The following is a 56,674-nucleotide window of genomic DNA, read 5'->3' as shown; positions in this document are numbered from 1 at the left end:
TCTCTTTTTTCATTGTGGAAACATTGGTATACAATGTAATATATCTTTGAGGTGTGCAACATTATAATCCATGTTTGTAGAATGCAGTACATAATGATCACCACTGTAAGTCTAGTTACCGTCCATCACCATACTATGATCCATTTTACCCATTTAGCCCTTCACCAACCCTCTTCCCCTCTAGTAACCACCCTGGTCTGTGAGTGTATGGGTTTGTTTTGGTTTTTAGATTCCACATATATCATAGAATACGGTATTTCTCTTTCTCCATCTGACTTATTTCACTTATAATATTTTCAAGGCCCACCCATGTTGTTGCAAATGGCAAGATTTCCTTCTGAATATATATATATATATATATATATATATATATATATATATATATATATATACACATACTGGGATACACACACACACACACACACACACACACACACACATCTTCTTTATCCACTTATCCATCAATGAGCACTTAGGTTGTTTTCACAACTCAGCCATTTATGAATAATGCTGCAACCAGCATAGGAGAGCACATATCTTTTCAAGTTAGTGTTTTTATATTCTTTGAATAAATACCCAGAAGTGGGATAGCTGGGTCAAATGTAGTTCTATTCTTAATTTTTTGAGGAGTCTCCATACTGTTTTCCAGTAAGCTTTTTTGGAAAATATTGCAAGAGCAAAGGGCAGAAATAAGGCCTGCAGGGGAAATTACCTGCTTCCTTGGGGAACCAGGGAATGTGAGGTGCAGAGCTAAATGCTGCATGAGTGGCTCTTCCTGAATGCTGTAGATGCAACCAGAGCACGGGTCCTTTTCCTCTGCTTTGTTACCCCAGGTTTCTGGGATTTCAGGCTGGCAGTTGAGATACAGGCTCATAAACTGTATTTAGAAAAATCTGATGATCTGAGAATTGTGGCGTTGGCTTCATTGGGTTTCCTTTGTTTGGTGTTTCCCCTCAGAGGTATAAATTGAGTGACTAATGTGTTTTCACAGTCCGTGGGTGGAGGTTGACAGAAGCAGTTAAGTAGGCACCCTTTCCATTCCTAAATAATGGAAAGAAGGAAAATAGACCCCAAAAGTTGTTTAAAAAAAAAAAAAAATCACAGCTGCTGGGATAAGGAGATCAATAGTTCAGGAGATGACATTTTCATTTATTTTTTTGAAATGCAAATATTTGTTGCAGCCTGTAGAGAGAATTTCCAGGATTCTCTTATACATAATCAAGTTCTAAAAGAGGGAAAACATTTGCTTATATGCTTCTCTAGAAATGAAGCTAATTTATCATGTGGGCAGGAAGCTAATCTGTGCACACATGGCCTACTTTTCATGGTTTCTGATGATACCAGAGACTGAAGGTGGAGAGGGGCAGACATAATCCACTTCCTGGTAATGAAGTGTTGGAATGTGAGGTCACTGCAACAAGCATGCCTAGTTGTTCTGTGGATTTCTAGGAAAGCATTTCCACTTCCAACACGAGATTTCCATTAAGTGTATCAGGTTTAATATATCTTATAGCCAGGGAATAGACCTAGGATATTTATGTGAGACATAGAAGTGGGACTTCAAAGACAGGCTATCAAAATAATGATTCAAATGCTGAATATGCATGTATGCAATGTAAGCATTCTTAATTATGGTGCTCCATCTACATATTTAGGAAGAATGCAGATAGCATACTTTTTAGATGCAAAGGATAGCAATATCAAAATATATAAGTATGTAGGCATGTATCTATATACAAACTCATTTAAGACTGGAAGTCAATTAATGTCCATGGCATGGGACAATAATGATACATTTTTGGACCTTTTAAAATATTATATTTAAAAACTAAATAAGATATTTATCCTTGATAATATGTTCACAATAATTGCAAGTTGTTTGCCTCTCATTTGTCCCATTGCCTATTAAGACACCAGACTCATCCTGTATTTTCCATTGGTTTGACTCATGTCACTGCACTAGGCCTTAATTAATTTTTTAAAAGTTTTGAAAATAGCCCAACCAATTTGGCTCAATGGTTGAGCATCAAACTATGAACTAAGAGGTCAAGGTTCAATGTCTAATCAGGGTTCATGCCCAGGTTGTGGGCTTGATCCTCAGTGTAGGGTATGCAGGAGGCAGCCTATCAATGATTCTCTTTCATCATTGATGTTTCTATCTCTGTCTCTCCCTCTCTTTTTCTCTCTGAAATCAATAATATATATATATATATATATTTTTTTTTTTTTTAAGTTTTAAAAATAGAATATTAGGAAAGAACACATTATTTAATCTGTTTATCACCTTTAATTTCAGTAAACATGTGGCGGGCAGTGGACTTCTAAGAACTTCCTACCTGCTCTGCCCAGATGAGTGGATTGTTCCAAGTCTTGTTTCTGTTGTGTGGTTCTGCCCTATCATCGGGGCTGACTGTCCAGAGCTGAACCCTGAGCACAGAGGGGATAATCACTTTCTCTTTCCTGGGAAGTGACCGTTTTGACAGAAATGTTTGAGGAGAAAATCTCTACATTCATGCTCACTGAGGTCCCAGAGATGCCCTGGTTTTGCCCTTTCCACTCCCCGCTGCATTCTAGGAGTCTTCAGTCAAATTGTAGAGCCTGAACAAGGCCTATAAAAAGACCACTCAGAAAACTCAGGGCTGTGTGCTTGGAACCAGAGGAGGAGGCCCCAATGCAAGCCCCAGCAGGGGAAACCATGGTGGGCTGAGTTTGGGGGAAAGCTGAAGTGAAAGGTAAAACCTACTGGGACTGCAAAGACAGGACCACGCCACTCCCGCCTGCACTCCCGCCCACCCTCAGGGCTTCCTAAATAGTCACCACCCTACTCTTTCAGTTGGGTGATGAGTCAAAGCAAAATTGTCTTCAAAGTTGCTAGGCTTTTCCCCTATTCTTTTTGCCAGTCTCCTCCCTTAATTTTTTTTTTTTCTTAAGCTCTCTTTGTTTTTGATCATTTGTAACCAGAGAAAACATAACACAACACACATTTAATATGATCTTATGTCATTATAACATGGAATTTCTGGTTTGTGGCAAAATGAAGATCACGTAGTCATTTCTACTTAACATCGTTCTTTCTAAAGAACTCCAACCAGTCACGGCTGATGTGTTCTGAATTATTTGAAAGTAAGTTAAAGTAATGTGTTAGAAAATGATTTAAGGAATGGGTGGGAGAATGTTGGCTTGTTAACTTAAATACCAACATTTTTTTTCATTTTAATAAAAAAAAAATCTGATAGACTTCCTTGCAGAATCCCATCATCATTCAAGAGGCTATTACTAAAAGCAATTCAGTTCCAAATGAGAGTCTTCTCCTTCAGTCAGCAAGAGCTTTCAGACACACCAGCATGAATGTTCTCTCTAACCTACTCTGGATGTAAAAGTCCCAAGTCATTATATGACAATGAGGTTTAAAAAAAATTTAAACAGCAGGAAGGAGAGCAGAATATGTGCGGATGATGGTAGCAACCACAAAGTATGTAGTATCCTGTTCTACCACATTCATTGGGCTGGATTATGTTGTCTCAGAGACCTAGTTAACTCTGGAAGAACTTAATAGGTGCATATTGAGTAGTGAGGGGGTGGGCAGCATAATTAGACCCATAGTCGCTAAGTCTCCTCAAATTGAGATGAAAGCAACAATTTCGGTTTGTCTAACATTCAGGGTGTGTTTCCAATTAAACTAAAATCATAGTGAGCACCTCTGGCGGCTTCTTCAAGATCTCTATCATGAAACTAATTGTATGATTCTGCCTTTCCCATCTTCTCTCCTCCCCCCCACCCCCCCTGCCTTCTGGAAATAGTAATATCTTGCTCTACCTGAAAATCTCCATCCAGGGCACAGGTAGGCATCATAGAATTTGATCTCTTTGCCCTGGCCAGTTTGGCTCAGTGGATGGAGCGTTGAACTGCGGACTCAAGGGTCCCAGGTTCAATTCTGGTCAGGGGCATGTACTTTAGTTGAGGGCACATCCCCAGTGAGGGGGGAGAGGTGCAGGAGGCAGCTGATTGATGCTTCTCTCTCATCTGTGTTTCTAATTCTTCCTCTTCTTTCCTCTCTGTAAGAAATTAATGAAATATATTTATATTTTAAAAAAGAATGTGATCTCCTTTGTGCCTTCCAATGGCCCAAAATTGGAAGCAGTGTTGGATACTATTGGATGTGGTGACTTGGATTAGTTTCAACCTGTCACTGACTAGAACATCTACTCATTGATTCCTACCCCTAAATAATTAGAGTTCTTTATCAATCAATTGTTTATAACAAAAGATATTAAAAGAATTCTTAGGTGTACCTTTTTGTGAAGATGTCCCATTAGACCACACATTCCCTGGTCTAAATGAGAAGTTCACACATCTAGGGGTGTCAGTGATGAGTATTATTGTTAGCTCAAACTGACAATTCTCATCATACAGTGAGTCCTTGAGTGCCCAAACTTTGTCCAATCCACCTTTGCACCCCTAGCACCTACCATCATGTCTGTTATTAGGAGGCTTAAAAAATATTTGGCAAACACACATAACTTATTTATCTTTTCCATTAGAATTTACTTAGAGGTAGTAAGAACTATGTGGACTTAAACTATAGATTCCACATAGGACAGACAAATTACATGCACAGGGAAAGAACTTAAAACATATTTTAATTCGTATTTATCAAAATTTTTTTTAAAAATAGCAAGTTTGGCAAATACAAAGAGATTTCAAATATAAAGAAACTTCTGTTAAAAAAAAAAAAAATCTTCTGTTAAATTGTAGAGCCTGAACAAGGCCTATAAAAAGACCACTCAGAAAACTCAGGGTTGCGTGCTTGGAACCAGATGGGTAGGCACCAGATGAGTAGGCCCAAAAGCAAGCCCCAGCAGGGGAAACCATGCTGGTCTAGGGGTTTGGGGGAAGGTTGCAAGTGAGAGGTGGAACTGACTGGGACGGCAAAGATGCGACCAAGCCACCGTCTCCCACCCAACCTCGGGGCATCCTAAATAGTCACCACCCTACTCTTTTCAGTTGGGTGATGACTCAAACCAAAACTGTCATCAAAGCTGCTAGGCCTTTTCCCCGGTTCTTTTTGCACCTAAGGCTTACAACGAAAATGAAAAGACAGGGGAAACCTCTGCAATAAAATAGTGTGCTTGCTTGAAGGAGTGGCTTATTTATTGACTTTGGCCAGTGTCCACCAAAGGTTTTTCACTCTGATGAGGAGTTTGTGTGGAGGAGAACTGACTTTACTCCTTCACAGACCTTCACTCCTCCTGCCTCACAAAATCTTTATCTGGAGTTAGGTGGAACCAGATCTAATGGAATCTCACATGTGAACTTTTAATTTTTTAAAGAAGACAACATGAAACAAATATAGTACAGCAAATGCCACAGGACTGTGCACGTTAAGATGGTTAATAGTTAAGTTCATATTACATGAATTTTACCTTAATTTTTAGAAAATGAATGGAGGGACCTTAATTTGCTATCTGTTAAAATCTTTCCCAGGTCATGGAATTTATCCATCCTGCTTTGCGTTTGTGAGGGTGGATCTGACTAAAAGAGTTTTAACACCATGGGGAAGGCCTGGGACCGGCGTTTCAGCTCAGCTCTGCTTCAGCTTTAACCTCTCCAGCCTCCATCTTTCTCATAAAATTCCAGGACTGGGATGTCTGGTCACCCAGGTCTCTCTCAGAAGTAAATTGATTTAAAGGCAAGAGGCATTTACATCTTTCTTGTTGTCTCTCAAGAGCTTCTTCTATATTTCATTATCCAGTAGGTCTAGCGCCCAAAGGTGTGGTGAAAGCACTGACAGGCAAGCTGAGCACTTTCACTGGGTCTCCTTATCTGGGACTCATTCACTGAAAGAGCAGCACTATAACATTCCCATTCTGAGACACAAAAGTAAATAGAACCCAGCCCTGCCCGTAGGAAGGTAGAGATCAAATTGACAACCTGTGCTTCCTGATATTGAGAATTCTGTGGAATTTCTACCAGAGGTCCCTAATCTGATTTGAATCATAAGGAAACACTAGGCAAACCCAAACTAAACAACACTGAAAGATAAATATTGTCATGGTGTTGCTCAGTGGTAGAATGTCAGCCTGAGGACCAAAGGGTATGAGGCTGGCGCACGCGCTCTCGTGCTCCCTCCCTCTCTCTCTCTCTCTCCCTCTCTCTCTCTCTCTCTCCCCCCCCTCCCTGTTTGCCTGTTTGCTGACAGAATTTCTAGGTCCTTGTCTCTAAAAAAATTGGGTGAAAAGAAAATTGGGGTTTGCACATGGACACCTTAATTCCATATTTGGTTAATAACACTTGAAAACCTCTTTTCAGGATTTTTATGCCATTGGTGCTTTATAAGAGCTCAGTGAATTAAAGAAATTTAGAGGTTGAAAGAATTTTAAGGTGGTTTTATCTATATATATGAAACGCCTTTTGGAATAGCTTTTAGCTACATCACAATAGAAGTTATTTTAAAGAAATTAGTTTTTTAATTTGTTATTTTTGTGTTGAAGAGTGTGATTTGGGGAGCCTTACTTTTTAAAAGGGAAGGTCTCACAGAGCCTGAAAGAGTTCGTTAGAAACAGCTGAGGGGAGAGGAAGAATATCCCAAAAGAGCTGGGAGGGCACCCGCTGGCCATTAGTGGGGTGCTGGTCTCTGGTTCTGCTGGTCCTCGGGGTTCAGGTTGGGGATTAGAGCATTGTTCACCCCCAGCTATGGTGTAGGATCCAATCCATCCAAGAGAACACCATCCACAGAGATGTGTCTACAATGAATTGTCAGCTGAGTAAGTGGCCTGAGGCAGGTTTGGGGAGATTGTGCAAAACCAAGGGAGTCAGATGCCCAGAAGATAAGAATAAGGAAGGTCCCATAGGGCTGAGGAATGGGAAACTTCTGGAGCAGTTTCAATGCTTTATAATTGCCTAAAGGTGGCTTTACATTCTTTAGTAGAATGTTGCTTGTTCTGGCTGGATGCTTTGGAATGTTTCAAAGTGGAACACACAGGAGGAATAAGTTTGAAAGAGGATTAAGGCCAATGCCACAAAATACAGGATAGAATTGAACAGAAGCAGGTGGCTCTGCCAAACAAACAACAACAAACATTAGATTCAAGCCAAAACCAGTTTGGCTCAGTGGTAGAGCATCGGTCTGCGGACTGAAAGGTCCCGGGTTCGATTCCGGTCAAGGGCATGTACCTTGGTTGCGGGCACATCCCCAAGTAGGGGGTGTGCAAGTGGCAGCTGGTTGCTGTTTCTCTCTCATCGATGTTTCTAGCTCTCTATCCCTCTCCCTTCCTCTCTGTAAAAAATCAATAAAATATATTTAAACAAACAAACAAAACAAAAAAAAAAACACACACATTAGATTCAATTATTTGAGAAAGCTAATTGAGTCAGTAACTTCTAATACATTTTTAACAGAGTTTATGGACCGACCAGCATGGTTCAGTGGTTGAGTGTTGACCTGTGAACCAGGAGGTCATAGTTTGATTCCCAGTCACATGCTGGATTGTGGGCTCAAGCCCCAGTGGGGGGCATGCAGGAGGCAGCTTATCAATGATTCTCTGTAATCATTGATGTTTCTCTCTCTCTCTGAAATCAATAAAATATATATCTTTTTAAAAAATAATGTAGGTGCCGAAACGGGTTTGACTCAGTGGTAGAGCAATGGTCTATGGACTGAAGGGTCCGAGGTTCTATTCCGATCAGAGGCATGTATGTTGGTTGCGGGCACATCCCTGGTGGGGGGTGTGCAAGAGACGGCTGGTCGATGTTTCTCTCTCATCGACGTTTCTCGCTCTCTGTCTCTCTCCCTTCCTCTCTGTAAAAAATCAATAAAATATATTTAAAAAAAATAATGTAGGTAAGTTTAAAACTCTTTAACTCAGCTTGACAGGTGGTGTACAGAATCAAAGAAGTAAGGATACTGAATACCAGAGGCCTGATGCACGAAATTCATGCATGGAGCAGGGGGGGGTGGGGTGGGGGGTGTTGTCCCTCAGCCCAGCCTGCACTCTCTTCAATCTGGGACCCCTAGAAGGATGTTTGACTGCCGGTTTAGGCCTGATCCCACAGTTGGACATTCCTCTCACAATCCAGGACTGCTGGCTCTCAACTGTTTGCCTGCCTGCCTTCCTGATTGCCCCTAACCTCTTCTTCTTGCCAGCCTGATCACCCCTTAGCCACTCCCATGCCAGCCTGATTGATGTCTTAAGTGATCCCCTGCCAGCCTGTCTTAAGTGATCCCCTGCCAGCCTGTTTGCCCCCAACTTCCCTCCTATGCCGGCCTGGTGACCCCTAACTGACTTCCCCTACCTGCTTCTTTCCGCGCAGAGCTACCTTGTATCAATAGTAGATGTTTAGACATAGTCCCACCTCCTTGCTGTGAGGTGAATCAGAGTCCTGGCTGTCAGGTGGCAGGGAGCTATCTAACCAAGGTCAATTATCTAAGGATGGGACTTCCTCCTCCCTGCTGTCAGATGGCTGTCAGACCACTGAGAGCTGTCTGACCAATGGCTGATTCTGTATGGGTGGGACTTCCTCCTACCTGCTGTTAGAGTCTGGGCCAGCACAAACTGGGACACAGCATCAAGTCCCCCTGCACCAGAAGACCCAGAGTCAACTCCCCGCCCACTTGTGTGTCCCCTGAACGCAATATCCAGTCTCATGGAGGGGCTGACAGGTCCAGACATGCCAGAGGCTGGGGAGCAGTGAGGCTGGATCTGCCACTGGAGTAGGCAGATTCCACCTGTCCACTTGGTCCCCAGGACCCCTGGCCGGGCCGATAGGCCCAAACAATCCAGTCTCGCTGCGCGGGGCCTGGCCGCCTCCCAGCCACATACCCAGAGCTGCCTCACTGGTGGTGGGATCAGTGTGTGGGGACACGAGTGCCTCCCAGCCAGACTGTGAGACTCTGGAGGGGCTGGACTGGGGGACTATGGCATAGCTGAGAGCACTGGGCACTGACATCTTATGGCTATGGGCACCGCCATTTTTGTAGCAGAGTGACATCTAATTTGCATATTATTCTTTTATTAGATAGCATTTGTATCTAAAGTACAATTTTTTTGTCCTTAAAAATCTTTTAACTTTCCTTTGTCATCATCCTTGGTATTAGATTATTTTCTTAAGGTTTTTAAAAGAAACCGATTTCTCTTTTGTAACAGTACATATCTGTATAAGATAATCTGTAGGAAGAGGTGTTGTTTTATTTTTTTAGTTTACATTCCTAAAGGGAGTGCCTGCTCCATTATTCAAAAGGCACCCAGGGTCATTTCATCAATGTATAATGAGAAAAGGCAAACGGTATCTTTAGGGTATGCCAAACGCCCCAGGTATGTGTCATACACTTTATTTTGACAAATTGGAACTTGTATGTTTCCATAAGAAACAATGTGATTCTATTTATTTCTCAATCGCTTAAGGTGAAATATGTCTCCTCTCCAAACTCAACAACAACAACAAAAAATCCAATCTGCAGAAACAGATCTACAGGATTACTTTTTGTTCGGAAACAAAAGACAGATGTCATCAGAGAACTATATCAATTTAGTTGTGTTAATGTGGTATTTGGCCACTTGTATAATCTACTTGAATCAAAAAATAAGACCCACTCTGCAAATACTGAAGGTACTATTAAAGTTATGCTAGCTGATGAAAAACCATTGAAGAATATGGGATAGGTTACACATTTCCAAGCAAGGAATCCTTCTAGTTACTTAATCAAATCCACTTAGCATCAGAACATTGGGATACTTAAAGGAATTGCCCAAAGGGAATGAAACAACAAAAGCAGATCATTTAAATGTTAATTTAGTTACAGTATAAATGCATCAAAATGCTTCAAAATTTGCCGAAACCTGTTTGGCTCAGTGGTAGAGCGCCGGTCTGTGGACTGAAAGGTCCCAGGTTCGACTCTGGTCAAGGGCATGTACGTTGGTTGCGGGCACATCCCCAATGGGAGGTGTGCAAGAGGCAGTTGGTCGATGTTTCTCTCTCATCGACATTTCTAGCTCTCTATCTCTCTCCCTTCCTCTCTGTGAAAAATCAATTAAAAAAAATGCTTCAAAAATTGATTCAAAACATCAGACATATCCTTTTCTGTTCCATGAATATCCAGAATGCCTGAAAAGGATGAGCAAACAGCTGAAATACACAAAATTGCTTTTACGGATTTTTTTTTTTCCCCAAACATCAATTCCTTCAAGTACTGTGTACTTCTCCCCCCATTCCCCACCCCTTAATATGTCTTTATTAATTTCAGAGAAAAGAAGGGAGAAGAGAGAGATGGATACATCAGTGATGAGAGAAAAATCATTGATTAGCTGCCTTCTGCACACCCCCTATTGGGAACTGAGCAACCAGGACATGTGCCCTGACTGGGAATCAAAACCTGACCTCCTGGTTCATGTGTTGACACTCAATCACTGAGCTATACTAACCAAGCAGTACTATGTACTTTAAAAAATTTTTTTTAAATTAGAGAGAGAGAAAGAGAGAGCAATTTGTTGTTCCACTTATTTATGCATTCATTGGTTGCTTCTTATATGTGTCCTGAGCAGAATTCAAACCCGGAGTCTTGGAGTATCAGGACAATGCTCTAACAGAGCCTATATAATTTTAGACCCAAGTAGCCAAAGGGTACTTATAGATAAACTAGAAGCCTAGTGCAGTAGCTGGCAAACTCATTAGTCATCAGAGCCAAATATTAACAGTACAATGATTGAAATTTCTCTTGAGAACCAGATTTTTTAAACTTAAACTTCTTCTAATGCCACTTCCTCAAAATAGACTCACCTAGGCCGTGGTATTTTGTGGAAGAGCCACACTCAAGGGGCCAAAGAGTCACATGTGGCTCTTGAGCCACAGTTTGCCAACCATGGGCCTAGTGCATGAAAATTCATGCACTGGGGGGGGGGGGGGGGGGGGGGGCCCTCAGCCCCGCCTGCTCCCTCTCACAGTTCAGGAGCCTTCATGGGTGGGAGGCAATCCGGCAATCAGGGGAAGGTGATGCCCCATCACACCTCTGCTGCTGCCACTGCCGGCAGCGCAAGCCTCAGCCGGCCCTGGTTACCTGTGCCTTGGGCCAGCCCTGGATGGCTGGGGGGCTGAGGGGACTGGGCACTGCCATCTTGTGGCTATGGACACTGCCATCTTTGAGGGCATGACAGTCAGTTAGCATATTCCCTCCTTATTGGCTGTGGGCAGCACCATTTTTGCAATGTTGTGAGGGTCAATTAGCATATTCCCTCTTTATTAGATAGGATTTGCTTTAAGGAAAAAAAGAGATGAATCTTCCAGGAGACCTAATTATTTTCTCTTTAATAAAGTCAATATTAAAAAAGATCAGAAACACAGAGAAAACCATAACAACTTGTGAAGGGAATCTTTCCAATACAGAACTCCAGCCAGAATGAAGAGGTCTGTTTCTCTGAGCCAACTCTTCACTGAAATTTCTGTTCCATTAGGGTTGACACCTCAGCAGAGCAGTAGCATCAGCACCGTTCAGGCTGGAACTTCACCGGCCATAAACATTTCAGTAATATGCCTCTAAGCCAGCCTTGGCTAGGGGCCTACACAGTACAGTAATCCACTTGGACAGCTGAGAGGGTGATGTTGGGTCAGAGATACGCAGTGCCGCCTGAATGTTCCTACTCACCTGCCACCTGACAAGCCCGGGCACGGGCTGTGTGGCACAGGTGTGCCGGCTGTGCCCACCCGAGGCTTAAAGACTCCGCGTTCCAACCTGTTACTGTACTATACTCACCCCGATACTTAACATTGGCCAAAGTGAGTCAGTTCCCTAAATTTATACATGGATTCTGGATTTAACTGCTGAAATAAAATCCTTGGTGTTTCTTAAATTTTAACTTTAAGTGTCCTCTAGGTCTGATTTCATTCATTCAATAAATATTTATTGAACGCTTGCTGTGTGTTAGGGTTTTCCCTGTGGGTGAGCCAAACAGGGGATAGAGAGCAGCCAAGGTCTGCCCTGTTCCGTTTCCTTCCCAGTGAACAAGCTCCCAGGGGAGCCCGCAGTTTGGAATGGATGTGTCTGTGGCAGCTGCCGGCTGTGGGGAAACAAAGTGTCAGAGCTCACTGGTGACAGATGGAAGGAATGGCTTGGGCTCAAAAAAAAAAAAAAAAAAAAAAGTGCTCTTTTATGGACCAACAACATAAAAAGCCAAGTAACTTTAACTGGTTACACATGCTTACGGTATGAAGCATAAAAGTATAATTGAGATAAATCCTTTGGTGTTGCCAAAATAGTAGCGGATTTGGAAATTAAAATATTGTGATGATGCAATAGTTTAAAACCCTCTGTATACTCCTTTCCTCTAATGTAATGACCAGCATGCTTTCTGTTTCAAGTGACAGAAACACAATTAAAAATAGCCTGAGAGTTTATTGGTTTGTATAACTGGTAAATTCAGGATAAGGGTAGGTTTCAGGATGACAAATCCAGAGTCTCAGATGTGCTTATAAGGTCTCTCACTCAACTTTATTTTTTTATTTTTATTTATTTTTTTAATGTATTGATTTTAGAGAGAGTGAGAAAAGGGGAGTGAGGGAGGGAAGGAGAGAGAGAAAGAAGCATTGATTTGCTATTCCACTTATTTATGCATTCATTGCGGTCTGGCAGGGTTAATTCTTGTATGTACCCTGACTGGGGATGGAACCCACAACCTTGGCGTATCAGGATGATGTTCTAATCAACTGAGCTACCTGGCCAGTGCTCTCAGCTTTGTTCTTTCACTGTTCTGGAACTGTTCTCTCCTACACAGCTGGGCTTTCCCACACGGCAGGGAAATTAACAGACAGTATCCCCCAGGTAACATCTGCCCTCACCTCCATACTGCAAAAAGCAACGCACTTTCTCCTCCAACTCTAAATGTAAAAGTGCAGGGTAAAAACTTGAGTTGTATGCTCTTGTCTACTAAAGCCAGTTACATGGGATATGAGGAATGTCTGGAATGTTCTGTGCCCACTATAAAGTAGGGTCATGGTTTAGTGCCTCACCAAAATCATACAGTTGCATTGCTGTGGGAGAGAACGAATTCCCCAAAGGAAGAAGAGCTATGCAAACAAAGCCAAACGACATTCCTCAAGATTTCAACCCTGAACTTCACATCTGCCCTCACCTCTTGGTGCAGCTGTGTCCCATAGAATGTTTGACTAATATGGTTATATTTCTGGCTCAGTGGTTCTTTAACTTTAACAGGCATCAGAAACATCTATAGGGCTTGTGGAAACAGATCGCTGTGAACCTGCGTTTCTGATTCCGTAGGTCTCTTCCATGTGATGCTGGTGCTGTTGGTCTGAGGAGCACACTTTGAGAACCGTTCTTCTAGGATTTTTTTTTTTAATTGTCAAAGAGCTTCTTATCCACATAAATATCACTTCTGGATATATTTCATAGGTAAGATCTTTCTAATCTTCAAAGAACCTATCCTTCTGATGCTGATTAAGTACTATGGCCTTGGGCAAGTTACTTAATCACTTTGCCATTTTTGCTTGTGTAAAATGGAAATAATAGTACTTATTTCATATGGTTATTGCAGAAAGTAAATAATTTCATGTATGTAACACACTTAGAAGTATCTATTATATAACATACAAGTGTGTACAAGTATTTAAACTGCTCCAAAGACTGTAGAGAAATCACCCAAAGTATTTTATAATGGAATCAAGATATCAATATCAAATCCTGGGAAGGTTATGCACACCAATCTCACCTATAAATTAACCATGAAAATTATAAATAGTAGCAAATAGAAGCATGCTATATGGTGAAAGGTACAATATCACAACCAAATGGGCTTTATTCCAAATATGGGAAGACAGTCCAACTAAATGTACAAATATAGTTACTATAGTAATAGATTAAAAGCAAAAAATCCTATGGTCATTTCAAATACTGTGAAGGTAATCAATACTGGCTCCTGATGAAAACTTTTTAATATATATATATATTTAATATATATAATTATATATATAATTAATATATGTATAATTTATATATATAAATATATAAAAATATCAATAATATAGGGCTTGTGGAAATAATATATATATATATTATTGATATTTTTACAGAGAGGAAGGGAGAGGGGTAGAGGGTAAGAAACTGAGAGAAAAACATCAATCAGCTGCCTCCTGCACACCCCCCACTGGGGATGTGCCCACAACCCAGGTACATGCCCTTGATGGGAATCAAACCTGCGACCCTTCAGTGTGCAGGCCAAAGCTCTATCCACTGAGCCAAACCAGTTAGGGTTGAGAATTTTTAGTAAAGTTAGAATAGATGAGTGGTAGATATTTTCATTCCTACTTTTGGCTATCCAGCAGCAGCAGCCTGTTGTGAGGTGTGAATCTTGGTAGGACATGGGATCCCACTATCAAAACCAGGCATGTCCTTTCCCTGACCCTGCAAGCCACACTACATGCACCAACACAAACCTGGTCAGCCAGAGCCCCTGGCCTGGGATTCCGAGTAGGAGTGGCAATGGGAAGAAGCATGCATGAATTAGAACTCTGCCTGGTGGCAGCAGCAGTGCTGTGTTCAGAATCTTCAGGGATGTCTCACCCTGACTCCTCTGGGGATATAATTTTGACTGCAGTCTGGCTTCCCAGCCTTTTTTTTCTTTTTCTTTTTTTTCTTTTAGAAGAGATAAGATTTGATTTGATATTAAAGATCAGTATCATTGTGTCTTATAAAGAAGGGGGGGGGGGGGGGAAGGCATCCTAGGCAGATGGAACAGAATGTGTAAAGTTTGTTCTGATGTCCCAAGGGATAAAACTAGTTATGACAAGTACATGCTACAGCAAGCCAGAGAATATTTGCAGTAAGGCGAAGAAAATTACTGGCATTTAGATGTAGACCAATGGGCCTCCACGTGGTAGGAGCGTTGCAGTGAAGACTCAACCATCGGATGGCTACTGGGACCAGATGAAGTCATATTTGCAACCCTGAGATTTATTATTGGGCACTTCTCAGCCAAGGAACAAGCAAAACCTCAGACTTCAAGGGAACCCCCAATTTCACGATTCTGACTCTTGTATCTTCAGCCTTTCCAGAGGGTTCATGAGCCTTCCAAATTTTCCTTCCCTTAAATTACCCAGATTGTATCTGGGATGTTTGGATCCAAGAATTTTGACTAGTGCAAAATTAACATATTTTCGAACTGAAATTAAAAGTGTAGATCTCAAACCAAATGCTAACATTATTATCTGGTGGTGGAACACCAAAAACATTCCCATTTTCCCCAAATATTAATAGTTTGGGGTTTTTTGCAATTACAGTTGCATTCAATACTATTTTATATTACTTTCAGGTGTACAGCATAGTGGTCACACATTTATATAATTTACAAAGTGATCCCCTTGATAATTCCAGTACTCACCTGGCATCATATTTATTACAATATTACTGACTGAATTTCTTTTTTTTCTTTTTTGACATTCAAAATGAAAACTTTGTTGCAAAATTTAGGACACAATAGACTTCACAGAACAACAGAAATAAAACAGTCCCAAGACATTGGAGTGTGACATCACAGCTGACAGGTTAGTACTCCTCACCCTCATCATCTCCCTCAACACTATCTGCTCCAACCTCCTCATAATCCTTCTCCAGGGCAGCCATGTCCTCACAGGCCTCAGAAAACTCTCCTTCCTCCATGCCCTCACCCACGTACCAGTGGACAAAGGCACGCTTGGCATACATCAGGTCAAACTTGTGGTCCAGGCGGGCCCAGGCCTCAGCAATAGCTGTGGTGTTGCTCAGCATGCACACAGCTCGCTGCACTTTGGCCAGGTCTCCACCAGGGACCACAGTGGGGGGCTGGTAATTAATGCCAGCTTTGTAGCCAGTGGGGCACCAGTCCACAAACTGGATGCTGCGCTTGGTCTTGATGGTGGCAATGGCAGCATTGACATCTTTGGGGACCACGTCACCACGGTACAAAAGGCAGCAAGCCATGTATTTACCATGGCGAGGGTCACATTTCACCATCTGGTTGGCTGGCTCAAAGCATGCATTAGTGATTTCTGCCACAGTAAGCTGTTCATGGTAGGCTTTCTCAGCAGAGATGACAGGGGCATATGTGGCCAGTGGGAAGTGGATGCGGGGATAGGGTACCAGGTTGGTCTGGAATTCAGTCAGATCAACATTCAGGGCCCCATCAAACCTGAGGGATGCAGTGATGGAGGACACAATCTGGCTAATATGGCGGGTAAGGTTAGTGTAGGTTGGGCGCTCAATATCGAGGTTTCTACGACAGATGTCATAGATGGCCTCATTGTCAACCATGAAGGCACAATCAGAGTGCTCCAGGGTGGTGTGGGTGGTAAGGATGGAGTTGTAGGGCTCAACTATAGCTGTGGAGACCTGGGGGGCTGGGTAAATGGAGAATTCCAGCTTGGACTTCTTGCCATAGTCGACAGAGAGCCGTTCCATCAGCAGGGAAGTGAACCCAGAACCAGTGCCCCCACCAAAGCTGTGGAAAACCAAGAAGCCCTGAAGGCCTGTGCACTGGTCAGCCAGTTTCTGAATTCGGTCCAGGACGAGGTCAATGATCTCCTTGCCAATGGTGTAGTGTCCACGGGCATAGTTATTGGCAGCATCTTCCTTGCCTGTGATCAGCTGCTCAGGGTGGAAGAGCTGGCGGTAGGTACCAGTGCGAACTTCATCAATGACTGTGGGTTCCAGGTCTACAAACACTGCCCTGGGCACATGCTTGCCAGCGCCTGTCTCACTGAAGAAGGTGTTGAAGGAGTCATCTCCCCCGCCAATGGTCTTGTCACTTGGCATCTGGCCATCGGGCTGGATGCCATGTTCCAGGCAGTAGAGCTCCCAGCAGGCATTGCCGATCTGGACACCGGCCTGGCCAACATGGATGGAGATGCACTCACGCATGGCTGAGACTTGTAGGGCTCGGAGGGGCTGAGAGACACGAGGGATCGACGAGGACCTCCCACTGACAAATTACCAAGGAATCCGGGGGAGAAGTCTACTGACTGAATTTCTTATGCTGAACTTTACGTCCTCATCACTATTCTCTAATTATCAATTTGTACTTCTTAATCCCTTCACCTTTTTTACCCTGTTCCCAACCCCTCTCCCATCTGACCACCTCAGTTGTTTTGAATCATTCCCATTAATGCCATAAGAAAAGGTGATCTCTGTGATCACCTACCATAGGAATCTCTAGATTTTTTTAGGGAGAGGGTGGAAGGAAACAACTTTCATTTCAGCAAAACCTGTGAACACCAGTGATGGCAAGGCACACTAAGTGGCCAATAAAATACCTGAATCAAGTAAGGAGAGATTACCATAAACCAGGCCAAAGGAGCTGCAGTAGGGGAACCTGATAATATGTCTATGTCTTAACATATTTTAAAAGGCCAAAAAAAAAAATGTTCATGTTTTTGTCTCAGCAGTTTACCTCTGGGAATTTGGCCTAAGAAAATAATCGGAGCTGAGAACAAAGACTTGTGTGTAAAGGAGAGAAAGCATGCACCTGGCCACAATAGAGGGCGATCTGTCTTTTGTGTAGGAAGCAGATTTTCTTTTTCTTCTTCTCCTCCTCCCTTCTTCCTTCTTCTATTTTCTCCTCCTCTTCCTTCTTCTTTCTCTTTCTCTCTCTCTTTCATTTTTCATATCTTAATATGACTTTTAATCATAAAAGACAAGGTCCTGGGCTAGTCTGAATGTGATAGGTTAATTAAAAAGTAAGTTAAGTGCTTCTGAATGTAAAATGGGAATTTTTGCCTTAGCCTGTGTGGGTCATTTGGTTGGAGCATCGTCCCATACACTGAAAGGTAGTGTGTTTGATTTGCAGTCAGGGCACATAACCAGGTTTCAGGTTTGATCTCAGTTTGGGGTGAGTGCAGAAGAGAACTGATCTAAGTTCACTCTCACATCCATGTTTCACTTCTCTCTATCCTGCTCCCTTACTCTCTCTCTAAAAACCAGTAAAAGTATGTCCTTGGGTGAGGATTTGAAAATAATAACAGTTAACAATATAAATTATTAAAATGGGATTTTTTTTTTTTTCCTAAGAGCCAAACCTACACCCTGAGGCTAGTCCCTAAAAAGTCCTGTCTAGTCCAGGCTCAGTCCACTGTTTAAGGGCAGATCCTAGGTCCCCAAAGGATCTGTTAAGGAAAGTTCACTTGATAAGTTAGTTATAGGAGTATAAAGGTAGGCTCGACTCTTTGGGACCCAAAGAGCTGAGCATAGCCCCAAAGAGCCGAGTCTAATCCCAGATGCCAAGTCTAACTCCAAAGAGCTGAGCCTAGCAGCTCCTAAGAGCCAACCCTAAGGCCAAGGAATTTTTTTATTATATATTTTTTTATTTCAGAGGGAGAGAGAGAGAAACATCAATGATGAGAACCATTGATTGGCTGCCTCCTGCACACTTCCTACTGGGGGTGGAGCCTGCAACCCAGGTATATGTCCTGACTGGGAATTTAACTGTGACCTCCTGATTCACAGGTCGACGCTCAACCACTGAGCCACACAGGCTGAGCTGAAATAGGAATTTTTATGTTTGACTTTGAAGTACCAAGAGGTGGAAGCCCTTGAACCTAGAAACCAAGAGAAGATGTGGGGGAGAACTCAGGATCAGGAGGTGGACCCCATATCCTGGAAGCAACTAGGAGCCTTTGGCAAGAGATGAAAAGTAAGCTCTCTTGCCCAGAATGGTGAGTGAACTGGAGGGCCAGCAATGTCTGAGCAGCTTAAATCTGTGTGTTTTTTTTTCTATAAGTAATTAAACTCTAGCCTCTCCAGGGTTTCAGTTAAAATCTATAAAGTATAGATTGAGCTTGTGTTCGTGGAGAGCAAACAGGAGCACACAGGGATGTGACCTGAGGACATAAGCAGGGAGGAGTAGGGACTGAGAGGACAGGAGATCTTCGGGAGAATTTAAACACCACCTTTCATCCAGGAGTTCCCACAGCTGCAGCGGAAGGGAGCACTGGGCATCTGCAGTTATAATAACAAGACACAGTTATTTTCTGTGAATAGTGAAAAAGGGGGTAATGCAAAGGCAAGGGAACTTGGAGACATCCTGATTCCATGTGTGCAAGCGTTACGTAGACTCAGGTATCACAGTCTTCAAAAAAACCTGAAACTCCATTTATCAATTCAGAATTCTCAAGTTTACTGTCTACCCCAGCTTGGGGAGGCAGGAAGAGCCAGTCTAATCCTCAGGCCATTCCACTTTCCTTTCCCACTCCCGGTTCTATTTTGTCCAGGAGGTTCAAATGGGAATATCCCATCCTCCTGCCCAAGCTCCATCCACACTCTTGTCCACCCCTTTATACTAAGAGCAAGCACACCAGTAGTGTGGCTCAGTCTTGGGAGGATGGATGGAAAGAGGCCCAGTCAAGTCTTGAAATGAGCTCCTTAAGGCAATTCGGACAGTGAATTCCAAGGTACCCAGAGCACACTTGAGGGGAGAATTGGGACAGGACATGACCTATCAGGAGAGACCTGGTTCAAGTAAATCCAAAAGAGTTTTTCAAGCTGTGTTTCCCCTGTAATTTCAGCAGCCTTATGATGGGTACAAGGATATTTGAGAACAGGTATACTGAAGATAAGCATGAAAAAATACAACCCTAAAGATGTTAATAAAGAGAAAAGAGATGTCCTGGCCAGGTAGCTTAGTTTGTTAGAGCATTGACCTGATGCATCAAGGTTGTGGGGTTTGATCCATGGTCAGGCACTTAGAAGAAACAACCAAATTTCAGCAATAAAGACCAAAAAACAAACAAACAAACAAAAAAGCAAAACACACAAAACCTTAAAAAAAGAGAATCAACCAATGAATGCACAAGTGCAACAACAAATCAATATTTCTCTCCCCCTTCCTCCTCCTCCTCCTACTCCTTCTTCTCCTCCTTCTCCTTCTCCTCTTCCTCCTCTTTCTTCTCTCTCTCTCTCTCTCTCTCTCTCTCTCTCTCTCTCTCTCTCTCTCATCCATAAATAAAAATTCTAAATTTAAAGAAAAAGGAGCTAACTCAGTAATATAGAAGACTACCTCCAAAATTACTGATACAGGGTTCTAACACAAAGCCTTTTATTCAGGTCTTCCCAGATTGTACATAGGATTCCCAGCACCATGGATCTCTCAAGATGCTTATGGGCAGAATTTACTGAATTCTATTTTCTAAGCCTTGTTCTTACATGGATCAGTCCAGTTAATTTTCACAAGTGACCTATGAGGCAGATGCTGTTAGAATCTCCATACTAAGACAACGGAGCAGCCGAAACCTGTTTGGCTCAGTGGATAGAGCATCGGCCTGTGAAAGGTCCCGGGTTCGATTCCTGTCAAGGGTATGTACCTTGGTTGCGGGCACATCCCCAAAAGGGGGTGTGCAAGAGGCAGTTGATCGATGATTCTCTCTCGTCGATGTTTCTAACTCTCTATCCCTCTCTCTTCCTCTCTGTAATAAATCAATAAAATATATTAAAAAAAAAAAAAAAAAGACAAGGGAGCAGAGGCTCGGAAAAGCAATGTGACTGGGATGGGGCCCAGGCAGACTGTTATGGCAGAAATCAAGTTGTTGGTGTTAGAAATAAGGCAAGAGGCGAGCCCCCAAATTCAGGGGTCCTGGTAGACTACAAAACATACTTAGGAGCCAGGCAGCAAAGCAACCATCTTTACTTCTACTGGAAGAGTACGCACATGGAGCAGTGGTCTGCTCGGAGCCCATGACCTGTCCCTTGCTCTTGATTGGAGCACAGTCTTTCTCAATTGGCTAATTCTAAGGGAGGGGCTGGCCTTTGCTGTTTCAAGATGGCAACCCCTAAGGGAGATGCAAGCCATGTGGCCAACATCCCATCTGCCAAGTCACGCAGTCCAAAATGTCGGCTGTCTAAACTGTTCCTTGACAGAAAAGATGACTGTTTATTCTCACAGCAGGAAGTGACAAACTATACATGCAGCCTTCATGAGGATGCATCAAGCACTCAGAGCTTTAAAAAAGGACTATTCTGATACTGCCGGCAGTATGGGAGAGCAGCAGGTCATCCACAAAAATCTGCTCTGCTGCCCCCCATATGCCAGCTGCTTATAGAGAGTAAGACAAAGATTACACCGGGAAATTAGACTACAGACATGAGGAAGTAGGGACCACAGGCATGGGGCAGTAGGAGGCTGGGGTGGGACTCCATTGTTTGGGCGAGGGTGTTAGTCTTTCCTTGAGAATGGATCACATCCCAAGGTTGACTCTCAGGTCCAAGGTTGACTCCCACTACCTGAGGGCATACAACTCCCAGCCAGTCAGAATGTTCTTTCTTTAACCAACTCAAGGCCATCATGGTTAACAGAGAATGATCAATATTTCCCACAACCATCGCCAGTCCCCAGTATTCCTTTCTTGCCCCTAACAAGACCAGCACCAGAACCCCACTCTTAACTACTGTATGGCAATTTCCCAGCTGGTTAATAAATCCAGAATAACTTAAAAATGAGTCATTTAGGCCAAAGTGGCTCCGGTTCTTCTATCTTGTTTGGTAATGTGATATGGGAATCTTGTCCTTTTTACTGGCAGGCTTCATGAGGATGCATCAAGCTTTTCCTCATTTTCTGAGCATATCTCTCTCCTGGCAGCCCTGTGTGGTGTACCAGTAAAGGCAGTAAGCCTTGGGGACATTTAGACCAGAATTTAGCTTGTACCCTGGAACTGGCTATATGACTGAGCCTACAAAGGCTGTTCAATTGGGAGCCTAGTCCCTGTGACTGACTAGAATAGATATTGTTCCTTCTTCCCTTTGTAGAACTGTGTTAGTGAGGCACAGTTTTAGCCACATTGCTCTGGGCGTGATGATAATAGCATGTGATGGAAACATGTGAGTGAAGAATCTGAGGATCCAGGTTTCAGCGCCTCCCTCTGGCTGCAGCCCCAGCAGCACGCTCTCCTGCTCTAGAGCAACTGTCTTTCTATGTGGCTTTTCCTGAGGTGCCCGGGGGGTGGGGGGGGCGCATTGGAGCGGGACTCCAACAGTGATACACTAGCAAGGAGATCTGCCCTTTGAAATAAAGAAGTGCCTTGGGAGATTCCTAAATATATTGGGCACAGGGGCAGGCAGAAGATAGAAATTGAACCTATTGACACGCTGAGGATACATGCAACTGGGAGGCATTGCCTGCACCCAACCCAAATTATCATATGGAATTCCTTAGTTATATTTTGAAGAGAACTGAGCATTTATGCTGTTGCTCTGAAGTCTTGGAATCTCCACTTTGGACGTTGGAGATGATTTGAAGATTGTCTCATTAATGACACACCCCCATTTAAGTCTCTTTGCCAGGAGTTGTCCAGGCTATTCCCACAGAGCTGGAGATTGGGATTCACTCTTTTCAGAAGCACCTCAATCTGTGTTTGGAAGCGTAAATAAAATGGTATTTTTCAAGTTAAGCCTAAATTTGTTCCACGTACTGTTTACTTTTTGGTCTGGGCTCTATGCTCTGCAGCACTGCAGGCTAAGTCTAATCCATGTGCCACAAAATGCCCCTCAAATTTTTCAAAGAAGGCAGCCTGAGCATCTGTTTCAAAGCTAAAAATGCTCAGGTTAAGAGAAACTGTCACGTGTGTTTTTTCTATTAACATAGACCAAGGTCATAGCAGCCTTTTCTTTTCCTTTTTTTTTTTTTTTTTTTTTTTTTTTTGGTGGAAACCTCAAAATGGGTGTATACTGATATAACTGCTGGCTGTGTTCCCTAAATCATTTTTGCATGAGCTATCGCTAAACTCTGCTTTTGCTAAAGGCAAAGTTTTGCTCTTGTGAGACTCAAATGCATGTGGGAGTAAGTTCTAGCAACAGAGGAGTAATCCATCCAAAGTTGTTAAATCTTTGCCTCCAGATTCAAGGCAATCTAATATTTTCAGTCACAAGTTATATGTTTTCATAAAAGAATGATTATAACTCACTTTCTAGTCTTTAAGTGTTTTAAAAAAAGAAAATTAAGCTTTAGCAATGTTTAGGAAACCTTATAGGATATTTTCAAAGCACCAAATGGTTGCCCTTCTGTCTCAGTTTAGCTTAGATAAGTATTTACTAGTAAAACCTCAGAAGTCAATGTTACACAAGCAGTGTCAGTGCTGAGATTACATGCTTGAAACTGCTGGTGCCCGCATTACTGTCTGGCAGAGGAAGTGCGATCTGTCAAGTTCTTACAAGTATGTGAGTTTCTAGGTTTTTTAGAAATGTATGTAGGTCGTTTTTAAATCTTCAAATAATTCAGCTAAAGCTAGTTCATTAGTTCAAAACATATTACTTCATACTTCATCATTCTTTGGAAGTGTATGAATTTTGAATCATGTTTGGCCTCTAGCTGATCCTAACCTTATCCAGTATGCAGTGCTTTGAAGGGAAGAGTATGAAATATTTTTGGCCAACTTTGGTACTTACTTACTTGAGATATTTCATTTCTCTACAAGTCAAAAAGTAAAAAAAAAAAAGCTACAGGTTTTATTTGAAAACTCTGAAAAAATACTGAACAATGGATGGAAACAGTTGGTATTAAGGTAGTCATCCTGCAGAAAGCCAACTGTCTCTGTCACCAGTGTGCAGAGGGACAGGGAATATGTGGGGCAGGCCTTCCTCTCCACCTTACCCAGAGTCCCGGGGTCCTGAGTGGAGTTTCTAGAGGTGGGGATTACAGAATTAGCAATGTTCTTTGAAAAGTGAGCAGAGAAGTAAATGCTCCTCCTGATGGCCCAGCCCTCATTGTGAGCACAATGGAAGCTGTGTCTCCCCCGACCAGCCCACTCAGTGGGAGAAGGCTCTGGATTACATCTGGTCCAGCCTTGGCTCAGGTGAGGCCTGTCAAGCCCAGAGATCCCAGCTGAGCCCGTGGAGCTCCGTGTTGGGAGACAGCAAAGCCTCTGTTGGGAATGGGGCTTGTCATTGCTGACAGACTAGCTGTGCAGGTATGCTGACTGCTCTGGGTGTCACAGAGGGCAAGGCGAGTGACCAGACAGGGATAATTAACACAGCAGAACAGTGAACCTACAGACTGGACGCCTCTGGGAGCTGACCTGCCCATGACACTGGGCCTCCTTGTTCAAGCTGAACAGTGAAGCCTTTCTCCACCCACTTCTTCCTGTGTGGCCTCTCCCTCATTCGCTCCTTTCCTCCAGTGGAATCGTAATTTGGTCAGAAGGTCAGATGGAGTGGGTGGGAACAGGGGGGCAGGAAACTGTAAATGTGTCTCTGACTTTTTTAGTCTTTACCTAGAGCAGTGGTAGCTGTATAGCTTCAACATACCAGTAATGGAACCCATCCCCTAAAGCAAAGAATGACTCATATCTAGCTCATTGGGAGAGGCCCTCAAGTGACAAATTTCTTTCTTTTTTAAAAAAATATATTTTTATTTATTTCAGAGAGGAAGGGAGGGGGATAGAGAGATAGAAAAATCAATGATGAGAGAGAATCATTGATTGGCTGCCTCCTGCATGCCCCCAAGTAGAGACCGAGCCCACAACCCAGGCATCTGCCCTTGACTGGAATCAATCCTGGGACCTTTTAGTCCACAGGCCGATGCTCTATTCACTGAGTAAACCAAGCCAGCTAGGACCAAGTGACAAATTTCATTAAGTTCGGGGTTAGGGGGAAGGGATAGAGATTACACATTATTTATCCTTTGGAGTTTTCTACAACCAGAAGACTTCAGAGAGAATGGTAATGATAACCTGTAATTCATAATGAACTAAAAGTATGTATGTGGCTAGTTCTTTTAGGTTTTATACATAAGGAACATTAGAGAAAACCTTTTAAATGAAGATAAAAATGTATGATTCTTAGGAAAATTAATGTTGGCTAAGTGTTATTAATGCTTATCACTATCTAATTTTAATTCCTGTTAGTAAAAGGAAATTTTTCTTCTCAAGTGTCGCCAGTGGACCCATGTTGCCAAATGTAATAAATACTTCCATCCTGTTTTTCTTGGTGGCATTCAACACAGTTGGTCATACATTCTTATTTTATTTTATAAAAAATTATACACACACAGTGTAAAGAGTCGAATAATTCTGAGATTTATTATTTAAAAAAAATAATAACCCAGAGCCCAGCCAGTGTAGCTCAGTAGTTGAGTGTTGACCTATGAACAGGAGGTCACAGTTCAATTCCTGGTCAGGGCACAATTCCAGGTTGTGGGCTCCATCCCCAGTGGAGTGTGTGCCGGGGGCAGCCTATCAATGATTTGCTCTCATCATTGATGTTCCTATTTCTCTCCCCCTCTCCCTTCCTCTCTGAAATCAATAAAAATACATGTTTTTAAAAGTAACTCAAAATTAAAAAAGGAATAAAAAGTGAATAAAAACAAAATGACCCAGCTATTCCTCACCCTCCAACTCTACCCATATCCCATTTCCACTTTCCAAAGCAATGTTTTTAACTATTTTTGCTCATTCTTTTGATACTTACATCTATATCTCTAAATAATATGCTTATAATATTACTTCTTAAATTTCTAATTTTAGGCATTATCTATTGAATTCACACTATGGGAGATGAGGGATTAACATGAATTTTATTTCTCTGTCTCTCTCTCTACACACACACACACACACACACAGACGTATCCCTCATCCCTCATCTCCAAATAGAGTTATATTGCAAGAGTTTTTAGATAGATGATTGTATTTCATTGCTATGACACATAAACACTGTCTGCCGCTGAGCCAGGTGGTTTACTGTGAATGTGCTCTCTTTCCTGTAGAGCATTCTTCCCTGGCCGACCTCTGCTCTCCTACCCTAGATTTAATAATTACTTTTCCCCCTATTTGCTTACTTTTCTCTGAATAATATTTCTTACCAGTTCAACCCTATCTTGGGCCATTCAAAATGCCACTGGTTGGGTAGCTTATAAACAGCAGAAATTTATTTCTCACAATTTTGGAGACTGGAAATCTGAGATCAGGTGCCAGCATGGTTAGGTGGGCCATCATCCTGGGCGCAGACTTCTCACCGTGTCCTCACATGGCGGAAGGCCCTGGGAAGCTCTTTGGGGTCTTTGCTATAATGGCATTAAACCCACTTATAAGGGCTCCACCTTCATAGCCTAAGCGCCTTCAAGGCCCCACCTACTAATACCATCATCCCATCGCCTTTTGAAGCTTAGTATTCAGCATAGGAATTTTGGTAGAATACAAACATTCAGACCATTGGAAACCCTAGACTTTACCCCAGTCTTGAAATTTTCTTCTCAATCAGATCAGATATTAAGTATTCAGAAGTCCATCCTGGAGCTTCCCAATGGGCTCCGGTCAGGAGAGAGTAGCTCTTGCTCTGGGCGTTCCCTTTATTTTTTGGAGAATCCTTTTGTCTCTCTATTGGGTGGATCTTTGTTTTTCTCAGAACTTATAACTTCCTCTGTCTTAGTTTAGTCCCTTAATTAAAGCCTGAGAAAGGGTACATGAGTACATGAATAGTTCTCTTTTTTTTTTTTTTTAACTGCTGTATGATAGCTCATTGTGTGAATATACCACAGTTTTTTTTTGTTGTTGTTGTTTTTTTGTTTTTTTGTTGTTTTTTTTTAATCATTATTGTTGATAGGCTTTTAGATTCTTTCCAGTTTGGGACCATTGCAAATAGTGTTAATGGCATGGAAACTCTAGTGTATGTCTTTTGGTAACTTATCTAAGACATTTTGTTGATTATATACTTACAAGTGACATTTCTGGTAGAGAAGATGCATACTTAGATTCAATAGATATTACCAAAAAGTTTTCCAAAGTTGTCAGAATAAGTTACACTCCCACCAGGAATTTCTGAGAATCCTAGATCCTCTACAGTCTTGTCAATCAATTCTTGTTTTTCTGCCTTGTTGACATTAACTATTTTTGTGGGTAGATAATGGTATCTTACTCTAGTTTTAATTTGTATTCCCTGACTACTAATAAAGTCACACATGCATATGAACTATTGGGATACCTTCTTTTGAGGATCTGTTTAAATCATGTCTCTTTTTCCATTAGGATTGCCTATCCTTTTCTTATTGATTTATAGGAGTTTTATATATTCTAGATCAGGGATTTTCAACCTTGTTCATCTCATGGCACACATAAACTAATCACTAAAATTCTGCCAATCTGACGAAAAAATAGATATAACTTTGATTCATTCACATCAGACAACTATTGTTGTGTTGGCTGTTGTTTTTTTTTTTTTTATTAGATAATTTAAGGGAAAAGAGATCAGTGGCCCTGACTATATAGTCAAGTATTACAAGTTTTAAAAATCCTGGTGGCACACTGATTGAAAATTGTTGTTTAGATACAACTTCTTTTATCTTATTTTATTTTTTTATTTTTATTTTAAGAGTTTGTTTATTGTTTAAGAGTTTGTTTATTACTGTCTGGGGACAGTGTGACAAGGAAGGGCTTAGGATAAAAGAAGCAACTGGCCCTGGCCGTTGTGGATCAGTTGGTTGGGCGTTGTCTGATGCACTGGAGGGTTACTGGTTCAATTCCTGGTCAGGACATGTGCCAGGGTTTTTTTTAAAAAAAAAGGAAGAACAAGAGAGAACCTAGGTGGGGCTGCTTTGGCTCTCTGGAAGTTAGAGAACAGGGGGCCTTGAGACAAATTCATGGGCTTAGTCCAGTAGGAGCCACCACTGCCTATTGCTCCCCTGGTTGCAAGTCTCTGAGGTCCTTTAGAGTTTAGGAGATGCATGCCCATGGGGGGAGGAAGAAGGGGAAGGGAAATGTGCTGGCATGCTCCTGGGAGGGAGAGTATACACTAGATACAAGTTCCTTATCAGATGGATGTATAATGAATATCTTCTCTTACTCTGAAAATTGCTTTCATCATCTTTTAATGGTATCTTTTGATAAATAGAAACATTAATATAGTCTATTTTATAATTTTTTATTTTATGGTTAGTGCATTTTATGTCCTGTTTAAGAAATCTTTCCCTCTTCCAAAATTAAGATGGTATTCTCCTGTGTCTTTTTCTGAAAGCTTTATTGTTTTACCTTTTATGTGGAACTACATCTGGAAAAAATTTTCTGCGTATATTTAAACATTTCAATATGGTAAAGTAATGCAATACACTGTCTCATGTTGGCTCAAGCTTGCATTTCTGGAATAAGCTCAAATCAATTATGAGATATTATCTTTGCTATATGTATATTGCTAAATTAAATTTGTAAATAGTTTTCTTGGGATTTTTATTATCTTATGTTAATGAGTAAAGTAAATTATATTTTCTTATTCTAACACTTCCTTTTAGTATCAAGATTATACTGGCTTATTAATTTGATTTGGGAAGGGTTTATTCTTTTTTTATATTCTAGAATAAGATTGCAATTACCTGTTACCTGAATTTTTGGTAAAACTTCTCATAAAATCATTTGGAGCAACTTGTTATTTTTTATGGCAGGGTAAGATTTTAAGCTACTGACACAATGTATTCGTTATAAGAATATTTGGTTTTTCTACTTTATTGTCATATTTTATATAAATTTTCATATGTGTTATTTTTTAAAAATTTTCCTTTATATTAATCTCTCCTGATTTATCCTTTTTCATTCATAATATTATTTATTTGTATCTTCCTTCTTTTTTCTTGATCTATCAGGGCTTCAATATATAAATTTTGAGGAGACATAGTTCATCCTAAAACACCATCTATAATAAATTATGTAACTTTTCAATATGTGCCCAGCCAATGTGGCTCAGTTGGTTGAGCATCCTCCTGTTCTCCAAAAGGTCACCGGTTTGATTCCCAGTCAGGACATATGTTCAGATTGTGGGCTGGATCCCAGTTGGTGTGTGTGTGCGGGGTAACCAAGCAATGTTTCTCTCACATATTGATGTTTTTCTCTAATTCCTTCCCTCTAAAATCAGTAACAACATTTTAAAATATATTTTTATTGGTTTTAGAGAGGAAGGGAGAGAGATAGAGAGATAGAAACATCAATGATGAGAGAGAATCATTGATTGGCTGCCTCCTGCACATCCCCTAGTGGGGATCGAGCCTGCAACCTGGGCATGTTCTCTGACAGGGAATTCAACCATGAACTCCTGGTTCATAGGTTGATACTCAACCACTGAGCCACATGGCTGGACTCAATAAAAACATTTTTTTTAAATATCAATATAAAAGCCATAGGACATGGGTACATAATTACAGTGCTTCTCAAACTTTAATTGTGTATATGAAAGCTTTGGGGAACTTATAAAAAGATGCAGATTGTGCCCTAACTGGTTTGGCTCAGTGCATAGCTCGTCAGCCTGCGGATTGAAAGGTCCCAGTTCGATTCCGGTCAAGGGCACGTCACAGGTAGGGAGTGTGCAGGAGGCAGCTGATTGATGTTTCTCTCTCATCAATGTTTCTAACTCTCTATTCCTCTCCCTTCCTCTCTGTAAAAAAAAATAAAAATAAAAATAAAAAAATCATTAAAATATATTTTTTTTAATTAAAAAAAAAGTTGCAGATTGTGACTCAGTAGTTCTGAAGGGGGCTGGATTCTGCACTTCCAACAAGTTCCCATGTGAAGCTAATGCTACTGGCCCCAGAACCACACTTTGAGCAGTAGTGAAGCGCTAAGAGACAAAGTAGCCAGGTCCTTGCAACTATCTGTAATCAATAGGACTGGGTTTAAGAAAAGTAAGAGGTTCAGAAGATGTTCCATACAAAAAAAACAAAAATGAAATAGCAGGAGAACAAATGTGACTTATATTTGTAGATAATAAGAGAAAGACAAATGAATTAGTGATAATGTGCCAAGATGACATACTGCTTAGTGGAAAAAATGAGGAGGTATGATAACCCTACAAATGAATGAGTAAATAGTGTTAATATACCCCACCAGGGCTGTCAGATTTACAAAACTACAGGTTTGCAAAACACCTTTTCATGCTATTAAGCAGTTTCAACACTACTTCAAGTGGCATAATGAGATGCTTACTGTGTATCATTGGTGATAACAAAATACAATTTTTTTTAAAAAGAAAAATTATTCAGTTTAGCTCCCTTTTCAGTTTACTTACTACCAATATTTTTTAGAACTATTTCAATATAATCATATGGAAGCTCAGAGTTAATAAATTATTCAAAGGCTGTGTCCATAATCCATTTGTGTTTCTACTCTCCATACCTCCCTCTCCTAAATTACAGTGTGTGTGTGTAACTTCTTATAAAAACAATAACAACAAAACCTTCATAATTGAAATATACCAAATTACCACTGATTTATGATACATCTAGAGTGGGTTTATTCTGATGGGACATTGGAAAGTTGTGCAAACCAAGGACAATTCTTTGTTGTGTGACATCTCTGTACACTGCAAATGGTATAGCATTCCTGGTCCTCGGTTTAGTAAATGCTGCAGTCACATCCTCCACTCATTGTGAGGCATAAAAAGATCCCCAAAAGATTTCCAAAACACACTTTAGAATGGGGCTTTATCCCAGTTAACCATCACTGTATAGATCAACTGGATTAGACTACACTTTACACCTTTAATATTTAACACAACTTCCAAATGTCTGAATTAACACCAGGCATTCAATATACTAAGCAGTAAATTCTTCACAACTGTCTTGTGATCCAAAAGTTTCACGCAGAATGATCAGGCCCCAAAGAAATCGGACATATTCACTTGGCATTTATCACAAAAACCTCAGGTAGTTGGATGGCCAGTGAGCTCTGAAAGTTCTTCCCTTACGAACTGGAAATACAGGAATAGCAACTTCTGTTCTCCTTGTAACCTCTTTTACCTACACGGATGGGCCTCTTTCATTCTGTGTTTTAAGCACAATACGCCTGCAGAGCTTTGTTTATATCCACCCATCTACAGGATTTTGTAGCATTTCCTATGGAAGACAGGATCGTGTTTCATGTTATAATTCTTGTGCTTGTTACCCTGCCTGACTGAGGTAATGTAAGGGGCCATCTGTTCAGAGAATAAGTAGAGGAACACTTCAGGGAAACATACAAAAGGAGTAACTAATGCATCCAGCTAAACAGCGAGCCCCACAAGGACATATTTCATTAATTTGGAAGGTATCATCAAACACTTCCACCACAGTATCTGTGTAAAATTATGTGACGTATCAAGCCCCAGAATGTTTAAGGCTACAGTCTTGCCAACAGATTGCTAAACTCTGGCTTATTTGTCCATGACAGTGAGTTGGACCTAGAGATTAAAATCTAGGTGGAATAAGTAGTGTCAATAAATCAACTCTTCATAGCCTTAGGAAATTATGGGGAGGGGGGGGATTCTGACAGTAAATCTTAGATTCACAAGCTGTTCTTTAAACGTAACGAAAGCCATTATTTTTGCACTGGCCTCATCATGCTTCAGTTTACTCCAAACATTACCCCAAAAGGGTCACATTTTCTTTGTTTGATACATGTGATTTAAGGCATGTATGTGTGCTCTGGAATATGTAGGATAAGATCTTGGGGTTTAGTACACAAAATATGACGTGGTTGTCTCTGGAAGCTGGGATTATAGGTAAACTTTTTAAAAATATATATTTTATTGATTTTTTTTTACAGAGAGGACAAAAAGTTAGAAACATCTATGAGAGAGAATCATCGATCAGCTGCCTCTTGTATACTCCCTACTGGGGATGTGCCTGCAACCAAGGCACATGCCCTTGACCAGAATCGAACCTGGGACCTTTCAGTCCACAGGCTGACACTCTATCCACTGAGCCAAACCGGTTTCGGCTGTAAACTTTATTTTATTTGTATTTTTCTGTGTTTTATTGTGTGTGTTTTTCTAAAATTTTTCTCAATGGAACTTATTCATGTTCCACAAGGACAGAAATTTATTCCTCTTGCTGTGTTCACTCTTGTATTCCTAACCCTAGAACAATGCCTATCATATACCTATGATAGAATGGATCTTGCATTATACCAGAGGTACTTCATTTTTTAATTCAGTTCCCAGAGGTGTACTGAAAACCAGCTATGTAAAATGTTTTGCTCTTAAAGCAGTGGAGGTTGTGAAGTAAAACAAAACCAGACCCCATTCATATGGGAAAAGGCACATAGGTAAGAAAGCGTACGCTATTCCGAGTAGTGATATTAGAGTTGGATGTATGAAGTAGGTACTAGGAAAATAAGGCTGGAAATGCCAGGGTTAGGTTACACTTAATTGTATCTGCAATAGGAAACCACTGAGAACTGAGTGGAAACTAATATGATAAGAAATGAGTTTTGCCGGGACCGGTTTGGCTCGGTGGATAGAGCGTCGGCCTGCGGACTGAAAGGTCCCAGTTCGATTCCAGGCAAGGGCATGTACCTTGGTTGCGGGAACATCCCCAGAAGGAGGTGTGCAAGAGGCAGCTGATCGATGATTCTCTCTCATCGATGTTTCTAACTCTCTATCCCTCTCTCTTCCTCTCTGTGAAAAATCAATAAAATATATTTAAAAAAGAAAAAAGAAAAAAAAAGAAATGAGTTTAAATGCTTAGCCTCCTAGCATGTCTAAGGGGCATTGGGGCGGGGCCGAAAGGAAATAGAAGTGGCCTTAGGAGGGGATGGCATGAAAACCCCTGTGTAGGATGAATAAACATAGATTGGCAAATGATTGGCTATAAGAGCTAAAGGGGCAGACAGGTGGTGCTAGATTTTAACTCCAGTATGTCCTAGACACCTTATGGAACCAGGTCTTAGATCCTTCAACATGTCCTCCGGTAGTTCGATGTATTTGCATGTCAGGAGACTTGGGATTATTTAATAGATCCTCAGCAGAGAAAGCCAGCAATCATAATATTGTTATGCCAACTATACTTCAATAAATACATTCTTATATATACTAGTAATAGGAGCACAAGGAATAGCAGCCCAACACCAGGGAGGCAGGTTTGTGGAGAACTAAATGGAGCCAAATGCTTGGGAAAGGGGCTGGAGAGATCATCTGCCTTCATTGCCCTTCGCTGTGCTTTACAGGATGTCATTACTCAAGCAGAGGCTGATTTACATAATTTGACTAAAATTTGCATGGCTGTTCAGGAAGGCATGATCCCACAGCCCAAATTGAATCTAGCAGCTCTCGCAACCTCTGAGAACTGCTCTTCATCTCACATGGGGAACATCAATCAGCCCAATGAAAACATGCCCATTCTGCAATGAACACAACAGAGGCAGCCCAGAGAAAGGCCCAGAGAAAGGCCCAGTAGTCTCCTTATCTACACTTGGCCTGGGCTTCTTACATAAACATTAAGAGATTAGTTAACTTCCCTGCTGGGGGGGGGGGGGGGGGCGGACTAGAGGGGAAGGGAGGGGAGAAAGGGGAGAAAGGGGGGCGGGAAGCTATATGATTTAGAGGCACAATGTCAAGAGACTCTACCAGAGAAATGGATTTATCCCCAGTAGCTTATGGCAATTTTCCTTTAATCATTTTGTGCCTCTTAAATTATTTTATTTGGGTTTGTTAATTAAAAAAGAAGAAGAAATCTGAGCCTAATCAGTGTAGTTCAATGTTTAGAGTGTCACCCTACACACTGAAGGGCCAAAGGTTAGATTCATGGTCACGGACACACTTGGATTGCAGGTTTAACCCGTTCAAGATGCTTGCAGGAGGCAACCCATCAATGTGTCTCTCTCACATTGATGTTTCTCTTTCTTCCTCTCTCTCTCCCTCTCTCCCCCTTCTCCCTCTCTTTCACTCTCTTTATTTTGAAAATATATATATTTTATTGATTTTTTTACAGAGAGGAAGAGAGAGGGATAGAGAGTTAGAAACATGGATGAGAGAGAAACATCCATCAGCTGCCTCCTGCACACACCCTACTGGAGATGTGCCCACAACCAAGGTACATGCCCTTAACCGGGATTGAGCCCGGGACCCTGGTGGTGAACTATAAATGTACGATGGACCCTTCAGTCCGCAGGCTGACGCTTTATCCACTGAGCCAAACCAGTTTCAACTCTTCCACTCTCTTTAAAAATCAATGAAAAAGCCCAACTGGTGTGGTTCAGTGGTTGTGCATCGAGCTATGAACCAGGAGTTCACATGCCTGGGTTGCAGGTTGCAGGCTCCATCCCCACTGGGGACCTGCAGGAGGCAGCAGATCAATGATTTTCTCTCATCATTGATGTTTCAATCTCTCTCTCCCTCTCCCTTCCTCTCTAAAATTTAAAATATACATCAATCCTAACCGGTTTGGCTCAGTGGATAGAGCGTCGGCTTGTGGACTCAAGGATCCTGGGTTTGATTTCAGTCAAGGGCATGTACCTTGGTTGAGGGCACATCCCCAGTAGGAGGGGTGCAGGAGACAGTTGATCGCTGTTTCTCTCTCATTGATGTTTCTAATGCTTTCTCCCTCTCCCTTCCTCTCTGTAAAAAATTAATTAAAAAAAAAAATATATATATATATATATATATATATATATATATATGAAATAGGATATTTAAAAAATCAGTGGAAAAAAATGTCCTCGAGTGAGGATTTAAAAAATAAAACGAAATCTGAAGACAGTAAACAACTTTCATTGGAACATAGCCATGCCTTTGTTTGAAAACAAACTTCGATCATCCTATAGCTTATGTTGGATTCATTCTGAGCCCTGGCTGAGAATGGACAGACATAGTCATGGCCAGGTGCCTGGAGTATTTCTTGGCATTGCCAAACAGTCATCTCCCACTGGACTCACTTGGCCCCACTTCCCACTCCTCTAAAACAAATCACCACCAATTACTGTCTTAACTGAATGGAGTAGTTGAGCTGTTTGACACAACTTGGCTATATTTAGACCTGAAAGCAAAGAGCCTAGTGTCTTTGACTCATCTCCAAATTTTGAAGCCCAGTCATAAAAGATACTCTGTGATTAAAGGGTTTATTATAGGTTAAGCGCAATATTTAATGCACTAAAGTTCTGTGCTACAGCCAGTCTATAAAGAGCTATTGCTGAAAGATTTGATTTTCATACAATATAGAGAATCACTAAATACAAGAGCTAGAAAGGACCTCCAAGATCATAGTGTCTTCCCTCACATTGTCTTTATTCCCATTTTACAGTTGGTGAAACTGAGGCTAAGAGAAAAGTTGTATTTTACCAGACTCCATAACAGGTAAAGGAGCCAGAGCCAGAATCCAGTTCTCTGCATCTGATGGTTTTGAACTCTGCCATGTTACTATGTGCTAATTAAGTGCTATTATTTAACAGTATAACCTTTCATACAATAACATTAACAATTCAAGCATTTTTAGAGGAAACATACCAGAGAATCTGTATCAGAAGGAACCTTGGAAAGCATTTAGTTCAATTTTCTAGTGCATCAGAAATCTCATTAAGTTCATAGGTAGAGAGTATATAAGAATAATGCCAGCTGCTGGGACAAAACAACCCCCAAACTTTAGTGACTAAACCCAATAAAAGTTTATTTCTCACACATTTAACAATACAGGTGTCCCTGATGATGGAACTCTTCCACAGGGCGACTCAGGGACCCCAGCTCCTGTTAGCTGGTGGCCTCCCCTCCTAAGGTTTCCGTGTCTTCTACATGCAGGAGGAGGACAGGGAAAGAACAAGTAGAGAAGGCTTCTTTTTTTCTTTTATTTTAATATAAACTTTATTTTTCAATTATAGCTTCATTCAGTATTATCTTACATTAGCTTCAGGTGTATAGTATAGTGGTTAGACAATTGTATGCTTTATAAAGTGTTTCCCTTAATATTTCCAGTACTCAAGCAGGCATCCATGTGCTAGGGCTGCTGTGGCTGAGGATAGAAGCTAGCTGGCATCTGCTCGGTGACTCTTCCTGCCCCTGGGGTGGTTAGTCCCTCATCTGCAGTAGATATTCTCTGATGGGCATTACCCAGTGCTTCTTGCCCACTCCCATTGACCCTCGGCTCACATGCTTCTCCTCCAGGCCAGACTGCCCATAAACTTGTATCTGATCTTTTTGGGGGGTGGGGAGTAGGAGGGCATTTTCTCCCCACACAAAATAAATAACCAGGAGCATCCTCTGAAGCTCTACCCATGTGGAGATTCACTTCCACACCATCTTTTAGCCCAAGTAGGCTGCAGTGCAATAGCAGTCTATTCTCAATCATATTATCATGCCTCCTCTGTCCATTGGTCCTAGGGAAATTTTAAGAAGCTCTAGATATGAGCTGAAGGAAAAGTGTTTATGTCAGAGTAGCGAGAGATCTGTCATCTTAAACTACTTCTTTTCTTTTTTCTTTTTTTAAATATATTTCATTGATTTTTTTACAGAGAGGAGAGAGGGATAGAGAGCTAGAAACGTCGATGATGAGAGAGAAACATTGACCAGCTGCCTCTTGCACACCCTCTACTGGGGATGTGCCCGCAACCAATGTACATGCCCTTGACCGGAATCGAACCTGGGACCTTTCACTCCACAGACCGACGCTCTACCACTGAGCCAAACCAGTTTCGGTGTAAACTACTTCTTTTCTACAGCTTACTTATCCTTTTGGGACCTGCTGGACCAAGTTTCAGAACTGTTTTCATCTTATGATGTAATTAGAGGCCCAGTGCACGGATTCATGCTCCAGTGGGGTACCTCAGCCTGGCCTGCACCCTCTCGCAATCTGGGACCCTTCCTGGGATATCCAACTGCCGATTTCAGCCCAATCTCCACAGGCCAGGCTGAGGGATCTCACCAGGATTGGGCTGAAACTGGCAGTCTGACATCCCCCAAGGGATGTAGTAATGCGCAAAGTGGCAGGCAGCTGGGGAGGACCCTGAGCCCAGGCCAGGCAATGTGCCACTTCCATTCATCCCAACCACACTGCACCTGCTGCCACTGCTACTCAGTAGCATCTGCTGCCAAGGCAAGAGAAGCTCGTGCTGCCGCAAGTGTTTTACTCAGTATCTTTTTTTTCCTCCAATTTTTAATTCTGGAATGTAAACTTCATTTAATGAAAGTGTAGTTGACATACAATATTATATAATTTTCAGGCATACAACATAGTGACTTGGCTTACAAGCATCTTTACCACAGATACAGCTAGTAACCTAGAACCTTTGGACCATATAGCCCCAGTGGTCCTGTGTTCTCAGCTTCCTCATACAGGTTACCTGTCAGAGCCGCTGAGCAATTTAATGCAGTCTCTTCTGCCCATGTTTTGCCCCAGTTCACTACAGGTGGAAATCTTAGCAACTGCACCAACACAGCAAGTCCAGGACTAAAGCTGGTTTACCAACCACCAATGACAGGGTTCTCATTGCCATCTAGTGGATGAATTTCTCAATGCCAAAATCCAGATCTAGTCGGCTTCCGAGGACCATTTTTGTCACCAATTGTTTTAGATGATGCTCCCTATGAGCAGAGTCTGAAGTGGAAGTCCTGCGTAAGTGGTCTTGAGGAGAAACCTATTAGGTAGTGAAAAAAGTAAAGAAACCTATTAGGTCGTGAAAAAAAGGATGTAGTTGGGAAGCCCTGAGTCGTGAATTGATCCATGGAGGGTGTCCCACCCCAAAACTATGTGCCTCTTCACTTAGTCTTTGTCCATGGCCCTCCCCTGGGTGGAGGACAGAACTTCAGCTTTTATCCCCAGGACCGGTCAGCCAAGGGCAATCCTCAATAAAAGAACAAAGGCCTGCGCCATGGACAGCCAACACCAACAGCATCTAGAAGATGAATACACAGCCTGAGATGGTATTCAATTTAAAAAAACTTAATAACAAGAATGTCGACATAAAAAAACATCCAAACTGAAAGATAATTTTTATAAAAATTTATCTGAGCCAGTTGGTGTGGCTCAGTGGCTGAGCCCAGGAGGTCATAGTTTAATTCCCTGTCTGGGCACATGCCCAGTTTTCAGCTCCATCCCCAGTGTGAGGCATGCAGGAGGCAGCCAATCAGTAATTCTCTCTCATCATTAATGTTTCTATCTCTCTCTCCCTCTCCCTTCTTCTCTGAAATTAATTTAAAAAATTTTTTTTGAATGTTTATTTGAGCCAAAGAGAGGATACATTCAGAAGTAAGATCTCAACAGACTGAGATGATGCTTCTGAGGATAACAGTCTGCAATTTCTTTATGTATTTGAGATTAAGAAAGAAACATAAAAAAGATTGCATCAAGGTGTGAAAAATCAATTCTGGGATTGGATTACAAACCAGTTAAACTTGAGAGTGGTCTCCAGGGGCCTGGATTACGTATATGAGCTTTCTTGATGATGGTATCAGAAGGAGAGGTCTGAATGGGGGCTTTTCAAAAGGGTGATAACCTAGATGCACAGAAACAATGAACAGGGTTTGCTTAAGGCAAAGATAATCTTTTAATTAAAAAAGTATATGCCTGGAGTGTGACCACCCACCATGACCTGCCCAGACAAGAATTTATGATCACATCATCCTGTGAGGTTACTTTCCGTAGAACCCCTTTATTCGTCCACAAGCGGGAGGCAGCTGTGTGAAACTCCCAGGAAAAGGATTCTGGGAGTTATGAGATGGGGACTCCTGGGTATTAGAAGGACAGAACAAAGACTAGTGTAAGGAATGTGACCATGCAGCAGAGCCTAGGCAATGGCCAGCTTTTACCCTATGGCCTCCTTATGGCACTTCTTATCTTCAAAGTTGATAAAGTTACTTGTTTTCTAAGTAAGTAAATAACCCTCTCTGGGTACTGCTTCCTTTTAATAACTGGAGAAATGAGACTATAATGTTAATTTGATTTGCAGTGAGAAAATCTGAGTTAGTGACATGATTAGAAATGCTATTCCTGCTTTCATTAAAAACCTACACCCACACATCAGGTCATAGCTCATTCCGAATGTATCAGATCTTGGGAAAATAACAGATCTGAGATAGCACTACTTTCATGAATTTTTATAAGGTAGCAAAGCAGGTCCAAGCTTGACCTTGGGTGCCTTATCTATTCCTCCTCATTAGGCTATACTTAATGAACCATCTTGGAAAGAAAAACTGATTAGTTACACTAAATGGCTTTCTTAAAAGACTTCATCACACAGACACACACTCAAAAAAAAAAAAAAAAAAAAAAAAAAAAGCACTGGCCGAAACCTGTTTGGCTCAGTGGATAGAGCATCAGCCTGAGGATTGAAGGGTCCCTGGTTTGATTCCAGCCAAGGGCATGTACCCTGGTTGCGGGCACATCCCCAGTAGGGAGTGTGCAAGAGGCAGCTGATCTATGTCTCTCTCTCATTGATGTTTCTAACTCTCTATCCCTCTCTCTGCCTCGCTGTAAAAAAATCAATAAAATATATTTTAAAAAAAAAAAAGTACTGCACCTCTTGCAACTTCCTTCACTACACATTGATTTCCCCCCCCCCCCTTTGTATTATCTTCTAGTAGGAAATTACATAACTTTTCTTGAAGGTTAAAATGGTTTTCTCTAATGTGCCCTACTGACCTCATTTATAAAAGTAACTACCAAATGCTACTGAACTCTCCTGATATACGTCAATCCCATCTCCGTGGGCTCAATCCTGTCTGTGGACCTCATTCACACCAATATATATGAACCCTCTATTCTCCATTCACATAGTTATGATTCTAACCTGGGGCTTCTCATCTGGATTTAATTCCAAACTAGTGTGCCTATCTTAATTTCTAGTCCATCCTTTGGTCTGTTGCCAGATGAATTTTCTCAAAAATATTTTGATCATTAACATAACCCTCCTTAGTAATAATCTATTTCAATCCCTTGTATGGTGATTTAAAGTTCTCTATAAACTGGATCCCTTTTCCCTAAGATTACCTTCCTTTATTTCCCAACAGAAAACTTCTGTTCTGCCCCAGATATTCAAGCCATCCTGTAAACACAGTGTTTTTTTTTCTTCCTCATTGCCTCTCTTTATGCTTCCCTCTCCAGTTCTCATCTGCTCACATCTTAAAATATATATTTTAAAATTGATTTTAGAGAGGAAGGGAGAGGGAAAGAGAGATAGAAACATCAATGATGAGAGAGAATTATTGATCGGCTGCCTCTTGCAAGCCCTCCACTGGGGATCAGGCCCGCAACTCCAGCATGTGCCCTTGACTGGAATCAAACCCGAGACCCTTCATTCTACAGGCTGATCCTCTATCCACTGAGCTAAACCAGTTAGGTTTATGCTCACATCTTAACCATTAACCAATTCCTCTTGGAATTTGTCTGACTCCTTTGATTCTCTCAAGCTTATCTCTCTTCTTAAAGGTAGCATCAATCAAGGACTGGTTACCTAGTAATCACCTAAGACAGTGGCCAGCAAACTCATTAGTCAGCCAACCCAAATATCAACAGTACAATGATTGAAATTTCTTTTGGGAGCCAAATTTTTTAAACTTAAACTTCTTCTAATGCCACATCTTCAAAATAGACTCACCCTGGCCATAGTATTTTGTGGAAGAGCCACACTCAAGGGGCCAAAGAGTCACATGTGGCTTGAGAGTTTGCCAACCACGGACCTAGGATAACATGTACATGCAATTGCTTGAGAAAACTATAATGCAACTATGCCCATTGTCTTCCAATACCAGGATGGCAATGGACCTTGCTATCCTTGTAAATACAATAGAAGGTAAATAAATTCCAGATATCAGGGCCTCCGCTTGGGTCACCAGGGAGCATGGCCAGCCTACAAACCACCACAGGCCCCTCACCCAACCCGCCCCACGCCTCAAGGGAACCCCCTCCCTGATCTAGGACATCCTTCAGGGAAAACTAGCTGGTCCCCACCCATGCACCAGGCCTCTATCCTATCTAATAAAAGAGTATATTGCAGATTGATGATCACTCCAATACACAAGATCAAGATAGCTGCACCCATGTGGACACAAGATGGCCACCACAAGATGGCCAGCAGGGAGGGAAGTTGGGAGGCACCAGGCCTGCAAGGGAGGGCAGTTGGAGGTAATCAACCCTGCAAAGGAGGCAGTTAGGGATGACAAGGCCAGCAGAGAAGGGAAGTTGGGGGCAAATAGGCTGGCAGGGGAGCAGTTAGACATCAATCAGGCTGGCATGGGAGTGATTAGGGGGTGATCAGTTTGGCAGGCAGAAGCAGTTAGGGGGAATCAGGAAGGCAGGCAAATGAGCAGTTGGGAGCCAGCAGTCCTGGATTGTGAGAAGGATGTCCGACTGCCCGTTTAGGCCCAATCCCACCGGGATCATGTCTAAATGGACAGTTTACCATCCCTGGAGGGATCCTAGATTTTAGAGGGTGCAGGCTGGGCTGAAGGAAACCCTCCCCCCCACCCCTCTAGTTAATAAATAATAATAATACAAGAATAAGCCTACTTTTGCCCCACCCTATATATACTGAGTCTTGTGAGTCCTGCTAGTGAGTTATTGAACCTGGAAACCTTCCAAGACACAAGCCAAATGCCCTTCTGTTGGTGAATAGATAATCAAATTGTGGTACATCCATACAATAAATATTATTCAGCCATAAAAAGGAATGAACTAATGAGACATGCAACAAACTGGATGCATTGCAATGGCATTGCAGTTTGTGAGAAAAGCCAGTCTCAAAGGGTATTAGTTTGTGATTTTGTTTAATATAACATTTGTGAAATGACAAAATTACAGTGATGGGAAACAGATCAATGGTAGTAGATCCATAAGAAAAGTGTGATTATTAGGGGGTAATACAACTGGGTTTCTTTTTGGTAATGGAATATTCTGCCTGCTGATGGTGATGATGGTTGTTGAATCTACACTGGTGAAAAAATGTCATAGAACTATACACCAAAGACAAAAATAAGAGTTCATGTAAAAAGTGATGAAATCCAAATAAATTTTATACTTCTGTTCCTGAATTAATAGTGTTTTGCCAAAAACATTTTCCTGGGACATTTGCTATGTTATCATTGGGAAAGGTAGGTAAAGAGTATATGGGAACACACTCTACTATTTTTACAATTTCTTGAGAGTCTTAAATTGTGACAAAATATAAAAACATTGAAAGAAAAGAAAATATGTGTGTGTGTGTGTGTGTGTGTGTGAGAGAGAGAGAGAGAGAGAGAGAGAGAGAGAGAGAGAGAGAGAGAGAGATTTTTAAAATCCCAATGATTCCACATGGAGTTCTATTGAACAGAGGATAATAAGCTTTTCTCATTCTAATTATCTTTAGGGGGAAAAACTGTGATTTCAATCCCGTTAATTCTGTATGCTGTTAATGGGAGAAACTAGTTGTAGATGGCTTTTTTTTGTATCGTTTTGTTAAGAAAAGTATTTAAGAATTTTCTTGGTGGTGCAAAGATCTGAAGAGCCTAAATTACTTTATTGTGGGCAAGAATAATTTATGAAGTTATTTTTGCCATTTAAAAAAAATGTTTGTCTCCCTTATTTTGGATTTAAACTGCTTAGAAAAAAATTAATAAATAAAATGCTTCATCTCTGAGGATACCGTGTGTGTGTGTGTGTGTGAGAGAGAGAGAGAGAGAGGGAGAGGGAGAGGGAGAGGGAGAGGGAGAAGGAGAGGGAGAGGGAGAGGGAGAGGGAGAGAGATTGACTGAGTAAGAGAGATTTGCCCAAGATGTGCCCACAGATGACAAGAAGTCCATAGAGAGAATAAAGAGACATACTTTTTCCTCATACTGCCAGAGAACAGAGAGGCTCTCTTTTGTTTGTCTTTTGTCCATTTTTTAAATTGAATTGCCAGTGAAGGATAACAAAATATGCCCCCACAAAATATATCACTTTGGCATAAAGATTATTTTGAGCTGAAGGCAATTGAGAAGTAGATAGAAGAAAAACCTCTCTGACTTCCCAATACTTGCCTAAGAGCACAATATAAATATGTAAAGATGTCCCCATCTCCCCTCTCTACCAGGGGGACAGGAATTAATCACCAGAGACAACACAGACAGACCCTTTCCTGCCCAGGGAAATCTGTAAAATAAACCTTCCTTAAACTAGCCTGTATCTACCATTACTTTTGCCATATATTTGCCTTCCTACAATTTGCAACATCTAGAAGCAAAAAGTTCTTTCATTTGTCTTGTCAATTCTCTACACAATTATTGTTCTCTTATTAAGATATTATCTATATACTAGTAAGCCCAACCCTGGCCCGTGTGGCTCAATTGGTTGGGCGTCGTCCCATGCACTGGGAAGTTTCCAATTCTATTCCAGTCAGGGCACATGCTGGGTCATGGACTCCATCCCCTGTGAGGGGCATGCAGGAGGCAGCCAATTGATGTTTCGTTCTCATATCTATGTTTCTTTCCCTCTCCATTCCTCTCTCTTTAAAACTAAAAAAAAATAAAAAAAAAAAAAAAAATTTAAAGATACTATAGCCCTCTCCAGTTTGGCTCAGTGGATAGAGTGTCTTCCCTCGGCATGTAAGGGGCAACTAATGGATGTGTATCTCTCATATCAATCTTTCTCTATCTCTGTCTCTCCCCCTCCCTTCCATTCTCTCTAAAAAACTAATGGAAAAAATATCCTTTGATGAGGATTAACAGCAACAAACAAAGAGTTAAAATTTTCTCCAGTGTAAAAAAAAGTGGCCCTCTCTTCCCCTTTGGCTAAGTCCACAGTTCACTGTAAATCCAGATAAATCATTTACAATGAAGTTATATCTTTATAATGAAAATGTTGATATAATATTAACTTCTGGAATACTAGAGGCAAAGTTATATCATGGGCAACCACACATTCTTCTAAGGTTACTTTCCTGGAAGATAAACTATTCCTCAGCAATAATTCATTCAGAAAATAATGTTGCATAAACATGGACAGTTTTATCAAAATGAATTTATTATTTTTGAAATTATGTCCTTAGCTGAGACCGGTTTGGCTCAGTGGATGGAGTGTCAGTCTGAGGATTGAAAGGTCCCAGATTCGATTCCGGTCAAGGGCATGTACATTGATTGCAGGCACATCCCTGGGGGAGGGGTGGGGAGGGATGTGCAGGAGGCAGCTGGTCGATGATTCTCTCTCATCGACATTTCTGGCTCTCTCTCCCTCTCCCTTCCTCTCTGTAAAAAATCAATAATATATATATATTTTTTTTAAAAATAAATTATGTCCTTAGGTCACCCAATGGCTTAAAGCTGCATGCCCTCCCTAATAAATAAATGGAATTAGAAATATAGAATATTCCTTAAATTTAACTAAGGAAGTAAAGGATCTATTTGCAGAAAACTACAAGACACTGAAAAAAGAGATAGAGGAAGATGTAAGGAGATGGATGAACATACCATGTTCATGGATTGGTAGAATCAACATCATCAAAATGTCCATACTTCCTAAAGCAATCTATAGGTTCAATGCACTCCCCATTAAAATACCAACGACATATTTCACTGACCTAGAAAGAACTCTCCAAAAGTTCATTTGGAACAATAAAAGACCCCGAATAGCCACAGCAATCCTGAGAAAGAAGAGTAAAGTAGGAGGGATCTCAATACCAGACTTCAAACTATATTACAAAGCCACTGTTCTCAAAACAGCCTGGTACTGGCACAAGAACAGACATATAGATCAATGGAATAGAATCGAGAACCCAGATATCAACCCAAATCACTATGCTCAATATTTGACAAAGGAGGCACGAATATACAATGGAGTCAAGACAGTTTCTTCAATAAATGGTGTTGGGAAGATTGGACAGACACATGCAAAAGAATGAAACTAGATCACCAACTTACACCATTCACAAAAATAAACTCAAAATGGATACAGGACTTAAACATCAGACGGGAAACCATAAAAATACTAGAAGCATCCACAGGCAGCAAAATCTCAGACATATGCCAAAAGAACTTCTTCACTGATAGTGCCCCTAGGGCAATAGAAGCTAGAGAAAATAAACAAATGGGACTACTTCAAAATTAAAAGCTTTTTTATGGCAAAAGAAACCATCAGCAAAACAACAAGAAAGCCCACAGTGTGGGAGAACATATTTGCAAATAATACCACTGATAAAGGTTTAATCTCCAACATTTACAGACAGCTTATACAAATAAATAAAAGGAAGATGAATGATCCAATTAAAAATGGGCAATGGACCTAAATAGAATATTTTCAAAAGAAGACAGAAGGAAGGCCAAAAGGCACATGAAAACATGCTCAAAGTCACTAATTGTCCGAGAGGTGCAAATCAAAACAACAATGCGGTACCATCTCACACCTGTCAGAATGGCCAACATCAACAAATCGACAAACGACAAGTGTTGGTGAGGTTGCAGAGAAAAAGGAACCCTAGTGCACTGCTGGTGGGAATGCAGACTGGTGCAACCACTGTGGAGAACAGTGTGTAGTTTCCTCAAAAAACTGAAAATGGAACTCCCATTTGACCCAGTAATCCCACTTCTAGGAATATATCCCAAGAAACCAGAAACACCAATCAGAAAGGATATTTGCACCCCTATGTTCATAGCAGCACAATCTACAATAGCCAGAATTTGGAAACAGCCTAGGTGCCCGTCAGCAGATGATTGGATCCAAAAACTATGGTACATCTACACAATGGAATACTATGCTGCCATAAAAAAGAAGGAATTCTCATCATTTGCAGCAACCTGGATGGAATTGGAGAGCATCATGCTGAGTGAAATAAGCCAATCAATGAAGGAGAAACACCACATGACCTCACTCATTGGTGGATGATAAAGATCATTATAAACTGATGAACCAAGAGACAGATATAGAGAAAGTAAAGCAACAGGCAGACTGTCAAATTACAGTGAGGAGGGGAGGAAGATCTGGGGGAGATAATAGATCAACCGAAGGACTTGTATACATGCATATAAGTACAACCAGTGGACATAAAACTCTGGGGAGGGAGGGGATGTGTGGGAGGGAGGGAGGGGGGCAAAAAAAATCAATAAAATATGTAAAAATAAATAAATAAATTTAAAAAAAAAGGGAAAAGAAATATAGAATATTCCTTTCCTACAGGTTGTTATGGGAATTAAGGAAGATTATGAATCCCTTACATTTTTTCCATGATTAACATAAAATTTAATAATTTGTAATGTAGTAGTTAATAAAATGAAGATTTAAAAAAAATATTTCATTGATTTTAAAGAGCAGACGAAGAAACATTTTACAAAAAAAAAAAAAGTGTTTTGTTTTTTTCTCCTTGAGCAATGCAACAGAGACCTCTTCTGGTCAAGAAGCAGAAGTTTAGGCAGAAAACTAACTTGGAAAAAGTTAGGGTGGAGGGAACTGGTGAAGGAGAAACTAGGATATGAGATAAGTCTACCAGAAGGGCTGGCATCTGCATTGGCTCTGAACTCTGTCAAGCAGCGCAGAGAGAAGAGTGCGTTCCACGTGCAGGGAGCAGCATGTACAAGGGCAAAGGGTTCCCTTCTTTCCTAATGATAAAACATGTAGACAATTCATAAAGGTGCAAGAATGTAAATAGGAATCATTTATAACTACTGACCAGAAATAAAGTTGTATGTATTTTAATGCATTGACTTCTAGCATTGTTTACATTCTTTTTCATCTATAAAACTGAGTAAATTCTGACCTTTTCATTTTATTTTTTTATTTTTTTAAAAATATATATTTTATTGTTTATTTACAGAGAGGAAGAGAGAGAGAGAGTTAGAAACATCAATGAGTGAGAGACATTGATCAGCTGCCTCTTGCACACCCCCTACTGGGGATGTGCCCGCAACCAAGGTACATGCCCTTGACCGGAATCGAACCCGGGACCTTTACAGTTCGTAGGCCGACACACTATCCACTGAGCCAAACCGGTCTCGGCTGACCTTTTCATATTTAAATGAAGAAAAAGCTTTTTTCTGATAGCAGGCTTCTAAGGGTAAATCATATGCAAGCCTGAGAAATTTAAATTAATACTTTACCCAAGTTGCCAGGGCCTGATTAATGTGCATTCCAGCCATGGTTCACTTTTTCTGCCGACTCCTCTGTATGAGGTTCACCCATATATGTGCTCTCACTGGACCGTCAGCCTACCAGGAAGCTAATTAGCAATGGTCAAGTATGATCATACTAGAGGCCCAGTGCATGAAAATTCATGCAATAGGGGGAGGGGGGCCCTCAACCAGACCGGTCCCCTCTCACAGTCCAGGATCCCTCAGGGCAGGAGGTGACTTGATGATCAGGGGAACGTGATGCTCCCATCACACTTCTGTTGCTTCCATTGCTGGTAAAAACAAGCCTCGGCCAGCCCTGGTTACCTGAGCTTCAGGTGGCCCAAGGCAGCTGGGAAGCTGACATCCAAGGCTTGCCTGCACCTTGGGCCAGTCCTGGGCAGCTATGGGGCTGAGGCGATGGGGACTCCAGAGGCAGGTGTATGGAGTGGCCGGGCCCACCTGGGGGCAGGCCCAGGCTTGCTGTATGCCTTCTGGCTGGGCTGAGAGGACTGGGTGCCACCATCTTGTGGCTGTGGGTGCCGCCATCTTTGAGGACGCAGCAGTCAATTAGCATATTCCCTCCTTATTGACTGTGGGCGAAGCCATCTTTGCAACAGTGTGAGGGTCAATTAGCATATTTCCTCTTTATTAGATAGGATATGCATATATAGAAAATATATCCATTGGCATTTTTACCTTGGAAATCCCAACGATTTCATAGTCACTGGGACTGATGCACCTGGTTAAAATGCAGCACAACATTCTGCTCTCTTGTGAGGAAATTTAGTCTCAAATGGCTTTAATTGGATTTCTGCTACCTGTCTCTTAAGTAGGGTTATTTAAGCTACTTACCTTCTGCTTGGGGATGAGAAGTATAAGCCATTTGCTCTTAAGTGTCCCTGATTTAGGGAAAATGAGATTTAGTAAATGGCTGCAAACTGCTTAGCATCTAGATTTTCTAGATGGCTGAAAATGGCAGACCGAAACTTCTATAACTTTCATGGCCCTGTAAATGCTTGAGGTGACCAGAAACGCAGTCCATCCAGTTAAGCCCCCAAAGGCTAGCCAGCTCAGGGCTCAATAAGTACTTTGTTGTTTCATATTCTTTATCCTATAAAAGTTCCTTGCCTTTCATCTCATGTTACAATTCTCCAAATAGAAACTGTGTACTTAATGAAGTGTTAAAGTATAGTTTTCTTTAATCATTTTTTAACATTCTGTATGTATAATTTTTACTTTGTTTACATTTTATTTATTGAGCTTTAAGTTGATGTTCAGTGGACATCCATATCTTTTCTATAATAGTTTCCTAGTGTTGTTGTTAGATATGAACATTGGAGTGGATGAAACATAGCTTAGACCCCATAAGGCATTTTTTTTTGGGGGGAGGGGTAAATTGTGGCAAAATATACATGCAATAAAATTCATTATTTTAACCCTGTGTGACTGGCCAACCATCTATCTCTAAAACATGTCAAACTGCAACTATGTACCCATGAAACAATAACTACGTTTCCCCTTCTCCTGCAGCTCGTGGCAACTACTAGTCTACATTCTTCCTCTAGGAATTTGACTACTCTAGGTCTCTCATATAAGCTAAGTCACATATTTGTCCTTTTTTTTTTTTTTTAAGATTTTTTTTTATTTTTTTAATATATTTTATTGATTTTTTACAGAGAGGGAGAGAGATAGAGCTAGAAATGTCGATGAGAGAGTAACATCGACCAGCTGTCTCTTGCACACCCCCTACCGGGGATGTGCCCGCAACCAAGGTACATGCCCTTGACTGGAATCGAACCCGGGACCTTTCAGTCCGCAGACCGACGCTCTACCACTGAGCCAAACCGGCTCCAGCTCATTTGTCCTTTTGTGTCTGGCTCATTCACTCAGCATAAAGCTCCTCCATGTTGTAACATGTATCAAACATCTTATTTCTGAATATTCCATTGCATGCATATACTGCATTTATTTATTTATTCATCAGTTGATAGGCATTTGAATTGTTTCCACCTTTTGGCTATTTATGCATGGGCTGGCATGAACAAACATTGGTGTGCAAATATGTTAACATACTTGCTTTCAATTACTTTGGCATATATTTAGGAGTGGAATTGCTGAGTCATAAGATAATGTTTAACTACCTTGTGTTTAATTAATTGAGAAACAAGTACTGTCTTCCACAGGGATACACTGTTTTGTATATGGTCATTTTTATGTTGTTATAGTATGTGAACCAATTTGCTATAAGAAATTGAGATTTGGTTACACTTAATCAATACAGAAGGTACCTCTCCACCAAAATTGTATGATGAATCATAGAGGTGTCTGCCAAACACTTCTAATTACCATGTTGATTAGTTGCCAGTGTCCAGAGCCTTGGGGGAGAGAGAGGGCAAAAAGAAGCATTTTGGGGCAGTCAGAAAAGTAGCTAAAATCATTCTGCATCCTGCAGCTCTATTTCAGTCTGGTTCCCTTGACTTTGAGTATTGGAGGGGATGAATAATAAAGATGGAGTGAGGAAGAGAGAGAGGTAGAGGAGCATGCTGATGTTAGATGGTACGATTGGATCAGTCTGCTTTATTTGTTCCCGGACAGGGGGCCTGACCCTGACCAGGTCTGCCTAGAGCCAGCTGGTAGTGTGTGGGTTCTTGACTTTGTGCAAGAAAAATTTCACAATATGAGTCCAAGTGATCGTGAGGGCACGCATACTAATGCTGGGGACAGTGAAACAATGAAGCAACAACAGAGAGTCCAGGTGGGCTGCCTTAGCTCACTGAGTCAGAAAAAGGGGGCTTTGGAGACAGGTTCAAGGGGTTAGCCTGGGACAAGCTGCTACTGCTGCCTATTACTCCCTGGTTGCAAGTGTTGTGGGGTCTCTTGGCATTTAGGAGATACACACCTATAGGGAAAGAGGAGGGCGAAGGGGAAAGGGGAGGAGGAAGTGAAGAGGATGGTGCAGGCATGCTTCCTAGAAGGAGAGAACCCCCTGTGTACTTTGTCTTGAACTCTCACTGGCGCTCTCTCTTTCTCTCTCTCTCTCAGGAATTTTAGGGGAGTTCTCAGGGGAAGATTTTAGCAGAATATTCATCAGTTTTCCAGATGTGCTCTATCGGGGTTGTGGTCTCCACTGATTGATCAGCTCCAGGGCAAGAGGCTGGTCCTGGCATGGAAGGCCCACCCAGTTTTGCTGCTTTTCTGGGCCTGGAGCTGAACTACAACTGAGGCCTAGATGTTATCTCTAGGGAGGTCACCTGGTATAACTACTGTAAATTTTTCTGCCATTTTATTCAGCCATCTGTTCCAGTTTACCTATTTCAATTGTCCTGGCTTACTGGCCTGTCTCATTTCTTAGCTATTTGGTATGAATTTCAACAAAACAGTTTTCCTTGCTCCCCCACTTGATCTCAGATGTTCTGAGCCTATTTCCATCCTGAAGCTTTTATAGTGTAATAGAGGCTCGGTGCACAAAATTCGTGCACAGGGTGGAGGGGTGTCTCTCAGACCAGGCTGCACCCTCTCCAATCTGGGACCCCTTGAGGGATGTTAAACTGCCCGTTTAGACCCGATCCTCTTGGGCAGTCAGACATCCCTCTCACAATCCAGGACTGCTGGCTCCCAACTGCTCGCCTGCCTGCCTTCCTGATTCCCCCTAACTGCTTCTGCCTGCCAGCCTGATCACCCCTAACCACTCCTATGCCAGCCTGATTGATGTCTAACTGCTCCCCTGCCAGCCTGTTTGCCCCCAACTTCCCTCCTCTGCCAGCCTGGCCACCCCTAACTGCCTCCCCTACAGGGTTGATCGCCTCAAACTGCCCTTCCTTGCAGGCCTGGTGTCTCCCAACTTCCCTTCCTGCTGGCCATCTTGTGGTGGCCATCTTGTGTCCACATAGGGGCAGAATCTTTGACCACATGGGGGCAGCCATCTTGTGTGTTGGAGTGATAGTCAATCTGCATATTACTCTTTTATTAGATAGGATAGAAGCCTAATCTATGGGTGGGGGCCAGCTAGTTTGCCCTGAAGGATGTCCTAGATCAGGGAGGGGGTTTCCTTGGTGTATGGTAGGGGTGTCGAACTCAATCAGAGAAGGGGCCAAAATCTAAAATCCAGCCTAAATCGCGGGCCGAATGGTTTACTGAACAGTCATAAACTGTCATTGTGATGGAAACGCAGCGGAGTATAGTGATGACAGCGCGGTGCAGGCCACATTGCAAGGCCTGGCAGGACGGATTTGGCCCGCGGGCCTTGTGTTTGACACATGTGGTCTATGGGGTAGCCTGGGCGAGGGGCCTATAGTGGTTTGTAGGCCAGCCAAACCTCCTGGCAACCCAAGCAGAGTCTCTGGTATCTGGAATTTATTTACCTTCTACAATTGAAACTTTGTAGCCTAGTGCGGAGCCAAGGCCCCTGCTTACTGCAGCTGCCGCCATTTCTGTTTGGTTTTTTGTATCTTCTATAATTGGAACTTTGTATCCTTAAGTGGAGGAGGCCTAAGCTGGCCAGAGCAGGTGGAAAGCTTTGCTTCCTCCATTGCCGGGGAACCCCAAGTCTCTCAACTGCTCTCTGTGGCTGCAGCCATCTTAGTTGGGATTAATTTGCATACTCGCTCTGATTGGCTGGTGGGTGTGGCTGATGCATGTGGCTTGAGTGGAGTGATGGTTAATTTGAATTAACCATCTTTTATTAGGTAGGATAAAGTATGCAGTTGATTTGTAGCCTTTAAACTGAACCTGTAGGTGAACTATAAATGTACGATGGACTTAAACATTTATTCCTTCATCAAATCAGCTTCCGCCTGAAGCCATGGGAAATCACCGTGCTCTGGTATTTGGAGAGAGGTGAATGCAGAGGCATATCTGTAATTTTTATCTCGGGAGGGCCTTTCTTCCGGACAGCTTCGCGGTCCTCCCCATGGCAGAGCCTCTCGCTGTGATTCAGAAACAGAGAGTCTTCCAGAGGGCCAGCATAGATCCCACTCATTTCTGCATGCTAAGAGAAAAAGACAACACTGATGTATTTGACCCCAAACGTCACTTTATGGGATTAAGATAGAAGCTGCCCAATAGTTTTTCTCACTCTCCCTGTGGAGAAGGAAGGTCTAGTGGACAGAGCAGCATCCCTCTCGCCGGTGTCCTAAGCACCAGGAAGATGTGCACACTGCAGGCTAAAGAGAGAAACCTGGAGCCCCTGGTCAAATTTAAACTTCACTATTCACATGGCCTGTGCAAGTCATTTACCCCTATGAGACTCAGTTTTCTCAAATAAAAAATAGAAATTATAAAAGGATTCTTTGAGTTTTGAGTGAAATGATACATGTGAATGAAAAAAACTTTTGACAACTACTAAATATATTAGACAGAAAGCATGTTGCTGCACTGTGGCTGGATAAATAACAGCTACGTGAGGTTATTGTCAGGTATAGATCCATTTCTGATTCTTCGATATTGCTGAACAGCATTCTGGCCTGGTCGTGAGGTGCAGCCCCATCTCTGCTATGCTGTGTTTTCATTTCTGCGTGGTTAGTTATGTCATCTCCCACAGGAAAGTGGTGAGAGTAAAGAGAGGGAGGGAAAGCACAGCTAGCATTCACTCCATGCACATTCACTTCATTTCATTTTTAAAATATATATATATATATATTTTTTTTTATTTTTTACAAAGAGGAAGGGAGAGGGATAGAGAGTTAGAAACATCGATGAGAGAGAAACATTGATCAGCTGCCTCCCACTGGGGATGTGCCAACAACCAAGGTATGTGCCCTTGACAGGAATCAAACCTGGGACTTTTCAGTCCCCAGGGTGATGCTCTATCCACTGAGCAAAACCGTTTTGGGCACCTTCATTTCATTCTTATTTGATTTTCACTTTCACTCTTTAAGGTGGGATGTTCTGTACAGCAGGCACTAATTGTATTTTAAAATTGTTAGAAACTTTGTCAACTAAACTGTAAAAGTGAAATAGCTATAAGAAATTATGTTGAATTATAATAAGTTCAAGAATAAAAAATGCATTGATGCACTCAAAACAGTTCTTTATTATTGACTTCAACTCAAAGATTACACCCTGTACTTCTATTCTAATAAATGAAAACTAAGTACGAATATTGTCACCATGCTAAAGCTATTAAGAACATTGAAAATGTGACTTGATAAGCACCGAAATTACATGAATATTAAGATTGTAGAAAATCTTAATAACTATATAAATTTGATATGTAAGTCTGTTGTTTGAATCTTCTTGTTGTTGTTAATCCTCACCCGAGGATTTTTTTTCCATGGATTTTGAGAGAGAGAGAGAGAGAGAGAGAGAGAGAGAGAGAGAGAGAGAGAGAAACATTGATGTGAGAGAGACACATCCATTGGTTGCCCTCACATGCATCAGGGGTTAGGGATCAAACCTGCAACCCAGGTCTGTCCGCTTGATGGCAATCTAACCCTCAGCTCTTTGGTGCCTGGGCCGGTGCCCTAACCATGAAGAATGCCATCTAGAGCTGTTACTTGAGTCTTTATTTCCTTAGTTTTTATCTTTGTTATCAAAATATCACATGAAATACTTATATAATAATCACTTCAGGGCAAATGGTAGCTTTATTTATTACATTGTATTTGTGTATCTTTTAATATATATTTTATTGATTTTTTACAGAGAGGAGAGGAGAGGTATAGAGAGTTAGAAACATTGATGAGAGGGAAACATCATCAGCTGCCTCCTGCACACCTCTCACTGGGGATGTGGCTGCAACCCAGGTACATGTCCTTGACCAGAATCAAACCTGGGACCCTTCAGTCTGCAGGCCGACGCTCTATCTACTGAGCCAAACCAGTTAGGGAGTATTTGTGTATTTTATAAGAAAATAATTTAGCCATATTTTTAGGATATATTTTTATATCATAATAGTCATTTTTTTCAAGTACTTTTTAAATTCATCTTTTTAAAAAATACATTTTATTGATTTTAGATAGGAAGGGAGAGGGAGAGATAGGAACATCAATGATGAGAGAGAATCATTGATCAGCTGCCCCCTGCAAACTCCCTACTGGAGCTCAAGCCCACAACCTGGGCATGTGCCCTAGATCGGAATTGAATCTTGGACCCTTCAGTCCTGCTGATTTGATAAGCAGTGATTTGAGAGAGAGAGAGAAAGGGAGATGGATAGAGAGAGAACATCTATGAGAGGAATATCAATAGGCTGTCTCCTGCACACCCCATACCTGGGATCGAGCCTAAAACCCAGGCATGTGCCCTGACTGGGAATAAAACCGGTGACCTCTTGGTTCATGGGTTGATGCTCAACCATTGAGCCACACTATAATAGTCCTTTTTCTTTGTAATGTCATCTCTATCTGGACAAACATTAATTGCTTATCTATTAGAAATTTGCAAATTAGTGATATACATTTCTTTCTTAGGAATCCTAACTTGAAATCTCCTCTTGTAGTCTGATTATTACAATATATTCTATTCTTCTTTAAAGAAACAACTTACCTTTTCATGAGTGAATAGTCAGTGTGAATTTGGAAAATGTTTTGAAACTACTGACTGAATAGGAGCATGGAATGGGCAACGAGTCTTATCTGTAAATCTAGCCAAACTAGCTCTCAACCTAAATATGCAGCACAACTTTAAAAATACATGCTCTGTACTGTAGCTTTAATATTAATAGGCCCTATTCCTAATGAGCTTAACAACTGCAAGTAGTATTGTGTGGGGAAAAGGTAGACGGAGGGTTCTAAAATATTTTGGTGTATTTACTTTTAGGATTGTAAATGGTTATTGGACAATATATTGATATGAACTTTTGCTTACAAGTTTATGGTGAGTGCATCAAATGTTTTTGTCAAAGAATAAAATGGTGTTTGCCAGAGCCTGGGAGGAGCTTAGAAATGAGGAGATATAGGTCAAAGGATACAAACTTTCAGTAGTAGGAAGAAGCTTTGAGGATCTAATGTTCAGCATGGTGACCACGGTGAATAACATAGCGTTTTGTACTTGCTGAGAGTATATCTTTAGCATTCTCACAAAAACAAGAGTTAACTATGTGATGTGATGGATATGTTAATTATATTATCTTGATAATCATTTCACAGTGTATATCAAAACCTTGCATTGTACACTTTAAGTATATACAATTATATTTGCCCATTATTTCTCAATAAAGCTGGAAAAATACAAAATAGATTTTAAAATAGCTATTGTATAATTATTATATGTATTCATTATATTAAACTAGAAGCCTAGTGCACAAAATTTGTGAATGGGTAGGGCCTCTACCAGCTGCCTCCCTTCCCCCAGCTGTCTGCTGCTACCACCAGCTGGGGCCTTCCTTCGCACTCGCCTTGGCCTGGCATCACCTGCTCACCTGCTCCACCATTCTGCTGTGGTCCCACTCTCCTAGGGGCCCATCTGGGCCGGCAGCGCCTCCTCTGTGCCAGCGCCACATTACCAATGCCAACCATGTTCTGTGCCGCCCCCTGGTGGTCAGTGCACATCTAACTTCCAGTCAGTGGAACTCCCACCCATGGGGACAATTTACATAATAGCCTTTTATTATATAGGATAGCATAGGTGTTTTTTTTATTATGAATATTTATAGAAAAATACCTTCAGATTTGCATTCCTGAATTTCATGTTTTCTTTCCAAGGCATAACATAACGTCTTGGGATGATCCCTTGCTTTAATGAAAACCGTGGCAAATGAATCTCACAATACCTGAAGATTAGGAAGGGGAGGAGAAAAGGTGTCTGGTGAGTTAAATAACAGTAATTTTGGCATCACTCTGGGGCAAGGAGACAGTTGTACCTGGTCCATGGTGCTTGGATAAAGGCAGATGCAGGACAGAGAGCCGTGCCATTGTTTGAGGCTCACCTGATAGATAACCAACCCATTAAATCCCTAAGTATCACCAAGATCAAGAGCCAGGGCCAGTGTCTGCACCTCCCACTGCCTGCCATCCTTTACAGTTTGCTCACCATGTTCATTTTAACCCGATTTTCAGGGAGAAGCAGCACCATGACTCACCTCAGGCCTACCCATTGCCTGAAGGAATCTCTAGCCAGTCACAAAAAGCAGTCACTAATTCAGGTCAGACTTTCCTTCCCTGCACACTCATTGCTTTCCTCTGGAACATAAAGCTTCCCATGGAGATGCCAGAGGGAGTACAAAACCATTGTGTCATTTGTGTAATTCCAAGACTGAAAAAAAAAACAAAAACAAAAAATGAAACTCCCAACCCTTAAGTACTTACTTTTTAGCAGCAAGCTTAACTGAATTCTCATCGGAACAGTTGTTGACCAGTTTTGGTAAGACAGGACAAGTGTCTTTTCCTGAAGCCATCCTGCTGGTAGTGATGGGAGTTCTCATCTAGCACCTCACTAAACCATTGCTCTAATTATGATGACATTGCAGCCTCAGATGTAACAATGCTCTGCTAACTTCATAGCAACCCATTACCAGTGGATTAAAAGTGCAGACCTGAGAGCCATTTTCAGTGGGTTGTGTTGTGTGGTGTGTGTTTTTTAATCCTTTTTTTTTTTTTTCTTGGAGAACAAAATGTTATTCTAAAAATAGACCCTAGTAACAATGAAATGGCAAAAACTGGTCATTACAATAAAAAGGGGGAAAAGTAAAGTGAATTTATTTTAAATTTGTTTTTCTGAAAAATACAAAATTATTACTGCAGTATATAGTCAACTCTCATTTATCTATATTTGAATTATTCATTTTATGGAGTATCCAAGGAAATTCTAAAACTATGGATTGGATTCTCCCTAATTTTAACCTTCACCTGAGGATATGTTTTAATTGACTTGAGAGAGAGAGAAAGGAGGAGGGGTCGAGAGAGAAAAACATCAATCAATTGCCTCCTATACTCACTCTCCTGGGAATCAAACCTTTGACCCTTCGGTGCACAGAATGATAATCCAACCAACTGAGCCACACCAGCCAGGGCTGCCTAATAGTTAGAT

General features: G+C 41.5%; 2 protein-coding genes across 2 annotated transcripts; both read right to left on the bottom strand.

Annotated features, from left to right (window-relative positions):
• Positions 1–15,433: 15,433 nt before the first annotated feature.
• On the bottom strand, positions 15,434–16,991 carry LOC118702746 (tubulin alpha-1C chain-like). Its single transcript, XM_036409054.2, has one exon. It carries the CDS (start codon positions 16,892–16,894, stop codon positions 15,545–15,547), a length of 1,350 nt encoding a protein of 449 aa, XP_036264947.1. The 5' UTR covers positions 16,895–16,991; the 3' UTR covers positions 15,434–15,544.
• Positions 16,992–51,408: 34,417 nt separating this feature from the next.
• Positions 51,409–56,042, bottom strand: TEX43 (testis expressed 43). Its single transcript, XM_036409059.2, has 3 exons — positions 55,954–56,042; positions 55,310–55,418; positions 51,409–51,698 (listed from the first exon to the last, which is right to left on the bottom strand). Exons 1-3 carry the CDS (start codon positions 56,040–56,042, stop codon positions 51,489–51,491), a joined length of 408 nt encoding a protein of 135 aa, XP_036264952.1. The 3' UTR covers positions 51,409–51,488.
• Positions 56,043–56,674: the final 632 nt, after the last annotated feature.

The sequence above is a fragment of the Pipistrellus kuhlii genome, unplaced genomic scaffold, assembly GCF_014108245.1.
Source record: "Pipistrellus kuhlii isolate mPipKuh1 unplaced genomic scaffold, mPipKuh1.p scaffold_m20_p_4, whole genome shotgun sequence".
Lineage (NCBI taxonomy): Eukaryota > Metazoa > Chordata > Mammalia > Chiroptera > Vespertilionidae > Pipistrellus > Pipistrellus kuhlii.
This window is presented reverse-complemented; position numbering and strand designations above follow the sequence as displayed.

Bases quoted from the DNA above. Each gene is read 5' to 3' on its own strand.
- TEX43 (XM_036409059.2), bottom strand. From the start codon at position 56,042: ATGGCTTCAGGAAAAGACACTTGTCCTGTCTTACCAAAACTGGTCAAC. The intron at 55,419-55,953 runs GTAAGTACTTAA...CCTAATCTTCAG, and splicing joins GTTAAGCTTGCTGCTAAAAA to GTATTGTGAGATTCATTTGC. The intron at 51,699-55,309 runs GTATTTTTCTAT...TTTTTCTCTTAG, and splicing joins TCAGGAATGCAAATCTGAAG to CATGCAGAAATGAGTGGGAT.
- LOC118702746 (XM_036409054.2), bottom strand. From the start codon at position 16,894: ATGCGTGAGTGCATCTCCATCCATGTTGGCCAGGCCGGTGTCCAGATC.